Source organism: Lytechinus variegatus, chromosome 6, assembly GCF_018143015.1.
Source record: "Lytechinus variegatus isolate NC3 chromosome 6, Lvar_3.0, whole genome shotgun sequence".
Lineage (NCBI taxonomy): Eukaryota > Metazoa > Echinodermata > Echinoidea > Temnopleuroida > Toxopneustidae > Lytechinus > Lytechinus variegatus.
This window is the reverse complement of record NC_054745.1, coordinates 38,746,330-38,818,418: the sequence shown is the minus strand read 5'-3', so window position 1 is coordinate 38,818,418 and position 72,089 is coordinate 38,746,330. Positions and strand designations below refer to the sequence as shown.

The 72,089-nt window shown below is 36.4% G+C and overlaps 3 protein-coding genes across 4 annotated transcripts; 2 read left to right on the top strand and 1 right to left on the bottom strand.

The window, feature by feature from the left end:
• The first annotated feature begins 14,687 nt into the window (after positions 1-14,687).
• LOC121417451 (proton-coupled folate transporter-like) lies at positions 14,688-28,308 on the top strand. The gene is made up of 9 exons (XM_041611168.1): positions 14,688-14,775; positions 18,016-18,347; positions 20,028-20,223; positions 21,796-21,974; positions 23,660-23,990; positions 24,463-24,594; positions 25,278-25,361; positions 26,300-26,456; positions 27,765-28,308. The coding sequence occupies exons 2-9, from the start codon at positions 18,045-18,047 to the stop codon at positions 27,886-27,888; spliced, it is 1,506 nt and encodes a 501-aa protein (XP_041467102.1). The 5' UTR covers positions 14,688-14,775; positions 18,016-18,044; the 3' UTR covers positions 27,889-28,308.
• An 8,513-nt stretch (positions 28,309-36,821) lies between these two features.
• On the bottom strand, positions 36,822-53,643 carry LOC121417450 (splicing factor 3A subunit 2-like). Of its 2 annotated transcripts, none has more exons than XM_041611167.1 (8): positions 53,609-53,643; positions 44,807-44,964; positions 43,042-43,160; positions 42,171-42,280; positions 41,205-41,254; positions 40,180-40,320; positions 38,829-38,897; positions 36,822-37,567 (listed from the first exon to the last, which is right to left on the bottom strand). In XM_041611167.1, exons 2-8 carry the CDS (start codon positions 44,930-44,932, stop codon positions 36,992-36,994), a joined length of 1,191 nt encoding a protein of 396 aa, XP_041467101.1. In that variant the 5' UTR covers positions 44,933-44,964; positions 53,609-53,643; the 3' UTR covers positions 36,822-36,991. The 2 variants fall into 2 exon arrangements, with proteins under 2 accessions (XP_041467101.1, XP_041467100.1); XM_041611166.1 differs by lacking the exon at positions 53,609-53,643 and adding an exon at positions 52,721-52,786.
• Positions 53,644-64,420: 10,777 nt separating this feature from the next.
• On the top strand, positions 64,421-65,456 carry LOC121417805 (30 kDa spicule matrix protein alpha-like; the record flags this gene model as incomplete). Its single annotated transcript, XM_041611541.1, has 2 exons — positions 64,421-64,880; positions 65,068-65,456. Coding segments are annotated over 2 exons (678 nt in total), but the record flags the coding sequence as incomplete, so codon positions are not given.
• Positions 65,457-72,089: the final 6,633 nt, after the last annotated feature.

Genomic DNA, 72,089 nt, shown 5'->3' with positions numbered 1-72,089 from the left:
ACACTAACGAAATCGAAAACAAAACGACCAAATGATATCATTGGAAATAACGTAACATTATTTGATTGGTCTGAGTCAGTTACTTTCGTGTGACCGAAGCACATAGGAGTGGTCCACAACCTGGTCCCCAGTCCCACCTATTGACATCCATGGATGTCATAATTTCTCATACATAAAAAATGGAATATGCACAATGTCCCTTTGTGAACAAAGACGAACACATTGAACTGTTAAGAAAAATGATGCATGCATGAGTTAGAGTTAGAAAATATTTTAGGCAGGCATTTCAGATGATGACATTGCTGGCTTTCCGTAACTGTTTGGACGATGTGGGAGTGAAGTTCAATTGTTAATAATGTGCTTGAAATGCACACAAAAGTGCCATTGACTATTATGTCACTTTTATAAGGAAAATCTTATTTTCAAGTAATGATATGAAAGTGAACTTCATCATCAGACTGGAGGAAACATAGGCCCGTTTTCTGAACTCAGGTTTAAATCACACCATGGTTTAAAGTTGTGGCTTTACTATGGATAGCCAATGGGGGGCAAATCTTTATAAGTACTCATTCAATTTATTCATTTATACGACATATAAATAATTAATGAGTGCTGGGAATAATAACTGAAGTATATTTCTTCATTATTAAAGCAAATGGAAACAAAACAGTAAACATATTACGAAATGTTCAATGTAGACAGAATTTTTGAGTTTTTGACTCCACATAATTTTAGCACAGAGTTAGACCGTGGTTAAGCATGGAGCTATGGTCTAAGTTAAACCTGACTTCAGAATACGGGCCATACACTTGGCTGTTTAACACGTCTGCTCCCCGTCTGTTCAGCTGTTTCTGGAGACAAAATATTTTGTTTCCCTCAATCTTCACAACGAACAGAGCTTAATTTGTATGCCATCTTGCTAGTCAATAGAGAATAGAGTGTCATGTGTTTAACATACCCTTAATGTATCTACCAACTTGCAAGGACATTCCAACCTTGCACTCTTAAAATAGTTTGGCAAAAATGCCCAACCTTTAACCAGCCCTGTGCAACATACTGTCCACGCAACTATTGGTTAAAATCTGTCCAAATTGGGTAATAAAAGCTAATGGAAAAACTAGTACAATTGCTCAGTTGGATAATAATTGCCCTAAATATAAACATTTTGCACCTACATATTACCCAACACAGCATGGTGCCAAACATTTAAAGCGTGTGTTATATTTTGCATAGGTCTTAATCATAGTAATAAATATACTACAGATGGTAGCAAATACCGCAGACAGCTGGAATAAAAGGAAACGCTGCTGTGGTCGTAGAGTAGGCCTATATTTCATTTTGATAAGTTCGATAATTATGGTGTATGGTGTACATGGTGTACATGGTGTAAGACTGATAAGATAACAATGACAAATAATTTTCGTCCTAGAGATGCCGTGGCCTAGTGGTCTAAGGCGCCTGGCTAGACATGGAAAGTCCGTTGTACGATTCCCGGCCGCGGCACCTATGCCCTTGAGCAAGGCATCTAATGTACAGTGCTCTTTTATCCTGCTTTCACATAAATGGCAATGCTATATGCAATTTTGGTAACTGGGTGTGCACTAATTTCCGTCCACTCTCATTCTTATCACACACAAATGGGCACACCCAAACCCAAACACTTAAAAAAAAAACAAGTGCACACCTAGTTACCAATAATGCATATAGCATTTCCATTTATTTGAAAGCAAGATAAAAGAGCATTGTAGATTAAATGCCTTGCTCACTGGCATAGGTGCCGCGGCCGGGATCGAACTCCGGACTTTGTATGTATAGCCAGGCGCCTTAGACCACTTGGCCACGGCACCTCCACAAACACGCACATCTCCCAGTGCAAACCAACTCACACCCTTCATCACACACACGCCATACATACACACACACCATTCATACACACACAGCAGACAATGGAATGTGCAAACCAATGCGAACAAACACATACACACACACACCCTCACTCGTTGTATTGCCACCCCCCCCCTTCTCCGACAATGTTTTCACCTCTCTTTCACTTTTGTATACTTTCTATGCATATTATATCAATCTCACCCCATAAGCATTAAAGGTCAAATCCACCACAGAAAAGTGTTAATTCAAATCAATAGAGAAAAATCAGACAAGCATAATGCTGAAAAATTCATGTAAATTTAGAAAGTTATGGCATTTTAAAGTTTCGCTTGTTTTTCACAAAACAGTGATATGCACAACTCAGTGACATGCAAATGAGTCAGTCGATGATGTCCCTCACTCTCTATTTCTTTTGTTTTTTATTGTTTGAATTATACAATATTTCTTCTTTTTTTATACATATTTGACAATAAGGACCAACTTGACTGAACCATATACTGTAGTATTAAACAATGATTATTCCACATGTTCAGGGAGGAATTAATCGTTGTTTCTCTTGAAAATGAGGAGAAAGTTTGAATATTTCATATAATAAAATTCAAAAGAAATAGTGAGTGGATGACGTCGAGATTTGCGACCAGGATGTGCATATAACTGTTTTGTAAAATTAAGCGAAACTTATGACATAACTTTTTTATTTTACATCCGATTATAATGAAATTTTCAATGTCATGCTTGTTGGATTTCCCCCTTTTTATTCAAATAAACTTTTTGTTGGGGTGGACTTGTCCTTTAATGTCACTCCATAAGCATTAACTACAGTCCTTCCTTTGTCTGCACAATATTTCCTCTCAATGCTCTTTGCATAAATTTGTTTTCAACAGAAATTTATCGAAGATAAATGTCCTGTTTTGGAATAGCAGCTTTTCTGCCAGTTTGAAACGCGAATCAGTATCTGAACATTCAACACGTTATATCATAATGCCAGACTTCCTTTTCGACAATTTATCTATGAGACAATTGCCAAATCTCACTGTGCGTTCTATGATATCAAAAACACAATCATCTTTGCGGAATTAAGTACTAATATCATACATCCGTCACTGGCGATTCAAGAAGTTTCCATACTCCCTTCCCATTGCGACACTGTGATATCAACAGCGATGAGGCCAAAAGTTTGATTGAATTTTAAAGATTACTTACAGACATGACAGAGATGATTGTTCCTCGCCCGAAAAGTAAATGTTTTACCTTGGCAATACACATGACTTGTTGGCATTCTCATTAAAGTAGCAGTTACACCTATTTAAACCAGCGTACGCTGTTAGAAAATTTCTACTTAAAAAACACACAAAAATGTATGCAGCAGAGTCTGGAGAACACCTGTAATCTTACTCCACTGTGTAATATTACATGCGTTTGTGTAAAATTACAGAAAATAGATATTTGGTGTAGGTAACTTTACAAATTCATTGTAATAAAACTGTTCCCCCACCCCTTTTAAAACAGACCTGTTCTGTAAAATTCTATAAAAATTGTATAAAATCTTTCCTGTTTTAATTTACAGAATGATTTGGTTATTTCTATCTGTAAAATCTGTTTTTTTATTTTATTTTTCTTCTGTAAAATCTTCTGTTTTTTCTAACATTGATTTTCTTTACCCCATATACATATTTCATGTCTTTTCAGCATGTCCAATCATGTGACTATGTAGGTCACATGATTGTATGATTTATTTAGCACGACAGTTAAACAATGGTTTGCTGAACCGAAAATGAGCAACCGTCAAAACTAGATTTTTTTTTGTAATGATAATGAATCATAATAAATCAGCATCTTTTCAGACTATGAATATTCATGAAGGGGAAAAAACGAACACACAACCTCAGATTATTTAGTAAATCTCAGTAATACCAACCAGATTAACTCCAGGACAATCAATGTATGACATAATTTTTTTTTTTTTTTTAGAAGCAAGCTGCACACCGAGTTACCTTTATTTGAATACAGGATAAAGAGCATACCAACAAGATTAAGTCCAGGACAATCAATGAATGACGTTATTTTAATTTTCATTTTTTTTACAAGCAAAGTGCACACAGATTTATCAAGAATGTGTATAGTATTTTCATTTATTTGAATACAGGATAAAGAGCATTGCCGATTAAATGCCTTGCTCACGGGCATCGGTTTACCGCCGCGGCCTGGGATCGAACCCCGGACTCTCCACGTACAGTATAGTCAGGCGCCTTAGACCACTCGGCCACGACACTTCCATACATTGAAGATGCATGGGGAAAAAAGTAGTGAATTATTGTAAAAAAAAGAGTGCTTAATGTGTTATTATGTTTAAAGAATATGACACCGAATTTTGCATACTAGATTGATTTGTAGTCGGCTTTGTTGTCGTGACTTTGACATTAATGGGTGATTTCAAGTGCAGCGTTAACCTATCGGTGTTGGTGCTAGCTAAGCTTATCATGGTTATAAGGAAGATCAGAGACTATTAAGGGGATCCATTAATAGCGATCCTGGTTCTAACCTGTCCCTCTACTCCGCTTCTGCCCCCCCCCCCCTCTCTCTGTCTTTCTATCTCTCATGCACCATTAAAGACGATTGCCTTTGCTTGGATTTCTATTTTCGTGAGCAATACCAAAGACTATTTCAAAAAATAACGAATGTCTCGCTAACTGAGGCAAAAATTCGAGAAAAAAATGAATTTATTACGAGCATGGGTGAGAATTTACTAGGCAGAGAGTAATGTCAGAAGGAAATGCCGTACTTTCTTTATGCAACAACAATTCTCTTTTATCAGACAACATTCGTGTCGCTTTGCATGTAGAGCGAATTTCCGCCTCTTGGCTAACAACCTGTTAAAGGGAATACAAACATGTTAAACTCGTGCGACGAACGGGTTCGAGTGAACGCTTTGACGGACCGGGAAACGGACAGGACTATTCTACCACAAGGTGTTAAAATTTTGTACATATATATATATATATACATATATAGGACTTTAGTCATTTATCATTTATTATTTGCTATTATTATTTATCATTTACCCAAAATACTCTTTCGTTCATGTAGTCTTATAACATAGACCAATTGAAGATAAGTCAGTATTTATCAAAATTACTCTTACGTTATTAAGGATGGACATTATTATAATCTGTAAACCTTTAACTATTCTCCTTTAGGAGAAAGATTAAATGGACAATGTTATAATAAAAGGTTTTGACATGTTTTCTAAATATTGTTCCAATATGTCAAAGACAATTCTACAGTATACAAGTCTATTAAATGACTCCACGAAGCAGGTGCCCCCCCCCCCCACTTAGAGGACAGTGCCCTTTTAACCGAGGTACGTCATAAACACTATCTCTTTGTCTCAACCCCCCCCCCCCACCTCCTCCCTTTCATTCTCCTTCTACGTCTGCGTTTTTAGAATTATTCATCCAATTGTACAGCGCTAGTCGAAAAAAACAGTCTTCACTTATTTGTTTAATATTTCAACACCCTTTTTCATGACTGTCATTTTCCCCTTTAACACGTACCATGGAGTGATTATCTCGCTGTAAACATACCCGCCATCCTTCCCGTCTAGTTAATAATTTATAACCAATGTCTCAGTCACATCCAGAACCCGATTCCAGACCGATCAAAGGCTATTACGTTATTTCGAATGGACTATCATTGGTCGGTTTAGAGTCGGTTTTGTTGGTGTGACTACAGCACTTTATGACGCAGTCAATCCGGCGATCCCGGTTAACCGATCAAATATGTTATGTTATTTCCAATGGCGTGTCATTGGTCGGTTTGGAGTCGGTTTCGTTGGTGTGACTATAACACTATATGTCACAGTCAATCCGGAGTACCCGGTTCCAAACCGATCAAATATATTACGTTATTTCTAATGACATATCATGGGTCGGTTTGGAGTTGGTTTCGTTGGTGTGACTATAGCAATATGACACAGTCACAGTCAAACCGGTGAACCCGGTCCCAAACCGATCACATATATTACAATTTTTTGTTATTTCAAATGGAATATCATCGGTTGATTTGGAGTCGGTTTCGTTGGTGTTACTGAAGCACTATGACACTGTCACAGTCAAACCGGTGAACCCGGTTCCAAACCGATCAAATACATTACATTATTTCCAATGGAACATCGTCGGTCGGTTTGGAGTCGGTTTCGTTGGTGTAACATAATCATTGTTCCCTTAATCTACAGGAAATAGTCAGGTGATATTTACATTCAGACATTTGAGATATATCGTGATAAACCGGGTATGTACATGAGTATGAGTGAAGATAGATAGTTTTATAGACTTGGTCTTCCCTCAGCCATGCCAGCATTGAGTGCAATTCAGCTATATACCAGAACATAGTTTTATGTAGTGTGTTGCAAAGCAACGGTGATGCCAGGGTAGTTTGGTAGGTCTGGGTTGGGGAGGGGACGGGGGCGCACTGGTGTGTAGATGGGGGGGGTGGGATCATGCCCCAAGAGTCCAACCACCAACGGAAAAGGGGAGAAAGGATAGGAAAGAAAGGAAAAGAGGAAAGTATAGAGCTATTTTGTTAACAGGCCTTTTAAACATACCGGTAACTGTATAAAGAGATATTGCTTTCGTATTTAAAGGGTTGAAAATTTTGCTCACTTGCTCGCCGTTTATTATTTGTCCCATATACCATGTTTCACTCCCTTAAAATTGTTGGCTATCACGCCACTGGATGGGGGTGAGGCGGCGGGGGCGGTGCAAGAAAACAGAAAAGGGACTTTTGTAATTTAGAAATACGAATATTGCAAAATAACACATTCTAGAATACGTTCATGAAAGTAGGAGTAAGTAGTAGCATACAAGATCATTTTCATGATACATTATCCAACATCATGTGATAATTTTGAAACCTTATGTTTTCTCCTCTCTCCCGTGTCTCAAGTGTAAAATATAATTATGCTGGTATAGTTCACACGATTAAGCAACGATAAGTGGATCTACTTCGTCAGCTAAGTTTTGAGACTATTATTTTCAGTTCTTTCTTTTTCTTTTATAATTTAAAATCTTTCTTTCTTTCCGTCATTTCATTTGTCTTCTTTTCCTATGTTTTACTTTATTCCCCTACTTAGACCTTTTTTGTATTTTCTTGTTCTCGTTGTCTTTCTTTCTTCCTTCCTTCTCACCATGCGTGGGAATTCTCTTTTTCATTGAAGTCTAGTCTTTACTATAGACCTGTTCTTGGTTGAAGTGTCAAATAAGAATCTGTACGTGCAGACTAGCATTGAGGAGAGTCGTGAATTGTGAGTGTCTTGCACGCACGATGAATGAGCACTAATCAGTATTACCCATGGATGGAAAATATGGACCCCCCCATTCCCCAAAAGGTGCAGATTGCAATGGCAGAGTGCGGCTCAGGGAAAAATCAATAACAATAATAATAACCATAATAATTATAATAATATAGGATTTGTATAGCGCACGTATCGACCTTGCTAGGTGCTCAATGTGGTCCTATAAAACCCCGGCTAAGCTAGTCTACCGATTCTCATGATTCTGGTGCGCACTGCTTTTTGAGGAACTACTTCCTGCCGGTACCCATTTACCTCACCTGTGTAGAGTGCAGCACAGTGTGGATAAATTTCTTGCTGAACGAAGACACGCCATGCCTAGGATGCGAACCCACGACCCTCTGTTTGAAAGGCGATAGTCAGAACCACAAGACCACGGCGCGCCCCTAATAACAATACGATATCGCTTCGAATAATCTAATATGATAAAGTGCCTCATAATCTTCATCACCAAGAACATGACCAAGCCTCGAACCCTTGGCAGAAAAGAGAAATGAAGAATGAAGAAAGTAAATAAAAATAAATCAAACGCAAGTCCCAAAATGTACGGAAATATAGATATATAGATAGATAGACAGATATAAAGATATATACATGTAGACAGACAGACAGATAGATGGATGGATGGATGGATAGATAGATGGATGGATGGATGGACGGACGGACAGATAGATAGACAGACAGATAGATAGAAAGATAGATAGATAAATAAATAGATAAATAAATAAATAGATAGATACATATATAGAGAGAGAGCAGGGGGAGGGGCTTTCTGCAAAAGAAACGTGAAGTGTACTGGACAAGCTATATAGCTCTCAGCGAGTTTGTCGAGCGGGATTCCAAGAAACGTCAGCATTGGCAACAAACTCGACGAGTATCTATCAGGCCTTAGGGAATTTAAAGGCGAATACTTGAATCAGTCAATTAAGAGATACATTGAATATCTACGCAGAAATTAGGGCAGGGTGGATTCTGGTCGCGGTAGGTTTTGTGAATTATTTATTATATTTATAGGGTCCTTTGGGGTGCGTTTAAACGCGTATTTTGGTGTACCAGGCATGCCAGGGCGATCATAATAGGGTGTTGCAAGAAACTTGGGATCGATTGTAAGTCTATTGTCCCTAATGTCTTGTAGTTGATTGAAAATTATTGATTGATCGTTTAACCTGTTCCTTGAAACAAGAAGTTTGATCTGATTTCCTTCAGCTAACATTGATCTATCAGTTCTATAATTGCAACATATTTTTTGTAATGGATCGCAAATATTTTCTTGGAACACCCCCCAAAACTGAATTGAACGATGCCCTGAAATGTGACGAATTTCAACTAGGCTTATGTACAAAACTTTCTGTGAAATATAGTGGCGTATAAATGATTATTATAAAAGATAGTCGTAGATGCCTGCAATATTCCCTAACCCTAGGATCATTCCTTGCATCACATTCTCAGCCATTTTATATAGGCCTTTCTTGAAAACCAATTGCGAGATCGAACTGCGGTATCTGGACTGAAACGAATGAATGGAAAAAAGTGATGAATGTGATTTTCACCATGTTCCAAATTTTATCTGTTTTTGTATGATAAGAAAACTCCAATCAACGGTTGGTTTCTCTTCAGCAAAACCAATATTATCAAAAAATGTGTGACTGGCCTACATATAAACTCTTGTCGCTGTCACGCCGTCGAATCGAACTCGAAACCGACCGATGATGCCATTGGAATTAACGTCAAAGGGTTAATCGCTAGGAGTCTCGTACGTTGCCGTGTGACTGAGTTGGTACGTAAACCCGGATCGGTCAGACACCCGATCTCGGTCGGTTATCCGTGCCGTTTGGTAGATATTGTGAGATCGGATTAAAGGCTATCGGCGAACATACGTGACAAACACATTCACACACAATATGTATGTGTCTTGTATTTCAGACAATCATAATACTGACATCGCACACACTCATTAATGAAATATTCGTTACACACGTCTGTCATATCAGTCTGCTCAATCATCCCCTTCAAAAAAGCCAGGTTTTTTCCAGATCTTATGCGATCATTAGATATAGGCTTACATGTACTCTCTAAATGCAAAGGAGCTAATCTAGTCCCTTATCTCACTCCTTTCAGAGTGAGATAAGGGACCAGTCCGAATGGAATGAGATTTCAATCTTCCATGAGTGAATTTTTACCTCTTTTGGAGTGATAGTGCGCATCTGTTTACTCTTTCATTCCACTTTCACTCCAAAAAGGGTAAAATTTACTCTTAAATGATTGGAACATCATTCCATCAGCACTGGTTCCTCGATCATCTCACTCTGAGAGGAGTGTTATTAGGGACCAGATTTGCTCCTTTGCATTTAGAGAGTCGATATGACCATATACAGACAAACTGGTCTATAGACCAGTTTGTGTATAGTGAAACTTTGTCTTTAGAACAGTAGGCACCAATTTTTTTCTTCTATATTTGAGAGAAATATGTGTGAAAAACCTGTCTGTAAAGGCAAACGGGTTCATTAGGGTGGCCTTAAAAGACGGGTTTATATATATTTTATAACGTCGACCAGCGGTGCTTTAACACGTACAGAAGCACGGACATCTTGCGCGCAGTCGAGCGTAAATTAAGTCATTACTCAGCCCATCGACAGGCGCGGGCCTCTTACCAGACAAGCGTAAAGGACATGACGACTAAACGAGACACAGATTAACCAGTTGCCTACATGAAACGGATGACGCCTGTGCAAAGTCAATGGGTGTAATAATATTCGGTAGTCGTTGGGTTAATTAGTACATACCTTAATGACTGGAGATCCGTTCTTTTCAGCTTTTCTGTAGACGATGACATCTTTATGTTTCTTGATCCTCTCCCAGCCTTCTTCGCTCTCTGCAGCATCTAGCTTTAGCATATCTTGGTAATCCTCATCGGTCAGGGGGTTCTCCGTTGGGGCATCTAAGCAAACCTCTGCGGGAGCCTCGGCTTGCTTAGCGTCTCCATTCGCCTCCTCCTCCTTCTCCTCCCCCTTCTCCTCCCCACCTTCTCCATCGGCAGTCTTCCCTTCCTCATCCCCTCCTTCTTTCTTCTCCCCATCCTCCTCTTTCTTGTCCCCCTCCTCTTTCTTCTCCGCCTCTCCGTTCTCCACCGCGGCGGGAGCGGGCGTCTCCTCCGCCTTCACCTCCTCCTTGGATGGAGCCTGCTCCTCCGTTGCTGCTGGTGTCTGCTCCGTATCTGCCATTTTAGAAAAATTCCACCCCAAAACTTGCTCGAGAATATTCCGATATAATAATCAACAGGATTTTCCCAGTCCTTTTCGGCTTTATCGCGGTGAATGATATTCCAATCTGTTAGTGGTTTTTAAATCAGTATGTTTGCACGCGAGGAGCTCACAGTACTCAGTTAACGACTCAGGGCGCGGTCCATGGGAGAAAAAAAAGCAAGAGAGAGAGGGTGAGAGAAAATGGCAAGAGTTGTGCGTTCTTCCACAGACAACGTGCAGCGGACCTCGTCCATCAATTCAACACACATTTGCTTGAGCTCCACGCTATTGCTTCTCTCATTACCTTTTACGGAAAATGGGAGCGGACACACACCTGCTAAGACGCATGCGCAGTGTGCCTGGGAGCCAATGCCTAAAGGGGATTGAAGAAACCACTCTATTGTGCATTGGAATGATCCACTCATTGTGAGGGGTGTATGTATATTTCGGTTTGGCTTTTCGGGTGGATGATAAGATTAATATTCATATTAGGCATTTCAGTATTGCGTTATTTTTCTTTGTCGAAACAATGTGGCTGCTATTATTTCAAGCTTTCAGCTTACGATAGCCGGCCTCTGCATTTAAATTTATTTGTTATTGTTTACATGAATTATGTCTATATCTACTTAACTACTATTCGATTGTCACCTTTGTAAATTGATCATTATGTATGTTTGAAGTTATATCTGTGTTATTAATTTGCAATTTCGATTTATTAATAAATGCAGAAATACCTGCTTAAAACAAATAAAATTAACGCTTTAAAATATGTTATTCAGGCTTAGGAATCATAGTAACTCCATGCTTCACATTGTTATCCTCTCTCATCACTAATAACAGCATTATAATTAAGCTTCTTTGTAGATGATGTCAGTAGAGTTACGATTACGTCATCATTCGTTGGATTTATCGCATAATTACCATGGAAACTTTAAAAGGTGAGACATGAAAGCAAAGTTGTTGAATTCGTCCTGCTCAGAGTAGTTTCGTTCATATTTTCCATCCAATATTTTCTATATCCTGAAATCGGGCCAACGGTTATGCTAGATAATTGCAAAGGTAAAATAGTAGAGGTGAAAAATAAATAGAAGTTGAAGTATAACTTAGTACGAGCATTATAGTGAATGCATTGACAAGTCATAAAGGAGAGTGAAAACATTGGATCAAGTTTGTTTTTATGAAAACAGAAATATCAATGAATAAGATCAATGAAATTTAAAGAACAATTGGAAAAACAATAAAAAAAAGTCATAAGAATTTGAATGTAAAATCACTAATGCTATGAAGATCCTCCAATTGGCAATGCGACTATTATTAATGACACAGAAGTGCAAATTAAACATTTCCTTAAAAAAGTTCATTTATGCTCATTCTATGATCTTTGTCCATGATGTATTTTATGAGACCCCTTTAAAATATCTCCCTTGAAATTGTTTGTTTGGATTTTTCTAAGAGTTTCTTTGATTTATTTCTTCGCTTTGTCAGTTTTCACACATTCTAATGTGTTCCCATGGTTTTATTCTCATTTGATGGAAAAAAAAACAACAACTATTTAAAAGGCAAAAATGCTTAATTGGAAAGAGGCAAGGGATAAAGGAGTAACAGAGGTAAACAGGTAGAGGGGTAAATAAATAACAAGTTAAGGAGTAAAAAGGTAATGATTTCAAGGGTAACGGCTGTAATGGGGGTCAGGGCGGATCCATGATTTTCCAAGGGGGGGGGCACATTTTCTGGAAGAAAATTTGACGAGCAAGAAAAAACATTTTCATATAAAGTTGAAGGTCATTCTTTTCGTTCACGAAAAATTTGACAAGCAAAACACATATATAATAACAATAAAAGTCCTCACTTGTGTATGAACAACATATTCCCATTTAAAATATATGGTGTGATTTTCAAAGGACGAAGAGGGGACATACATTTTTTAAGAAGGGCATATTTATATTAAACGTTTTGATCATGGCTCTCAAGAGGGAGGGGGGGTACGGGCCGGATGTGCCACTGGGAAAGGGGCGCATGGGTAGATGCTAAAATGGAGATTGGTGTAAGTATATAGTAAAGGGGTGAGGGCACAAAATGTTAAAAGATGAAGGGAATTTTCCGATTATATTGCTGTGAAAGGGGAAAAGAGGGCACTCTTGGGGAAAAAGTAGCTCTTACAGGGTTCTATGCAACTTGTTCCGTATTCGGGCCCTTTAAAGGTTCAGTAAAAATGTCTAAATTACCTAAAAAAAAAAGAGGCCACTTTGGAACATCTCTACTGGGTTTTTCATAAAATCATTTAAGGTTCTTAAAGGGGGGGGGGGCGCTGTTTCTTGTGGATTCCAAATAAGGGATAAAAGGGTTCCAATTCGCACCCCCCAAAAAAAAGGGGGTAATAGGATTAACAGGGGTAATGGTTTAAAGGGTTTTTGTTGGTTTGGTTTAATTAACCAAGTAAAGGAATAAATGTATAAATGATCTATGATTCTAATGCGACGTTGAATAACAAAATAGTGGACAAACAAATAAGAAACATAATAATAAAAAAACAACACTAAGCATGAAACATAAAAAATAGCCTTAAAACCGATAATGCTTATCAATTTCTCTGTATGGTTTTAATGTGGAATAAATGAATTGCAACAATATCTCAGTAACAGAACCGCACAGTTGCAGTGCGCCCTCTTCGTTTAAAGGCAAGTTAGTATTTTACGACAAGTTACTGCAACTGGATATGGATCAGTGCAAGGCCAAGGTTACAAGTAGGCCTATATACTGCCGACATGAAATGTATCATAAAGATTTGTTCTAATAACATAGGGTCTAGTGCATTCAACTCACAGCCACACTTACAAAATATTTATAAAGGCCTATATGCATTATAATTTCGTAAGACGACTGAATTTTTTCGTAAGACGACTGAACTTTTGCGCGTGGAGCCTCCACGCGCAAAAGTTGCCACCATAGTTGCCACAAAAGTTGCTCCTCCACTGGAGGGGGGGGGGGACTTCCATTGACGAGTGGATACCTTGCGTAACCATGAGTTTTCGAAAAGCACATAAAAAGTATTTTCCATATTCTGAAAATGCACCCCTTAAAAAGTATTGGCATATGAAACCCTACCCTTAACAAGTTTTGGAAACAAAACGGTACCATTGACAAGTGTTCCCTGAATACTGACCCCCTAAACCTTGAAGTACAACGATATCTTAATTGTTATGTCACCACGGACGTCGGCTTTTACTTTCATTGGGTTTAGTACCCCCCCCCCACACCCTCGCTCAAATCAGACCCTAAACATGTAGTGTTGGGGCAAAAAGTAATTTCTACATCCTTTCCAAAAGTATTTTAGTCTTTTTACACCCTCGATCGCAAATTGGACCGAAAAATCCAACAAACATCACACTAAAAAATTCATCAAAATTGGATGTAAAATAAGAAAGTTAGGACATTTCAAAGTTTCGCTTAATTTCACAAAACAGTTATATTCACTTCCTGGTCGCTATGCAAATGAGGGGACTGGTGACATCACTCACTCACTATTTCTTTTATATTTTATTATATGAAATATAAAATATTCCAATTTTCTCCCTGGGCGTTGTGGCGTGCGCCTGTAATCCAAGCTGTGGGAAAGTTACAAATTGATGCAGAGGTTCGAGCCCTGGTCACGTCTTTCGGATGGTGACGTTAAAGGTCGGTCCCAGACGTAAATAATCATATCTGATTGATACACGTCTGAAGAAAACTCAAATACACACACACACACACACACCCTGTTATCCTATGAAACAAATTTTATTCCCCTAAATATGTGGTACTACCATTGTTTTTAAATCTAATGGTTCTGTCAAGTTGGTCGTTATTCTCAAATCTGCAAAAATTGAAGTATTGTATTATTCAAACAATAAAAAAACAAAAGAAATAGTGAGTGAGGGACATCAATGACTCTCTCATTTGCATATCCTTGAGTTGTGGATATTAACTGTTATGTGAAAAATTAGAGACACTTTAAAGTGCCATAACTTTCTTACTTAAAATCTGATTTTGATTACCGTTATGTAGCGTTGAGCTAGTTTGATTTTTCTCTATTGATTCAGATCAACAATTTTCTGGGGTGGACTTGACCTTTAAAGTTTCATTAATCATGATATTGAAATTCTCTTTTTATAAGATTGGGCCCTTTCCACCAAGGTTCTAAAAGAACCTTTGGGTCTCTCTGTTTTTTTTCTACATTGATTTTTTAACTGACGGATACCGTACACAGTCTAGTCAGCTGACTATGACGAGACATCCACACAAAGAAAATTTGAGTTTGTAAGTTTCCATCTTATTTTCTGAAAAGTGTTTTTCTTGTAAGAAATAATATTTTAATTGCAATTTTCTTGTGTTTTGCGTTATGTTCGTCAATTCAAGAACTTGTTTATTTTTTTCAAAGTCGACATATCTTATCTAATTTGAGACTTCGCGTCTTAGGGTTAGCTTTGTCAGATTCGGTGCCAGTTCCAGTACATTCCCACACGTCCATTTCTGTGTAGGGTGGAGCGGTATAGATCATTAGGGTGATTCCATACGTGTCGTACGGGACATTTAGAGAACATTTGACAGTTTTTGACAAGAAAAAACAAAAAATATTCCAGTAACTATAGGTGGTCATCAACTACTACCAGAGTGTACGTGTAAGAACAACCAAGACTTAACATGACTTGAATTCACATCCTGTATAATACAGATTAAAAATAGTAATGTGTCGTACGGACGCAGAAAAAGTGGCTTTTTTAGAAACCTCAAGTTTGTACTCAAAAGTCTGTGAGTTGGGCAGATAAATTTCATAGAAACTGAACTCAAATTGACACTCAATTACCCAAGAACAAACACATTTACAAAAGAAAGCAAAATAAACATTCATGAATAAATAAAGCAAATTATAATTTTCGAGAACATTGTGGCGTACGGGACATTCAAAATGTGTCGTACGGGACATCTCTAAATTGAAGCCAAACTTTCTTACTTTATGTCACTTTGACTTCTTCAATTACATTATTTGGCTGATGATAATGATAATCCCATCAAACTAAGACATTCATTAGGTTAAAACCGCTATTACTTTTTTTTAGGTGAATATTTCTGTCAATATATCATAAACAAAATAATGTGTCGTACGGGACAATTGTGTGTCGTACGGGACACTTGTGTGTCGTACGGGACACTTGTGTGTCGTACGGGACACTTGTGTGTTGTACAGGCACTGCGTGTTGTACTGGGCAGCCTGAATAAATAAACATGAACTTTTTATCAATCAGAAGGAGCATTGCCCCTAAATTCTTGCTTATTTATGAATAATCTTTTAATAAGCAGTCATTCAGGACAATACAATTAAGTAACCTCAATATATACAATTGGGAGTAATATGTTATAATTTTTTTCATGATGGGAAATGTACAAGTGTTCACAGCATTTTTACGAGCTGAAAAACTTCAGGTTTTGTGTGAAGTTATATTTTAGGGAACTAATTGATGATTTCCAAACACTATTTAAACAATAAATGAATGAAACTTTGTGTAAATTATGGGGCTAAAATGATCATGATGTTATGATTTTTTATATAAAATGTATATCTACATGATATATGTCACAACTGTCACTTTTTTCCCTTTTTTTGGTCACAATTTTTTTGTCTAAAGAAATGCGGTTCTACTTTTTCAAACCCATCTGCATTTCATGAAACCATATGGTTTGTCTTATTTTCAAGATTTTTTTTACAACTTGAAAAACGTAAGGAGTTTCAATATTGTATGTAAAAAATAGTGATCATCAAGGGAAGTCCAAATAGATGATCATGATGATTGATATATTTTTTTTACATCTTATAATAATTCCACATTAGCATGCAAGAGGAAGTCATCTTCGAGGCTAGGTTGAAATATAAAAGTTTTCTTTTCATGCTCAATGAAAAGAAATTAACCTGCTCTGATCAGTGAAAATCACCAGTTTAGCTGAAGGGATTCACAAAAGAATAAGCCTACATGAAATCAATTAAAATGTTTAGAATCACCTATTTCATGTTCTATGGAGATAAACAAAGTACTTTTTCAGTTCACTTTATGTTAAATCAATTAAATGAATTTAAATATGCCTACTATTTATGGTTTCTGAATCCAAATCCTGCAATTAGATGCATTATTATATTGTGTGTCGTACGGGACATGTCCCGTACGACACAGCGTGTGTCGTACGGGACATTTTTTAATAGGACAATAATTGAAAAATGAAGGGCAGTAATTAGATCCTTATGGGATAAATCGATCACCCATGGGTCAAACAAAGAGAAACTCATTTTATGAAATTGCATCATCAAAAATAAAATTGTAGGAAAAACTTTTGCATTGTCATGTGTCGTACGGGACATTGCCAAAAATAGGTTCGGAAAAATCAGGGCTGCCCCTATTATGGATCATGAAAATGTTGTAGATATTATTTGGAACCATCAATGATATATTATTCTATTGACCTGCAATATTTTCAATCTTCTCTTGCTTTGCAAATAATTGTTTCAGGTGGAATTTGTACTTGACTATTCAATGAGCAAAATTATTGAAAATTTAAAATTCCATTGTTCTCCCCCCAAAAAACTATATCTGTCTTCACTTTTGGTTAAAACTCATAATTTTCATAAAATTTAGGTATCATAGTAAAATATTACACTACTTATGACTTATTGAAAGCATGTTGAAATTTATGATATTTTTGAAGTTCTAGTGTGGAATCGCCCACTAGGAATATGATCGAGCTCAGTTTAATTCAGTCAAAAGTTTGTTCTTACTTTTCATTGCTCTGACGATTGACCCTAATGTCATCAATTGATTTAATGAGATCCTAAGATCATGAAGTTTTTGTATGTAAGACTAATATTCCGTCATAGACTCGACTACATTTTTTAACGTTACTCGTTACTGACGTTAGATATATCGCTGACGATAACTTTTGGAAAACATTCAAAGCGATGAAAAAAAGAATGAAAAATACTATGTGCTTTGAAATTGAATGGAGCTAGCAGTGCAAGCCTATGTCATCAGTTAGCAGAGCAAGGCCAAGGAAAAATCTACAAATGAAATAAGAAATGAAGAGAAAGGGAAAAGGGAAAAAAAGAAGAATAGATCTAGAACAAGAAAAGAAAAGAAAATCCTGGATCCGCCCCTGGTCTGTAGACAGCTGGAATAATTTGCCTCTTATGACAAGATAGTCTCCATCAATAGCAGCTTTCTGGAAGGCATTAAAAACCCATCTCTTTCTTAATTTGTAGTTTATTTGTACATATTTCTTTTAATTAGTTTCATTGTAAGCGCTTTTGTCCTCATGGAAGAAGTGCTGTATAAGAAATAAGTAATGATTAATTTGTCTGTTTATTTTTAATTTTTTTTTTACTTTGGTGAAGCAAGACGTAGTCCAGCAGAACATGTGACGAAACAGAGACCAGAAAGCTTTTGATCTACGTTGGCATGATTGTAAATGTGAGCTTGATCTTTAACTTTCAATATTTTCCTTCATTTTGAACAGCACAGGGACTCCGATTGAAGCAAACAAGCATGGAAGATGATGAAACGTCCCCCCTGACCTATTCAACGCAGGTAACCGCATCGGCGGACAACACGCAACCAGCGACAGACGGTCGTAAGTCCAGAATCACCGTCGAACCCGTCATCTTCTTCATGATGCTAGCGTACAGCTTGTTCATACCGCTCAGACTACAGTATCTGACGAGGCGGATTGCGCAAGATGAGTTTGGGATCGTTGATTACAACCATGCCGACGATCCACTCTGCACTCAGGATGTTAATAATAGTGTAATGACGGTCAATGGTACAACAGAAATGGAAATTGAACAGAGGGTAAATAAGATGAAATTTAATATTAAAGTTGATAATAAATGATAATAATAATGTACATTTATATAGTGCTTATTACAATAGTTTCTAAACGTTTAACATTTACATGTATATCTAAACGTAAGGATTATTAAGAGCATAATAAATTATATTGCATTACTTGTACAATATTAGATTAAATTACATTATATTAAATTACATTGCAAGACATTATAATAAATAATTAAAGAAAACAGATGGGGTGACATGGAAATAGTGAATCAAACTACAGTCCTTTGAATAGATATGTTTTTAGTCTGATTTTGAAGGTGTCTACAGAAGGAGAATCACTTCAGACTATAGAGTCTGGGTTCTTAAAGTGTGGTCTCATTATTTTTCAAGCTGTAGTTCCTTTTCCTAATGATTTTCTGAAATCTATTTTATGACCAGTCATAAAAATCTGCTACTGACTGTCACTTGTGACTATTGTTTGAGACAAGGATGGTTTATCAAACAACAGGGATCAACATCTTTGTGTTGTGAAACATAAAGTATGCATCATTTCGCTTGGGTATTAAAATATACATGCTTGTTACTATTTAAAAGGGAGACGTCCTTGGCATAGTTGGTACTGGTCCAGAGGTACCTTGGGTATAATTCATAATTCAATTCATTATTTTCATTCTTGATAATGCCCTCGCATGTCCCTGATGATTATGAGTATAGTACTGCCCATTTGTGTACTTTCTATCTAGAATTTTAGCAGTGCCTCAAAAATGTAGATTCTTATATGCATGTTTTTCCTGTGAGGTAGAAGAGAATATATACATGTATGTAGATCCATAACATCTATCTGATAATATATAATACCAAACACTTTTCATGAATTTGATCATATCAAACAAATTATTCCAATAAAATTCAACAAACTTTCACCATAGATACACAAATACATGTACCTACAAAATATAAATATGCCGAAATTTTGCCGAAATTGTTTTTCATTTTTACGACATCAGCTTCCAATCGGACCTCTCTTCGCAAATGAAATATTTTGGTCACTTGAAAAATGTATTGTATTACCGAACGTGTGTTTTCTATGGGAAAAGTTGGGAAAACAAAGTCACTGATGAGCTATTTTGATCATATTTTATTGTTTTGAGGATATAAAGACTTCGAAATTGTTTTTTGATCATTTTTCTTTTCAAGTTCCCTTTGGAAGGATGTTGCAAAGGTTTGAGCGTATTTGATTATTTTCTGACGCATATGATGCGTGCGTTCAGTAATAGAAGGTCGGTCGGTAATACAATCACTCACTTTACCTCATGCAGCTTGTGTACATAATATGTGACATATTGCATTGGCTAATAATTGGTTTTGCTCAGCGGCATATGACGGATTCAAGAACAAGTTAAATGTATTGAAATTACCCATCAAATGACAAAGAACAGCTGGGAATTGTGAAAACTGCTGAACTGAAAGAGCAGCTTCATCATAATTTTTGGAGCTAATTAGAAATTGCAAATATGTCATTTTTCTAGATTCCAGGAAGAAACTGGTGTTTTAATTCACCGGTTTTCGACAGATGCTTCTTGGTAATCCTTTGTTACGATGGGCATTGAACAATTCATTTTCTATGTTCTTGGATCCTGCGTAAATAACAAAAACTCCCTAATTAATAATAATAAACCTCCCTTCTTTTAGGTGTCACTTTTTGCACTGTACCTGAGTGCGACAACCTCTGTTCCAGCATTGTTCTGCACAACCCTGTTAGGAGCGCACAGTGACCAAGCTGGAAGGAAGGTTGCCCTCATAGTCCCATCCATAGGTTTCTGTGTCTATGCAGCATGTTATCTTACCGTCACTATCAAGGAAATGAACATATGGTATCTTGCCATTGGTGAGTTGCTTTTTTGTATGGGAGAGGGGACAGGGGGGAATAAATAAAAAAAATATATATATTACTGGACAATGCAATTTTTAAATTATTTTAACATTAATTTACGTAAGTTTGATAATTGTGATTATTTTTTAACATTTTCAGAAAACTTCCCGACATATTTGGCCCATTTTAATTTTTTTTAAAGCTTAATCTAAGATTTTAAAGAAATATTTTAGATTTTTTGTCTTGCTTGTCCACACTTTTTCTAAATGGCATCTGAAACTCTGCAACATGAAAGATTTTTGTTTCTTTATGCCACTAAGTTAGTTTTATTTGACACTGAAATCAACTATCAAGCTTTCAATCCATGAAAATATTTTAACTTATTTAACCAATTAGACTTACCATACTTTGCTCTCTAATTGGTGAATGATGAAATGCTGGTTTGATTTCCTTTGCCTTTTTATTTGCTTTTTGAATTTGATTCCCTTTTTTTCTCAGATCTTATAAAGAAGGTTTGCTTCAAAGTATGATTTTAATTAAAAGTTTCTATTATAATTATCTTTATTCCATGTATGCAATAGGCAATGTAGAGAATCTCTCAACATAATTTGTTCTTTTTTGTGATCCCCAGGCATTGGCTCGTGCTTAAAGGGATGCTCCAGGCTGGTGATTTTTATATCTCAATGTATAGAGTAAAATTCACAGAGCAAAATGCTGAAAATTTGATCAAAATTAGATAACAGATAAATAAAGTTATTGCACTTTAAAGATTTGCATTATTCCTCTGAAACAGTTCTAGGCATGTCTTCAATATTCTTAAATTCATAAATATCTTCAGCCTGGACCATCCCTTTAACTTCATTCTATTTTTTTTTGTCAACCATGTGATGTTTTCATTGTACTTTGTCATGTTATGATCTTGCCTGGAAATGAAATAGATGAACAAATATTTTTACCCAAGTAACTGGTTAAATATGCACAGACCACCTAGTTGTGGGGTAAGCTTGGTCTAGTGGTTATGACTCTTGTCTTTCAATCTGAGGGACGTGGGTTCAATTCCCAGCCATGGCGTGTTATCCTCCCCACATTGTGCTGCACTCAACCTAGGTGAGGTGAATGGGTACCCAGGAGTTCCTTTAATGACAGAGTGCCTGTAGGCAGCACGGCTATAGCCGGGGTAATATAAATAATAAAATTATTGTAATGCGCATTTCAGGGGTCGTGTGGTCCAGTGGTTGGAGCATTGGACTCATAATTGCAAGGTTGTGAGTTCGAATCCCAACTCTGCCATTGTCTTCACTTTGATAAAAAAGGCCCGAGAGTGATATCTGTCGTCTATAACCTCGGCCACTATGACTGGTTAACCTAGACCTAAAATGTTTCATAGGTAATTGGTAATATACCAGCTTGGCGTTTACCAGCAAAATGCTATCCTGCCGAGTTCCTACGGGAGTTACCACAAACAAAAAACAAAACAAAAAGTATGTACTTAAATTAATGATAATATAATTATGTACAATTATTACTATAGTTGATTCAAGCTGTAAGTGATAAACAAGCTGGCTACATTTTCCTTATCAAATGCAGGTCATTTTATGCTGGGTGTTTGTGGAGACTTTTCGCTGCTCCTCGCTGGCTGTTTCTCCTACATGGCAGACATTACCACAAAGAAGGAGAGGGCTCTGCGAATCATTCTCCTTGATTGTCTGAGCTTTACTGCTGCGGGAATTGCTCAAGTTGGAGTAGGTTTCTGGATAAAAACTCAGGTACATGGCCATTCTATATAATGATAATACACAGCTGTAAAGTACAAATCACATGATATTACAGTATGTACATATTTTTTCTAAAGGAATTAAATATTGTGTGGAAGAGCTATGGTGTAGTGGTTCTGACTCTCGCCTTGTAAACAGAGGGTCGTGTGTTCGAATCCCACCGCGGTCTAGCGTCCTTTGGCAAGGCATTAATCCACATTTTGCCACTCTCGACCCAGGTGCTAAATGGGTACCCGGTAGGATGCGAAAGATATTGTATGTTTGAGTTTGCCAGCGCCATAATGTGGCTGCAATGAATGCAAGGAATGCTCCCCAGGGAGTGGAAATTGTGCACTTTTCGTGCTTGATTGAAATTAATCCAATGACCGGGGTAATAATATGCTGTAATGCACTTTGGGCCATTCTGGGAAAAGCGCTTTATAAAAATTGGCTATTGTTATTATTATTATTGTTACTCTGGCTTTAGCCCGGATACTGTTTTCAGTCAAAGCAGTGTGCACGTATTTGAAGGAATGAATGCTACCAGGCCTCTATTTACTGAGTGCAGCACATTGTTCAGACCTGCCAACCAGTACGTTTTAGGCATATTTAGTACGTTTTTGCAACCAAAATACGGCAATACGTTTTTTCTTTAAAGAATATGTTTTTTGTAAAAAAAAAAAAAGAAAATCATAATTTATTGAGAAAAATCATCTCTGTATGTCGCTATTTCATAAAACATACCGAAATATGGTTATTAGATCAATGTAATTTTTAGGTAATTTGTTTTTTTCCAATCATTTTGTTAAAACCAGGGTGAGATATACACATTTTTCAATGTTTTTTTTTTCATCTGCAAGAGCAGGGCACATTTTAGCTGGCATGTAGCCTGAGCGCTGCGATGAGCGAGTGCGCCAAGCATTTTATTATGAAATACACTTTTTTGGGAAAAGTACATTTTTTTTATCACAATACAGTTTTCATTCCCAGAGGTTGGCAGGACTGATTGTGGTTGATTTCCTTGCTGAAGGAAATTAACTCCAAGGTTGTTATTCAAACACATAATCTTTCATTGAAAGGTGCATGTAAGAGTCAGAGTGACTACCATTATGCAAAATCCATCGCAATCAGGCGATCTGCAACAAAGATCTTGTGGGGATGATGTCCCCCTCTGTCAGTTTTTAAAGAGAAATACCAGTAGTTGAAATAAACACTGATTTCATGAGAAAGTCTGTAAAACCAGGCTTAATTGTCAGTGTATATCATCGAGGATCTAGTTCTGGTACAGTAACATAAACTGAACTTTGTGAAATCTTGAAATCTACGCTGAAAAATGTTCAAACTGAAGATCACCAACACAGAAAAGGGCACGTGGGACAGTGTATTATTATTGCTCTGAACGTCGGCCCAACGCTTGACCCAAATCCTGTGCTTATTTGCTAATTTCTCAGCAATTACACAATTTCTTACAGAATCCTTTGGCACATAATTTTTATTTATACAAACACACTTTGGTGGTCATTTTATTGAATTCTGTACAAACTCATTTTGATATTGTTACCACAACTGGCATTTACCTCTAAAAGAATTGAAATATACTGGGACTATTAGGGTAAAATGTGGAATATTATTGCCCTTTTTATAGTACAAGAATTTGCTTGTATATGTCTTCGATTCCTTGTGTTTTTATTTTCCAGGGATTCGAAGCGCCGTACATTTTCATCCTTGGTTGTGTCTCACTCACAACGATCTACGTCATCTTCCTCGTGCCCGATACACATCCGCAAGCTCACCCCGCCATGATAAACGTCGGAGACGCCATCAGGAAAATACTGAACCTTGTCCAGAGCAACACCCACCAACGGCGTCTCCCTCTCTTTATCGCCACGTCTGTCATGCTTCTCAGGGTTCTGGTGTTTTTCTCGTTGCCATCGTTGACATTGCTCTACGGAATGGGGCACCCATTTTGCTGGGATTCGGTGATCATTGGGATATTCAGTGCAATGCAGTATGTGTCGGGAGCAATAGGTATGTAGCGATGATGATTTTGATGATGATGGTGATCATGGTGGTGATGATGATGATGATGGTGGTGGTGATGATGATGATGATGATGGTGATGATGGTGATGATGATGATGATGAAGATGATGATGGTGCTGATGATGGTGATGGTGATGATGATGGTGATGATGATGATGAAGATGATGATGGTGCTGATGATGATGATGATGATGGTGATCATTATACTGATGATGGTTTAACCTGGAAGTAAAAAAAAATAAATTGATGTATCCCATCAGACTCCCAACAATCAACGACTGAGTACTACTTTTACACTAATCGAATGTGCGCCATTTGATTCGAGACAATCGATTATCAAAAGTAAATGGCTATAATCTGTGGCCTTTGACAACGGAGTGCAAGATAACAAATGAAATTTATGCTAGAATTTGATGAATCTCAAAGAATGGAATTTCTTTTTTTGTAACCCTCTGTAGGTATGATAATTGGTGGGAAGCTTCTCAGTCGATACCTACGGGATGCAAGCCTTGTTCAAGTTGGATTAATTTCTTCAATTTTATGCATCGTGTTAACAGGTGTAGCACCAAGTAATCCTTATCTTTATGCTGGTAAGTGTTAATAAGTCGTATCTCTTGGGACAACACAAATCAGTTCAACTTAAAGAGATTTCCTCTATTTTTATGGGGAATTTGGCACTATTCAGATGTATATCATGCATGGTCAAATCGTGGTAGATCAAGATCTATGACTATTAGATGTTGTGTATTGCCAATGGAAAATACCTTATGTAAAGTCATAATCTCACTGTATGGCAAGTTCCCCCAAGTCTGCGCAAAAGACAGCGCAACCCCCCTTGTCTGTGCATACGCGTATCTGCGCGATTCTAAAAAGAAGGTACGCGACAACCACAGCCTGTACCCATGCAATACATGGAAAGACATTCATTAAAAAATCTGACTCAAAATGGTGGGAAAATAATGAATTTCGGGCATTTCATTTGAAGGCCTCAAAATGCAGCCTTTTTCATCAATATCCCCGAATCGCGGGCAACTTAAGTCAATGGGTGCGCAGACATGGGGTACCATTTTTGGGTTCAATCTGAAAATGACCACCTGAGGTTTTTTCCAAGAAAATCATATGTATATATCTTTAAAAATATTTGAGATATTTGGTACACTTACTCATAATAATGTAAGGAACATTATCATTTGAAAGGTTTTGGGAAATAAATAAATAAATTCATGTTAACTCATGGATTATTCTCATCCAATCTCCTAATTCATCTCTCCAGTTCCAGTGGTAGGATTATTCCGAGCGTTATCTCTTCCAATGCTGAGAACGATCATGTCAAAACTGGTTTACCCGTCAGAACAAGGTTAGTGAACTAAGTCACTATTATTTTATTTCATAATTTTTATACATTTATCAGAAATCTGTCTACTGCATGGGTTCTGTTCATATGAACATATGAATAGAAAATTAATAATGGTTGCCAATTTGAGGATCAAAATAAGAATTATTTTGAACTTGTGAAATATGTGTACCTCATGGGTTCTATGTTCATATGAACATATGGAAATTAACAAAAAATAAAGTGTTGCTGCTGATTTGAGGAGCAAAAAAAAGGATTGATTTTTAACTTATGAAATATGTGTTCTGCATGGGTTCTATTCATATGAATAGAAAACTAATAATTATGGCCAATTCGAGGAGGAAAAACAAAACTACATACAAAAATTAATAAAAATAAAGTGTTGTTGCTGATTTGAGGAGTGAAAAAAAGATTAATTTAGAACTTGTAAAATCTGTGCACGGCATGGGTTCTATTAATATGAATAGAAAATTAATAATTATGGCCAATTTGAGGATAAAAAACAAAACCGCATATGAAAATCAATCAAAAATAAAGTGTTGTTGCTGATTTGAGGAGCAAAAAAAGAGGATTGATTTAGAACTTGTAAAATCTTTGCACGGCATGGGTCCTATTAATATGAATAGAAAATTAATAATTATGGCCAATTTGAGGATAAAAAACAAAACTGCATATGAAAATCAATCAAAAATAAAGTGTTGTTGCTGATTTGAGGAGCAAAAAAAGGAATAATTTAGAACTTATGAAATCTGTGTACTGCATGGGGTCTATTCATATGAATAAAAATGGATAATTATGGCCAATTTGAGGATTAAAAAACAAAACTACATAAAAATGAATAGAAAATAAAGTATTGTTGCTGATTTGAGGAGCAAAACAGATTTATTAATGAAAGCAAAGGGTTAAATGACTTTTATTCCATATTTTTTGTTTTCAATCAGGTGTAATGTTTGCCTGTATAGGATGTTTACAAAGTTTAGCCATGGTGGTATCACCGCTCATTTTCAATACTCTCTATAACGCAACGTTACATATTCTTAGAGGACTGGTATTCTATGTCATGGCTGCTTTTCTCGTCATCGCTAGTCTTCTTTCAATGTGAGTAAAAGTTTAAAAAAAATCTATTTAAAGAGGACGTTCACCCCGATTTAAATATTTTATATCATTTAAATTATTATAATTATTATTATTAGTAGAAGTATTATCCTTATCATTATTATTATTAATAATGGCAGAGAAACTTAGGGAGAAATGTTGGTGAAGGTTTGCTAAAAACCGGTGGAGGAATAATGGAGTTAATGAGTCTTTCTCACAAACGAGCATTTCATCCATACATTGTTGTTTGATATATGTGTAAAATGTATGGCCATTTTCTCAGAAAATTGAAAGTAACTTTATTGGTGTGGTGGATATCATCAGAGATGTTATACATGTTTTTTCCCCCTTATGTTAGCAAAACATTTTTATTGTTATTTAAAACAGCTCCTACAGTACGTACATACTTTATATATAAAGCAATTGGATGTAAGACTGCTAGAGCCAAATATTATATCCTAAAATTTTCAACATATTCCATGCATTAGAAGATGTTTGATATAAACCTGAACCAAAATATGCAGATAATTTATTATATCAAAATGAACTTTTAATATAAAATCAGTAAATTCTTTTCATAAACATAATTTTATTTTATATCCATCAGGTCAATAAACCTTTATTCTATGACACACATAAGCTAGTAATGAATTGAAATTGTGGCATGCCTTTTTCTGGGATTTTTCATACAAAATATAAAGATATGCTTTAAAGGAAAGGTCCACTCCAACAAAGTGTTGATTTGAACAAAAAGAGAAAAATCCAACAAGCATAACACTGAAAAATTCATCAAAATCGGATGTAAAATAAGAAAGTTATGACATTTAATGTTTTGCTTAATTTCACAGAGCACTTATATGCACATCCCGGTGGGTATGCAAATGAAGAGACTGATGACATCACTCACTCACTATTTCTTTTGTATTTTATTATATGAAATATTCTATTTTTCTCCTCATTGTCAAGTGAAAAAACGATTATTGCTCCCTGAACATATGGAATGATTATTGTCTAATACTATGTGATTCTGTCAAGTCGGGCCTTATTGTCAAATCTATAAAAAATGAAATATTGTAAAATTCGAACAATAAAAAACAAAAAGAAATAGTGAGGGACATCATCAACTTTCTCATTTGAGTTGTGCATAATTCACTGTTTTGTGAAAAATAAGCAAAACTCTTATTTTACATCCGATTTTGATAAAATTTTCAGCGTTTTGCTGTTGATTTTTCTCTATTTATTCATGTTAACATTTTTCTGGGTGGACTTGACCTTTAATATATTCCCAATATCATTTTCTGTCTCTCACAGTGTTTTACAAGTTAAAAGGCAGGAGTCCTCATTCTTACTCCTTTCGGACCCGTCAACCATCAATCCAGGTAGCCGCAGTCTTTTAACAGGACGACCTCGTAATTACAGATCGGTTCCAACGTAGCGGGGGTGAACCCCAGTCAGCTCCGCACACCCCATCTTTGAATTAAGGGGTCTGAATGTGCAGCCTACAATGTGTACTGAAGGCCCCCCTCGCACAGATATTGAAACAGCAATTTTTATATGCGCTAATCCTTTGTGAATACCCCTCTTGTCGATCAAAGTTGTAAATCGGGGAAATTGAAAAAGCGAGTTTTGTATGTGCTAGTCTCGTGTGAAGACCCTCTCGTCGATCAAAATTTCCACCAGGGTCTGTGACTGCAGACTAGATGAACTGTATTCTGAACTTAGGGTTCTCTTCAAGCTCTGGTTCAAGGTTGTGGTGTTACTATGGAAGGCCAACTGTGACATAAACATCTTTTCATCAAGTAGTGGACCTGGTGGGTGTTTCATAAAGCTGTTCGTAAGTTAAGAGTGACTTTAAAGGGGAAGTTCACCCTTCTAAAAACTTTGTTGTAAAAATAGCAGAAAAAATAGTAAAAATTATTGGTGAAGGTTTGAGGAAAATCCGTTAAAGAATAAGAAAGTTATTAGAGTTCAAAGTTTTGGATTTGTGACGTCATAAACAAGCAGCTGCCCCATGTGTTATGTAATATAAAATGCATGAATTTCAATTTTTTTATGGTTCCTGATGACTTAATTATGTTTTCTATTCATGATCGGACGTGAAATGATTTGTCTATTGATATTCGAAAGGTACAGTGAAAACCATTTCGAATTTTCTGAGAAAATGACATTTCATTGATTTTTTTACCATTCGCTATGTAGGAATGCTGCTCGCATATGACGTCACAAATCGAATAATTGAAATTCTAATAACTTTTTAATTATTTGATGAATTTTTCTCAAACCTTCGTCAATATTTTTTATCATTTTTTCTGCTATTTTTACAATAAACTTTTTGTCTGGGTAAACTTCCCCTTTAAGAACGACTGGTTGTCCTTTCCTACGCGCTAAATAATCACCAAGATATAATGGTGAATGTCATTTACCACAAGAAAGGATCACCAGTCGTTCTTAAAGTTGCTCTTAACTTACGAACAGCTTCATGAAACAGGCCCCAGCTTAACCCTTAGCCCTAAATGGACCAGGGGAGGGGGAGCATGCTACCACCTCCCCACCCCCCCCTTCTTTTGAAATTTCAGGAAAGACACAGAGATAATGTCAACAAATTTTAAAACTTCTATTATTTCACAAAATAAGGAACAGGTTAATAAGCATCGCAACACCACTTATTTCACAAATTTTTACTTTTCACAGAATTCACAATTTTGAACGCTAAATGCACAAGCGAAGGGTATTTTACGTATTTTTGTAACAGTCTATTCATGCAATATTTTGCAATATATATACTCATTCATTAGAGCTAAGTCAATGCTCATGTTTACCTTAAAATTTGTTATTTCATTTGTATATTTTTTTAACATTAATTTGAGAGTATTCATTATAAAAATGTGCCTTTTGGCTGAAAGGTGGGTCTATTCTGAGCAAAAAAGTTTGTTGCACAAAAACTTTTATTTTGAAGACCTGGGGTGGTATTCTGAGATCCATTATATCTCAGATAAAATAAAATATTTTATCTCCGTTAAAATCAGTGAGATATTCTGAGAACCATTTTATTGTCTCACCTGCGAAGCAGAGTGAGACTTTAGGTGCCACTTTTCCGACGGTGGTGGCGTCAACACCAAATCTTAACCGAAGGTTATGAAATGTGTATGAATGGTGTTGTTTGTGAATAATTATTTAATAGTAGTTTTTAAAGTCAGCACCGGTGCAACATTGAATCGCGCGATGCAGGTGAGACTGCCAGAGGCGCTCCACTTGTCTTCATTTTTATCTCTGTAAGACACGCCTAGTTTTGAAGCAGTATCCAATGAGAAATGCCGTTTTATAGCTCTCTCGTCTTACTCAACTAAGGAAAATCCATTCCGCCAGGTGTGGCAAAGGAGCGAGATTGCGTCAATTTATTGAATTAAAATGCGCTTGCACTATAAGCTAGCGCGTCTTTACATAAACTTCTTTTAAAACAAATGACAATACTCCATCTCTTTTTCAATCATCTCTTTTTGCATCATTACAAGCATCATTTCAAAGACAAATAAAATCAAGAAAAGGTTCATAAAGTAATTCACAATTCTACAGGAATAATGTTAAGGAAATACTCTCAATAACAATATAATTTTTCTTCATTTTCATTTCAACATTCACCTACAGTAGCAATATTGCTGAAATGAACATCCTGGAGATAGAATAACCTCCACCCTATTTTAAGTTTATTTAATTTTTATTCAAAGTAAACATGAGCACCTGCATGTCATCTGTGTTGCAATGCTTAGATATGCATTGTATATCTCTGCGTAGGCACTATACTCTGTCGCGTATCATCTTTAGATTCGCAAGTCAAAATTTATCGCAGATAAAATTTCAACTTTTATCTCAGAGATAAAATGGCATCTCAGACTACCACCCCTGCCCTATATCTTATTTCATATGTAATTTGTATTTATTCAGGTGTTTATATGTACAAGTATAAAGCTTTATTTTGTATAACTCATGTTTTAAATATTGTGTATATATTCGTATATAAATGGAATGAAATACCAAACATATCTTAAGAACTTTAAATTGTAAAAACTAATTTATATTTTGTGCAATGAGATTAAAGAAATCATAATTTTGTTGTGGAAAGCCTCCTCAATTCCTTTTAACTCTGTCAATTATCAGGGCAGAGTGATGTTTGGTCCTTTTCCTAGCAGTGATAATACACGGTCCCACATATGCTTATCAGTGTTTGCAATCTCCAGTTAAGAGTTTTTCATGTGAATTATAAACCTTGGGCCTGTAACAAAGTATAGCAGTCATTGTAGAAAATCAGTTTACGATTAATTGCATTGACTAAAGTGTATGATAAATTGTGAAACTCAAGGGTCTGATTAATCACTAAACTTTATGTTATCATATGGGACCCAAATCTACATCGGTGGGGGGGGGGGGGTCACTTACATTGACGAGTGGATACCATGCGCGACCAAAAAACATGGAAAAAGGATGTCTTTTTCAAGATAGGGCACGTTACACCTAATAAGGGTGTCAAAAACGCTATAATAATGAAAAAAGGGTATCTATTATCGCTAGGAAAGCTACATGTTTAGGGTCAAATTTCGAGGGTGTAAAAACTTAAGACTAAAATGTTTTATAAAGGATGTACTTTCTGCCCAAGAGTCAACACTGCATGTTTAGAGTACGATTTGTGCGAGATATGGGAGGCGGGTTTATACTAAACCCAATGATGTTGGAAGGTAAAAACCGAAGTTCGGACATTACAATAAAAATATTGCTGCACTTGTTTAGGGGGTCAATTCAGTGAATACTTGGCAAGAGTATTGTTTTGTTTCCAATACTTGTTAAGGGTAGGGTTTCACATGCCAATACTTGTTAAGGGGTGCATTTTCAGAATATGGAAAAAAAGTGTTTAGGGTGCTTTTCGAGACCCCATGGTCGCGCATGGTATCCACTTGTCAATGGAAGTCCCCCCCCCCCCCGATCTACATTTATGATGAGATGGTTAAAGCTAAATTACAGTACTTGCAGTAAAACACTGATTTCGTGAGAAAGTCTGTAAAACCAAGTTTAAGTATTACTATATCATCGTCGATCTAGATCTGGTACAGTTACATAAACTGAACTTTGTGAAATCATTAAATCTAAGCTGAAAAACAATCACACTGAAGATCGCCAACACAGATAGGCACATGTGAGACAGTGTATATTATATTGCTGGAATAAAGACCCGACGGAAGTGCCCAAATCCGGGCACTCAGCAATTACACAATTTCTTCCAGAATCCTTCGGCACATATTTATTCATATATGGTAAACAGACACTTTGGTGGTCATTATATTGGATTCTGTAAAAAGTCATTTTGAGATTGTTACCAAAACTGGCATTTACCTTTAATAGTCAATATGATGTGATTAATTTGAAACTTTCTCATGTCATCATTTGCTGCTACATGTATACTTTAGCATCAAGTTTTCATCTGCATGATGTACATGAAATATCATCTTTTTATGGCCATATTTTATAAGACACATGTAATACTGCTAAGTCATCAGTGAGATAATGCATTTTATAAAACGGGTTCAAGGATGTAGCCAATGGTGAGTGCGTATTCAAGTCACGTGTTCATGCTTTAATTATGCGCAACCTTCCAGTCGTGCATTTTTCGTGCAGCACTGTGCATTTTTTGTGCAGCACTATGCAATTTTTGTGCAGCATTAGTTCCAAAAGCACGTAAAAACTGATACGCGTTCAGTAAAAGAGGCTGGCTAGGATTTTGATGCGCTTACTTAGGCGCGCATAGTAGATACGCCTGTGATGTCATAATAGTCTTGTGATCTCTTCGTCTGTGCGATCGTACACAAGTTGGAGGGATTTGAACAAGATTTCCATGAAAAATTCTTTTTGCCGACCCGTTTTATAAAACAATTAATGCACATTTTAAGATTCGTGATGTTAGTGACAATGCGAGCAACTCTCAGGCATTCACAATATTATGCAAAAGCACTCGGCGCAAGCGCCTCTTGCTTTCGCATAATTGTAAATACCCTCGAGTGTGCTGCATCGTCATAACACACTCATAAATGTGCATTAATTGTATAATAACCCATATGCACATTGTCATTAATGTACATCAGTCATTCACACTAGCAATAACTCGTTGTATTGCCCCCCCCTCCATTTTCGTATTGTGCCTCTTTGTTTTCTAAGACCTTTTCCTTTTTTTAGCAAGTTCTTCTTCCGAGCTAAGTTTTCCTTTTTTGTTTCACATGGAAATTTTGAAGATAACCACCTCTCTTATTTATAATACATGTTTGGCTGAATGCTAAGTGTGCATTGAAAATCACAGACAAGTTTTTCATGAAATGCCCCTGCACTCGGCCCGCACGCCTCTGTTTAAGTATTATATATATGCAATTGGCCCATCATTGGTACATAATCATAATTTGATGTAAAAAGAAAAACCAAAAACGAATGGCAGCTGATCATTTTGATTAGATATTTTTTGTTAGCAGTGTTTTCATTTCAAGAAAAACATAAAAGTATGTTATAAAAATTCAATCTTGATGGTTTCGAATGGAGGGTTGACCTTTTTCGTATTCTGCCAAGAACTTATTCACCTCACCTGGGTTGAGTGCTGCAAAATGTGGATCGATTTTTTGCTGAATTACGTCATGGCTTGAATTTGAAACACATAAACCCTCTTTCTGTTGTTAAGAGTTATGTATTTTATCCGCAGGGTATACTAATTCATATTTATTTTCTCTTTTTATGAGCAAAGGAGAGCAAAATGTAAATGCAACTCTTGTTTTATGCAATCTATTTAATTGGACAGCAATAATGCATTGTTAATAATAATAAAAAAACACATTGAAAGTCTGATGTCTAGCATTCTGTAATATTGTGTATATTATCTATTGGGAGTGAGCTAAAGGCTGTAAGAATGGGGGAGGGGGGATGTAGAGCCGAATGTAAACTACAAGACCATATAGGAAAAATTAATTCAAAACAAAAATTGTTTTTATTTTTTTTATTAATTATGCAAATAAGCATTTGAAATTTGCCATAATTTTTTTGTGTATGTTTTTGCCTTTAACTCAATTTATATACATGTAGCTAGTAGAATGCTAATTTTGTGTGAGAGCATCAATTTGTACTTTTCTAACAAACATCTACAACAAAATTGCAAAAATGTAATTAATTTTTAATGTATTTTATTGTTTTTGAAATTCACATGTATCATAGGGTGTCTGTATTTTTGAAAATTTTTGTTTTTTCTGATGCAATATGTAAGGACCCTTTTGCAATCATAAATAGCATAAAATAAATCCATTTAAACCAACAAAAGTAAAAATAATCATACATTTATGATTTGTGGTTGAAAAACACAATTTGCACTGACTTTCCACGGAATCACATTTTTGAGCAATTTGCACTTACAAAATGTTGCGTAATTTCGAAACTGCATTGCAAATTTGGTCTCAAAAGATGCGCAAGACTTGAAAGTAAACAGTGAGCAGTGCGGTAAAAAAGCTTCACGCGACGCGACGGCGTAGAGATGAAATTTTTCGAGGGGGGGGTCAATAAGGGTTAAGTCAAGTCAACTTTGCAGAGTAATACTCATGTTGTTCTTACATTCATTAAAAAAAGCTTCTTGTAAAACTAACATTAAATTGATTTACATGGTCAATTAAATTATGCTAAATGGTCAAAGGGCGAGAGACAGACAAAAAAGAGGGGTGGGAAGGGGGGGGGGGTGGCTAGGAGGGGAATAAGAAAGAGAGCAAGAGACAGAGAGAGGACTATAGGGGAAGGGGAGAAAGAGGGATATTACCATACTACTACTACTAAACTTAGAAATAGAACATGTTTAACTTGTATAACTTCATAAAAAATGAATTTATTATGCAAGTTCACCAATAACTATAGATTTACAATGTACATGTACTGTATATAACCAGTGAAAACTGGGGAAGATAGAGTACAGAAGTAATGACGTCACAAAAAACGTTTTGTTTGCATTTCAGCATTTTTAATACCATATTCTGGTAGAGCATGAAGAAAAAAAAACCCACTTCCAAAATTTGGTGAGAATTGGTCAATAAGGACCCGAGATATAACCTCGGGAATACATGATTAGCCTCATTGAAGTCAATGTATTATTGGCCTTGTTCCTAACATTTAGAATAATAATACATTGACTACAATGGGGCTAATTATCAGAGCTGCCAACCAGAAAAAGAACATTTCAGTATTTTTAAAGCTGAATATCAGTATTTTGGTGAAAAAATCAGTATTTTCAAAGATACCATAGGACCACATGTAAAGCTGAAACTTAAATCAGTATTTTACATGAAATTATCTGTATTCTTCTCATTTTTCAATACTGAAAATCAGTACTACTTGGCAGCTCTGAATTATGATATTCATGAGCCTTTGAGGTCAAATCTTGGGGCCTCACGGACCTATTCCCACCATATTTTGTAAGCGGGGGTTTTTCATCATACTCTACCAAAATATGGTATAAAAAACACTGAAATGCAAAAAGTGAAAATTGATGACATCACACTTTGACTTTGGTACTCTGGTTACATGTAGCTTCTTAATTCAGAATGTGCACACTAAATTGAGTGGTGAGAAACCTAAAACTCATTGTGAGCTTATAGTACCAGTATATGGTTACACTTTGTAATTCCGAAGGTTCGTAATTCCGAAACACGTAAATTGCCTATACCTCGATGTTCGTTAATCCGAAAACGAAAAAGGGTTCATTAATCCGAACATTTGTGGCGTAATTCCGAACGTTCGTTAACCCGAAAACGAAATGAGAGTCATAATTCTGAAGGTTCGTTAGTCCGAAACCGAAGAGGTTCGTAATTTCGAAGGTTCATTAATCTGAAAATGAAATGAGGTTCGTAATTCCGAAGGTTCGTTAGTCCGAAAACGAAATGAACCTCATTTCGTTTTTCGGATAAACAGACCTTCGGAACAACGAACCTTATTTCATTTTTTTGGATTAACGAACCTTCGGAACAACGAGCCTCATTTCGTTTTCGGATTGTCGAACCTTCGGAACAACAAACCTTATTTCGCTTTCGGATTAACGAACCTTCGGAATTATGAATGTATACGCCAGTATATACATGTAGTAGACCGTGCAATAAGTCCACCTCCGAGAAGTGATTTAAATCTCTAACTATTTTGCTTAGCCACTGATCGATAACCCATGGGGATCAGACCATGCAAATTGTGAGCAAATACAAATGAGTCAAATTGTTGCCAGAATGAAAAACAGATCCATGCCGTCCTTACAGTTCCAATCAAGTCAGTAACTTGTATACACATTCTGAAATCTGCGATGCCAAAATGCAATTAAACCCCAGGCCTGAGAGTTTACGATGTGAAGCAAAAATTTCACTACTTCAAAGACTTGCACGGTCGGAAATGATAAAACATTTCTGGGCCTTGTCTTACAAAGAGTTACGAATGATACGATCAACCTCGATTCCATGGAAATCGAGCAACGTCATCATTTTTTCTTCAGGAAATAAGCACAATGTCCCTTGAAAACAGAGAGAATCACACTGAACTTTCAAGAAAAATATGAATATATGAACATAGATCTAAAAAAATATTCTAAACAAAAATACAGTATAGTTTAGATATTGACGTCGCTGGCTTTACAGTTGTGGTTGAATGGATCAATCGTAACTCTTTGTAAGACAGGGCCCTGATATCAAATTAATTTTTCTTTTAGTTAAGGCCTTCTGTATGTATAACTTGATATGTAAGAGTAGACTAATTGGATCTAGCCCTCCATTTCAAACAATTATTGATCCCTATACAGATTATTTACAAAGCGGCTTAATAATTAAAAACAAAAACAAAGAAATGCAATGTACAACATAAAGACAAAATGTCCCGAAATTGAAAAATGTTACGTCACTGGCTATTATTGACCGACTACCATTCCAAATCCTGTATGTATGACGAGAAGAAACATATTCAGGAAACAATATCATCAGGGTTTAATGTACAGATTGAAAGTGACAAAAACATATGAGCTTGATCTTTTGGGGGTTATGACTGAAATATAATTTCAAAAACTAAATTCTTCTTTTTCATTTCAGTTTAAATTTTGATATATGATTTTTTCCCTGAAAGAATAAGCATCCTCTCTGGGTAGTAGTAAAGATTTTCTTCAATAAAGGTCCCTCAAGCTTCAAGCACTAAATCTTACAAATAAAGAAAATACGAATCAGAAATCCCTTATAAAGGTTATATCCTAAAGTCTGTTACCATCTCATGCCCGAGAAGTGGTTTTAATATCCCCAAAATAAATATTACAGATTTCATTTTGTAATTTTTTAACAATCCTGATTTGAATTTGTACATTTCAATTTGAAATTTCACCCATAATTTTCATGTCTAGATCAAGCCTTTCACACAGCAAGAGGTTTACAATAAACTCTTAAGATTTATCTGACAATGAATAAACTGAAAATAGGTATTTTACAGAACAACCACAACTTATTAAAAGCTTTAAACTATGATGATGATGAGGTTTCGCTGGTTGAAGTCTTGTCTTCCGATGTCGATGTTGGTAGATCCATGCTGGGAGGAGGGGGCATCGGGGGAGGGGCCGGAGGGGGAGGCAGGAAGTTAGGCACCCCGCCTGATGAGACGGCGCTTGGGGGACGGGGTGGAGGGGGGATGGGTAGGGGAAGGTTGCCCCCCATGTTTGGGGGTGGGAGGGGCATGTTGGGTGGAGGGGGAGGAGGGGGGTGCAACCGCGGCATGGGGCCGCTGCCTCCGGCGCTGGGTGGGGGAACCGGGGGCGGCGGGAGGGGCATGGAGTTTGGGGGAGGGATCGGGCGGGGCGGCATCATGCCATGAGGCATGGGGAAGGGAGGGGGTGGGGGCATGGGCATGTTGGGGGGTGGAGGAAGGCGTGGCATTCCGGGTGGACCGGGGGGCATGCCCGGTGGAGGCATACCAGCTGGGGGTGTCGGGGGGACAGGGGGGTTCGCTCCAATATGAGGGGCTCCTTTAAGGGCACTGGGGGTGGGTGGGGGAGGAACCATCGGCTTGATCTCCATCTTGAAATGAAACTGTAGGAAAAACTGTAAAAGAGAAAACAAAAGAACACAATATCATGTTAATATTAAAAAAAGGTTTACTTAGGATAAAAATATTACAGAAAAAAATTGGCAATATGAATCTGAAATACAGTATGAGTATGTCATATACAGTTTAGTTTTAATGTCAATGTCATAGATCTCAGCCATATATTGCTAAAGTGACACAAAATTGGTAACATGTCAATGAAGACAACAATTTTGTTGTTTTGTTAGTTGTTTCACACTTTCAAAGTTCTATTTATAATGCAACTACCCCTCCTTCCAAATATAGTTAACGTTTCAAATCATTTTCAAGATGAATATTCATATAAACCCTTAGAAAAAATAAAGGGTTTTGACCCTGATAATAGTTTTTAAATAAAGTTGCCCTGCCCCCCCTTTGTTTTGTAAATGCTCTGTTAAGATAAGTTTTCTTTCATGTTCTATGCATTTATTGTTTTTGTCATGGCGCACTCATCACAAGCTGTGCTTTTTAAGTTGCTACCTCCATTGTTTTGTACAAATTGTTGGAAATATTATGTACTTCATTCATTCATTCTTTCATAATGAAACAAAAAATGAGTTCATGTTGACATGTTGAGAAGTACTCCATGACACAATTATGAGTATATGGGGCCACAATAACATGTAAAGTACTCCAAGAACGCACACACACACATAGGGAATAGACAAAAGTGTGTAACTTTTTGCGCACTTAACCTTTTGGAGTGCTTTTTTTTCTTTGTACGTCATAAGAACGCGTAGTAGTTCTTTCCACCCATTGATGGGAATAACCAAGACCTGCCAACACCTGGGAATGAAAAATTGTATTCTGTGATAATTTTTTTAAAATTTTTCCCCAATAAAGTGTATTTCATAATAAAATGCTTGGCGCGCTCACTCATCGCGGTGCTCAAGCTGCATGCAAGCTGAAATGCAAACAGCTCTTGCAGGTGAAAAAAAAAACATTGAAACATGTGTATATCCCACCCTGGTTTTAACAAATTGATTGGAAAAAAAAACAAATTACCTGAAATTACATTGATCTAATAACCATATTTGTGTAAGTTTTATGAAAAAGAGATATATAGAGATGATTTTTCGCAATAAATTACTATTTTGTAAAAAAAACACATTTTTAAAGGAAAAACGTACTGCCGTATTTGGGTTGCAAAAATGTACTAAATACGCCTAAAACATACTGGTTGGCAGGTCTGAACCCCCCCGCCTGCAAACATATTTCTGAAAAGAAAAGAATTGATACCTGTTTCGTTTCCTTGTTCCATGATGTCCAGAACTTGTTCTCACTCTTGTCTACTTCTCTACTAGGAACCTATGATGTGAAAAAAGGAAGGACTTTGTAACATTTTGACAACTGAATGTGTCTTTAATAGAGTGAATATGTGTGCAAATCATGTGTTCAGGTCTTACAAAGAGTTATGATTGATCTGATCAATTGCAACTATGGATGGCCAGCAACGTCAACATCTATTATGAATCTTTGTTCAAAATATTTTCTAACTACGATGTATATTCATGCAGCCATTGTTTTCTTGAAAATTCATTCTCTCTACATACAAAGGATATTGTGCATATTTTTCGTAAAAAAAATTATGACACTAATGGATTTCCATAGAGTTACGATTGATCGGATCAATCGTAACTCTTTGTAAGATGGGGCCCTGGAGCAAGTTAGCTTGTGTAAAAGCAGAAAAATCAAATAAGATCAACAAAACTTTGAGCAAAATTGAACAAGCAATAAAGTTACTTACCTCCATCAATACACTGAATCCTATTAATTAAATCCAATTTTTACTTTACGAAGACCACATTTATAATTGGCTGTTAAGAAAGAACCTTCCCTGGTGACTAATTGTTTTGTTTTTGGGGTGGTGGTGGGATACAACTGGGTGACATCACATTTGCTTCGGTTTTAATATCTCAAAGAGCAGAGGGTTAGAGATGGGATTGTAATACAGTTTTTGGTTACGAAAAATGCAAACATGAGAAGGGTGCATTTATTTTTGGAGGTTACATGTAGGTTATAGGCTTGTTTTAACATATAAATTTTCCATGGGAGCAAATCTTATGGAACCCAACTTAACCGCCCTGTTGACTTTCTAGTTTCAGGATGAATTGAATGAAAGTGAAAATCCATATTTTATTGTTCGAAATAGAAATATTGCGCCGTGAGCATCTTTTTATGATGGTTACTGGCATATTACAAATGTTCATATTATTATTATTTTATTATTCCGTAAATTAATTTTGCCCAATTGATTGTGGGCCCGGCTGTCACTATGCAGTGCCAGATCGACGAGGTTCTATCCCTTAATGTTGAACGCCGCTCTCCCCTCTTTTGGTCTGATGCAGCCTGGGTTTGAACTCCCAACCTCCTGGTTGTAAGACGGATGCTCTACCAACTGAGCCAACACTCCATGATATACCAGTGTATAACCGCTACGCTACAATATTACAAAACTAGTAGTGAGTATAGTGCAGTCAGAAAGTATACAGCTTTTTGACTTTTTACAAAATACTTTCTTTCTCGTGGAAGGGGAGGGGCATATCTCCCTTCCTAACACCCCCCCTAAAGATGCTATACAGCGTAATACCTTGAATGAAATGGTTTCATACGGCTCGGCGGCAAAGAGGAGATATTGCCACTTCTTATCTGGGGGTTCTATCCTCTGCTCGTAAGCCGACATGAAGCGATGACGGGGGTAGGTTCCTTCTGATATCTCGGGATAATCAATCTATATGGAGTAAGAGAGAGAGAGAGAGGGAGAGATTATCTATTATCGTTATTATCATAGAATTAGTATTTTAATTATCATTTTGATGATTATTATCACAGGTAACTTCTGATATCTCGGGATAATCGATCTATATGGAGTGCAAGAGAGAGAGAGAGAGATTATCTATTATCATTATTATCATAGAATTAGTATTTTAATTATCATTTTGATGATTATTATCACAGGTAACTTCTGATATCTCGGGATAATCGATCTATATGGAGTGCAAGAGAGAGAGATTATCCATTATCATTATCATCGTAGAATTAGTATTTCAATTATCATTTTGATGATTATTATAATAATCACAGGTAACTTCTGATATCTCACAATAATAAATCTGTATAGAGAGAGAGTTTATCTATTATCATGAGTATTGTTACTATATTCTTATAAGAACATTATCATTGTCAAAATGATCATTACTATACATATCTTATTCTTCTTTTTCTCCTCCTCCTTCCTCTTCATCCTCTCCTTTCTTCGCCTTCTTCTTCTCCAATACTAAGTAAACCCTAATTCTTATCTCTACATTATTCTAAAACAAAAACGCTTTTACAATCCTAACTCTAACTGGTTCCAAGACATTTGCTCCGCTGCAAATTCCACACACTAATGGAATGACCAACTTCAACCCTGGATTGAACACCACACCCTATCCTTAACTTAACCCTAAACCTAACATAGCACCCTATTCCAATCTTAACCCTGTATCTCAGATGAAATAAAGCCTGGAGCAAATGTCGCGTCACCCTAACCCCATGCCCTGTGAGATACGAGGATCATAGCAAATGCATGTTGTGTCAGCGGCAATTTACCAATGCAGTTTGAATAATACCCACCTGGAATAATAAGCTCTGCTGATCATTATCAGGGTCTTTCTGTTTCGTAACTGAAAAAAAAGAAAGTAAATAAAACAAATAGTTATTTCCAATCTCATATAAGAATAATAAAAACTAAAAAGTTCAAACTACATCCACAGTAAAGCAAAAATCCATCTCATATCAGAACATATATAGTGACTTTACCCAATATTCAAAGCAGTGATTCTGGTAAAAAAAATGTATGTAACTGCTGAAGAATTGGCAAAATAAGCATTTCATTCCATCCTTTGGCTAATATGTTTTATTCATGTACACAGACACTTAGGTGGTCATTTTTTAAATAAAATTTTATACGAACTCATTTTGTGATCGCTGAGTACAAGTGGCATTCAAGCTCCTGCCATGTCAAATCAATAAAAAGATGTTAAAAGCTGGGGGTTGTTGCTACCGTAATTGGCGTTCCAGGATAGAGCCTCGTTGATCGGGTGCTGCTCAGTGGTTGCCAGACTCACAATCAATTGGGAAAGATTAATTTTCGGGGGAATTTCTGCATGTTTTCTAATTTCTTCAAGCCAACAAAGCGAAGAGACACTAGTACTGCACGGAAATTTTACTGTGTAAGAGCGCATTTGATTGCCCAGTTCTGTTCAGTAGGGGTATGGTCTATAGGGAGTTAATGGAGCGCTAATAGTTTTCTGAATATTAACTTGGATGTCCATTAGTGATCCATGAAATGAGGAACTTATGAGACTGGTCAGAATGCCCCCCCAGACCCGTGATTAATTGGAAAATTAATTGGAGAATTTTGCAGAATTTCTATTTCTGGTTTCTACCCAAAATTGGCATTCAACGATTGAATGGATAGAGCAATATTAATCTGGCACTGCCCAGCAGCTGCCAGACTCACGATCAATTAATTTCGGGAGGATTTTTTTTTTTTTTTTAACAAAATATTACCATTATTCATTGGTCATTGAACATTACCTTTATATCCTGGCCTCCCAATCTTGACAAATTTTCTGATCTCGACCCGAGACTTCTCCGGCGCTGGCTGGGCAGGTGCATCCTTGGCTTCCTTTGCTGCTCGACGAGCTCTGAAAACCATAACAAAATCCTTCTTTCAATACAATAGTATACAAATGAACATTGCTCAATCCATCTTCACTCCAGTTAAGGCGCTGTTAGAAACACAGCACAAAGCCGTTGGGCCCACAAATGCAATATCAATTGAAGGTGTGGCTAATTTCTCTTCATCATGTTTCATTAAGAATATGCACTTTGTGGAATTCATATATCGTGATATATGGTGGAGTTGCTCGCAGATGACGTCATAAATCAAAAGCTATTAAAGTCCCTCCTTAATGATGTTCATCAACCCTTCACCAATGTTTTAAGAGGGGGCGTCGTGGTCTAGTGGTTAAAACTCGTCTTTCAATCTGAGGGACGTGGGTTCAATTCCCAGCCATTGCATGTTTTCCTTCTGCAAGAAATTTAGCTACATTGTGCGGCACTCAACCCTGGTGAAGTAAATGGATATCCAGGAGGGAAAAAATTTCAATGCTTGAGCGCCTAGGTAGCCAGGGTAAAAATAATAGCAGGGCCGCTGGGAGACCAGTATTTTTGGACTGAAGTGGCTATTAATTTTTTCTTTAATATTTTTGGTCATGTATATTAAAACTAATTTATTATCAGTGTTCAAGGAAGGTCCCAACTTACCCAGGGCCCTCTTGTAAATCACTTTATGTATGTTACAGTAACTGAAGGGGCTACCCTGGTAAAAGAAAATCACAAACAAACAATAAATGAAAAATAAACAAATAAATAAATAATAATATAACAAAATAAACAAACTTACAGATTAGATTGATGCTTCTTGCCCTGGGTATGCGCCAAGTAACTGCCTTCGTTGTTGTGTAACGTCAAACAAAGCTTGCATTCATAAGATCCCAAATGATTCCTCATAAAGTAAGGATCCTGAAAACGTTGATAAACCCAAGAATGGTAAAATTATTTAAATTCAAATTTATTTCCACAGTTAAAAATATACATATATGCAAATCATTGACATTAAAAGATATATTACATTTGGAGGGTCAGAGAACTACAAAGTTCTGCTTGTATAAATTGGCCCCATTATAAGAATAAATCATATTAAAGGGGAAGTTCACCCTGACAAAAAGTTTATTGTGAAAATAGCAGAAAAAATAATAAAAAAATATTGCCGAAGGTTTGAGAAAAATTTATCAAATAATTAAAAAGTTATTAGAATTTCAATTATTTGATTTGTGACGTCATATGCGAGCAGATTCCTACATAGCAAATGGTAAAAAATCAATGAAATGTCATTTTCTAAGAAAATTGAAAATGGTTTTCACTGTACCTTTTGTATATCAACAGACAAATCATTTCACAAAGAAAACAAAATTAAGTCATAAGGAACCATACAAAATTTAACATTCATGCATTTTATATTACATGCAGCTGCTTGTTTATGACGTCACAAATCCAAAACTTTGAACTCTAATAACTTTCTTACTCTTTAATGGATTTTCCTCAAACCTTCACCTTTATTTTTTACTATTTTTTTTTTCTGCTATTTTTACAACAAAGTTTTCTTCAGGGTGAACTTCCCCTTTAATACATGTACATGTAAAATGAACAATGAAAATATAATCATACATAATTACAAATAAGTCTAAGAGAGAGAAAGGGGGAGGGGGTGTGAAAACAAATCATTTCAGAAGTGCTGTGTTTAGGAGACAGTTTTGAAATGCAATCAATAAAGAATAGGAATTTATCCAAGTACAGCCTACAAGGTAAAACTGGAAGTTGACTGCAGAAACTGCATTTTTCCCAGTAAATATGGTAAAATAAATAAAGTATGACTATTAAAAGGTAAAAGAAAGTAGGAAAATATTTCATAAGAAAACATATTAAATCAAGTTTAATTGTCACCATACATATACATCTGGTGTGTGAAGTAAAATTATCTTTGTAAAATCATGAAAACTTAGCTCAAAACTGATAATCACTAACACAGAAAAGCATATGTGGGATAGTGTATAAATATTGGTAGGAAAACTAACTGACATTTGATGGAAGTTTGTGCTTACTCTTACTCAATTTGGCAGATATTTTTTTTTTAGATATCAACATGTATACATAAGACTCCATGCACAAACAATTGGTTGGTAATATGATTGGATTCTGTTTATAGTAGTAGTATTTATTTCCGTATTAAAAGCATAATTATATGGTGGACAGCCCATATTCAGCTTGACTGGCACAGTCACGCTGGTCTTCCATGAAACCCATGCCCTTCAAATTGAAATAAGAGAATATATGTGTATACCAGTTCATCCCCTCATCCTTGCCACTAATATCTCATTACCCTCCTCGCACCTATCTATCACTCTTGCTGCCAATGTTATGACCCACTGCCTCAGATACATTCTTAAAATTCATCATATTCGTGTAGAGAAACTACTTCTACTCAACAACCAACCTGCGGATAGCCGCTGATCCTCGAATACCGGGGGAAGAACAACTAAGAAGAAGAAGAAGGTTCAAACTCATTTTGGGAACGTCACAACTGGTATTTATCATAGAGTTTAACTAACCTTATTGAGATCAATGGTTTCCAAGGCAAGCTGTCTCAGCCTCTCTCTCCTGTCGCGGTTAGACTCTGACTGGGAGGCCACGCCCCCTCCGCCCGTTTTCCCTCCAGCGCGGTTTTGGAAGTCCATGTTGACTCACAGCCAATGAGACCTTAGGAATGCTAAAGTTTAAGACAAAAAAAATATAAACACTTCAAGGAATATCAGAACAGTGTCTGTCTTTGAGCATCATTACCATTTTTTTTACATGCATGCAGGGCCAAATGTCAATTTATCATAATTTTCTTTAGATTTTTTCAAATAAATACCTTTCATTGATAAAAAAAGTGAAGCAATCATACATGTCCTATTATAAATCAGATACAATACAGGGCAACACAATATGAATACAGTACTACAGTAATATACAGAAACAAATATATGGTAGTTTTTCAATATACAAAAAAACATATATAACATGGGATAAATGTATACACTTGAAGGTAGGCCTGGGACTTTCGGGTTTTTTTCTCTTCGGGTACCCGTGGGAATTTTCGGGCGGGTACCCGGGTACCCGAAAATCATGTCGCTCGAAATATGGCTGATTAAAAACCCCATAGGTGACGTCATCGCAAGCCAATTTATGAATGAAAATATAGTAAGCATGCGCATTGCAAGCCTCCCGTGCCCCACGCACTATTCCATCGAAACAAGTCTGCAATACCGGTACTCTTGTCACCTCGTACCCAAATCGACCTAGAATTCCACTTTTCTATATTTCATATGAATTATAAAAGGTATTCTCAGAGGATCTGTTTTCTCGCCGATACCGCACAGGTAAGCAAATTTTTATTACTTCTTGCTTTTCCGTCAAAATCTTACGAAGTAGCGTCGATATTACATCGTGTTCGTGAGTTTGTAGAATCTATCGCTACGTGAACAAAGTCATTTGATTTCCGGGATTCGGAGCGTCAAATGCGCCAGCCAATCACGATCGTGTTATCATTTTCGGTTTATGATGAACTGAAAATATCAAGGACGTGATTGGCTGGCGCCTCGTATGCTCCGAAACCCGGAAATCAATTGACTTTGTTCACGTAGCGATAGATTCTACAAACTCACAAACACGATGTAATATCGACGCTACTTCGTAAGAATTTGATGGAAAAGCAAGAAGTAATAAAATTTGCTTACCTGCGTGGTATCGGTGAGAAAACAGATCCTCTCAGAATATCTTTCATAATTCATATGAAATAAAGGAAAGAGGAATTCTAGGTCGATTTTGGTACGACGTGACAGGGTATTGCAGACTTGTTTTGATGGAATACTGCGTGGTGCTGAGGCTTGCAATGCGCATGCTTATTTTTTCATTCATAAATTGGCTTGCGTCGCAGTGGCTGGATGACGTCACTGCGCTGCAAAAGAAACATGGCGACGATTGAACGATCTCAGTCACATCATCATCACTTGAAAAACTAGTATATTTATGGATATTTCGAGGGTAATTGGTGAGATTCAAAATGAGACTTGTGTACTTTTGTGACGAGTTACAATCATGTCTTACACAACGTAATACAAATCAAATGTACGTTATACTGGTGAGCAGTTTTCGGGTATCGGGTATTGATTTTTCTACCCGGGTACCCGAGGCTTCCGGGCGGGACCCGGGTACCCGGGTTTTAGTCCCAGCCCTACTTGAAGGAGGAGGAAGGTTTGTGCAATCACTAACACTATACCAACACCAACACCGAACTTGAAGTCAGGATTTTCCCAATCCCTGGTGATGGTGAATACCATGCCTCAAGCAACTCAGGAAGGCGTTTTTGCTTTGTAGATGTTTCCGGTAACAATGGCCTGCTTCAGGTCGGTTCTCAGAATACCAATCTTTCAAGGCTCTTTGATCCTGGTTGTAGGCAGCTTGAACAGCAGGGGACCATTCAGGCTTACCTCTTTTCTTCATCGACAGATAGCAGTGAGGTAGTGAGAGAGATACCTCCACCATTGATTCTGTCAAGCTGCATAGGAGATAGTTTGTGTCTATTCTATCCAGTAATGAAATATCATCCAGATTTTGCCCCCCTCTATAGACGTGTGCGTCGCTAGGATGCAATCACAAAATGGACAATATGGTGTCAATAACATGTAAGTAAAATGCTCTTCTACTTTTAATAATTTCAATTTATTTAAGCGTGAATCTATAAAAAACACTAACAATTTTTTTGCCAAGCGTTGCCAACCAACATTATCGCCCATTGACATAAGTGTTAACATCACATTCTAAAGATAACTAGCAGTTTGGCGCATTATTATTGTTACCCAATTCGTTGGTGCGTGTGAGCCAATGGTATCCCGCCCCAGGTTTCATGGGGAGTAAGCCTAGATGTATAGTAGAAAATTGGGATCATCCCAGTTTACAGGGACTAGCTCAGTTTTCAAAGATTTCTCCACACAAGAAATCTAGGAAAGTTCATTCACCTGTCAAGTGCACACACTCCTCAATGTAAACATATCGGCCCGAATTCACAAAGGTGGTTTTGAAAACCCACGGTTGAGCCCAGTGGACTCATGAATAAAATAGCGTATCTAACCATGGTAACAGACGTCAATTTGGCACAAAGTGACAAATGCGCGCATCAGCATTGGACATGTTTTATACCGATACACGCTAAATTAAGCGTAATTTATACTGGAAATATGCATAAATCATGGACTCAACCGTGGGTTTTGTGAATTCGGGCCATCAGGTTTCATAACAAGATTATTAGAAGATGGCAAGTCATGAAAAATAGATGGTGAACTGGGGAGAATTGAGGTCACTGAATATATTTTTAGCACTGACTAACTAGTCTCAATTTCCGTAATTGCTACATTTCTTTGTCCCGCAGGGGGAAGTGAAAAAACGTCCCCTTAATTTCAAGGACAGTCTAAATCTATCAAGACAAGGTTTGTCTTCGTTTATGAGGATATCCTATTGTTCTTCTCCAACGTTATCCGACACACGCGTCTGTACAGTAGAGGCGCACGGCCAATATGGGAGACTGTCTCCCAAGAGAGAGATTATCTCCAAATAGAGACTTTTGTAAATAATTTGGGTATCCAATTTCAGAGAGTATTCAGTTTGGGAGACCAATTTCCTTTGTTTACATTTGCTGCAAAAGGATTACCTTGGCAGCAAATAAAAATGTGATAGGCAGATTTCTCATGTAAAATTACCCCTTTTCACCGTATACTTTTGTTTTGATAAGGATTATTGTTGTCATCCACACACAAAACAAATGGGCTTCTGACCTTAGTGAGACCAAATTTTGGGTGGAAAAAATACGCTTTTGTTGGTGTTGTTTCCTTTGTTCTTTTGAAAAGCAAGTCTCCAATATGGGAGATTGTCTCCCCTATTGAAGAGTCTCCTATATTGGCCGTGCGCCTCTACTGACTGGCCCCAAACTTTAGACTCTGGTCGGACAAAAGTGCTGGTGTTATAACAAATGGGAGCCCACACGGACACTTTACCGTCGGTGAATGGGGATTACAGTAAAATGTCAGAAATTGTTGAATAAATCCCCAGAAACGACGATTATTCCTGTCTAATTGGTGATTACTAGGTGTGCTGGTAATCGGCCGGTGCGAAACTGCATTAGCGCCTAGTCTTGAGGACGCAATGATTTTTTTTAGATATGTCATATATTTCTTCATCATTGACGTCTTGACACTCTCTCCATAGTGTCTTCAGCGAAGGACCAAAACAAAGATGGATTCCCCCCCAAAATCCATCTTTTTAAACCGAAGTCAAGAGAATTCATTTAATTTTATTAATTCTTACACCTTCCTACGCCTAATGCGTAGGAAGGTTTTAAATATTACTATTTAAAAATGTAAAAAAATGAAGATTTCTTACCTAACTGATGCCGCGTAGACCCCTCGTTCCACATGTAAACAACGGAAATACAATAGCGTCGACCCTTGAACCGCTTATGTATGACGTACTTCCGGAAAGCAATGCCGTCTTAACGAACAATTTAGAGATAAAAAATCTTATTTAACAAATATTAAAATTTATTTCGTGATCATAAATAATTTATATATATTGATATGAATTATTTATGATCACAAAATAAATTTTAATATTTGTTAAATAAGATTTTTTATCTCTAAATTGTTCGTTAAGACGGCATTGCTTTCCGGAAGTACGTCATACATAAGCGGTTCAAGGGTCGACGCTATTGTATTTCCGTTGTTTACATGTGGAACGAGGGGTCTACGCGGCATCAGTTAGGTAAGAAATCTTCATTTTTTTACATTTTTAAATAGTAATATTTAAAACCTTCCTACGCATTAGGCGTAGGAAGGTGTAAGAATTAATAAAATTAAATGAATTCTCTTGACTTCGGTTTAAAAAGATGGATTTTTGGGGGGAATCCATCTTTGTTTTGGTCCTTCGCTGAAGACACTATGGAGAGAGTGTCAAGACGTCAATGATGAAGAAATATATATGACAGAATCAGGGACAACTCGGACCACCTCGGACCGCGGGCCGAGTTGTCCCACCCAGTACGAGATTTTATTTCCACAAATTTGCGTCTATTTTTCCGTCATTTCGAAATTTCTTGTAAAGATTTTCTAGAGATATGGTCTGATGGTAATGTTCTTAACTTTTTATTACTTTTTTTTCAATTAAATTAAAAAAAAGTGTAATTTTAGGCGTTTTTTCGACAGCTCGCGATTCCCATAAGCGCGCGTGTATTAACTGTGACGGTGCTCGGCTCGGCCCCGCTCAACAACTGACTTGATTTTGTGATAATTTCTCCTCAAAGTACCACTTTTATCGCAGAAGATGGACTTTGTTGTATTCCATTACCTCCATTTTCTCATCACAAGGATACAATTTGGTGTATTTGCACGATTTTGTTCAAGTTTTTCACCTTTTTCTCTCTGGTCGCAAGAAGCGAACAACCGATGAACGGTCCGCTGCTCTTCATCGTAATTCTCTGTAGCTCGGCCGCCTAAACTGACGGGGTGGGATTCAGCCCGAATCCACAATGGAAGTGGGCGTGCACAGTCGAGTCAAAGAGCTGAGCTTGACTGAGTGAGAGTGAACTAGAGTTTGAAGCTAGGCAGTGTCGTATAGTCATAGAGGCTCTGCCTTTTTTTTGTAAATATATATTTTTTAATTTTTTCTATATTGATTTTCCCTGGTTTCGAGCTCTAAGATTGTAATGATATAATATGCTTCAATTTCTTTGACTGAGTGTGACTGTGGTGTGGATGTTTGAGTCGCTCAAAAATATTTTTACGTGGGTGGGGGCTCGGGGCGATTTCACTCTTGCCCCGAAATGCGAAAAAAATATATTCAGGGTTTAGCTGTGTGAGTATTGTCTTTATTATTCCAGTAATAGAATATTAATTTAATTGAAATGAGAGTGATGAACATAATGAGAAAGGGAGACAATGATAAGATAAGAATGGAGATAAAATATGATTTGAAAATATTACAATTTACAGAATATAACATATTATTTTCTATTTATTCAAAGTTCATAATTCATTTTTATTCAAAGGCAACTTAGAACATTTTTTCTCTTTGCTTGTCAAATTTTTCCTGAGAAAAAATTACTGTGATTTGGCAGTAAAGACCTTTTGTCAAAAATTCCTAGACAAAATGCCCCCTGGCCCTGTAGGGAAATTTTGGATCCGCCACTGATTATATTTCAAATGGGAATAAGACTCAGTGGCCTAAAACTTGATTAAAAAAATATTCTAAGCTGTAGGGCAAGGCTTCAGTCTCCAAGCTCACGACTGTACAAGTACGTCCACTTCCTTGGCAATTCTGGCTGAATTCCGATCCCGGCAGCCTGACATCCACCCTTGAGACCAAGAAATGAAATTAAAGAAAGTAAATCAGGGAAAAACAAGGAATGGAAAGGGGCACAATAAATTACATCATTTTATTTTAAATTCTGTAAAAAATAAAAATAATTATTAATTAATTTTATTAAAATTCAAGCCCCCAAATAAAACACTTTTTTATTGATTGCTACCCTCAGCCTGACATGCCCACACAGATACACCTAGAACATTTTCACATTTCGGAGGCAGAGTGATATCGCCCCGAGCCACCACTGACCACCCTCGTAAATTTTTTTTTGTTCCACTCAAAACATCCACACCACGGTCACACTGAAAGAAATTGAAGCATATTAATTATTGCAACTTAAATTCAACTCTCTACACCAGGGAAACTCAATATGAAAAATAAACTGTACAAAAAATAGGCCTAAAAATAATAAATTAAAAGTGAAAAATTAAGCCCCCCCCCAAAAAAAAAAATTATTGAGGGCTACCCTCAGCCCGGCATGCCCACACAGCTACACCCGAATATTTTATTTCGCATTTCGGGGGCAGGAGTGAAATCGCCCCGAGCCCCCACCCACGTAAAAGTATTTTTTGTTCGACTCAAACATCCACACCACAGTCACACTCAAAGTCAAAGAAATTAAAGCATATTGATTATTGCAACTTAAAACTCAACTCTACACCACCCAAATTTAATATAAAAAATAAAATGTAAAAAAAATAGGCCTAAAAATAATAAATTTAAATTGAAAAATTAAGCCCCCCCCCCAAAAAAAAAAAAATTATTGATGGCTAGCCTCAGCCCGGCATGCCCACACAGCTAAACCTTGAATATATTTTTTTCGCATTTCGGGGGCAAGAGTGAAATCGCCCCGAGCCCCCACCCACGTAAAAATATTTTTGAGCGACTCTAACATCCACACCACAGTCACACTCAGTCAAAGAAATTGAAGCATATTATATCACTACAATCTTAGAGCTCGAAACCAAGGAAAATCAATATAGAAAAAATTAAAAAATATATATTTACAAAAAAGGCAGAGCCTCTATGACTATACGTCACTGCCTAGCTTCAAACTCTCGCTCAGTCATCAAGCTCAGTTCTTTGACTGTGCACGCCCACTCACATTGTGGATTCGGGCTGAATCCCACCCCGCCAGTTTCGCGGCCGAGCTACAGAGAAGTACGATGAAGAGCAGCGGACCGTTCATCGGTTGTTCGCTTCTTGCGACCAGAGAGAAAAAGGTGAAAAACTTGAACAAAATCGTGCAAATACACCAAATTGTATCCTTGTGATGAGAAAATGGAGGTAATGGAATACAACAAAGTCCATCTTCTGCGATAAAAGTGGTACTTTGAGGAGAAATTATCACAAAATCAAGTCAGTTATTGAGCGGGGCCGAGTCGAGCACCGACACAGTTAATACACGCGCGCCTATGGGAATCGCGAGCTGTCGAAAAAACGCCTAAAATTACACTTTTTTTAATTTCATTGAAAAAAAAGTAATAAAAAGTGAAGAACATTACCATCAGACCTTATCTCTAGAAAATCTTTACAAGAAATTTCGAAATGACGGAAAAATAGACGCAAATTTGTGGAAAAAAATCTCGTACTGGGTGGGACAACTCGGCCTGCGGTCCGAGATGTCCCGTGGTCCGAGTTGTCCCGTCCCCATATGACATATCTAAAAAAAATCATCATCATTGCGTCCTCAAGACTAATTAGCGCCCATGTACACTCACATGAATAGGAAGGAATACCTGGCTTCATTGAGAGAAAGCCTACGTCAGTAAATGATTTTTACTCTCAAGGAGCCGCCTGGCTACCACTGAGTGTACTTGGAGTTGAAATCACCTATTTAACACGTCGACACCCAACCTATGATAAACGAAAACACACATATCAATACGTGGGACTGTAATTAAAGCCATCCTCACTAAATCTTCACTGCATCTTACACTTTACAGCCTATCCGTGTAAAGATCTTGCCCACATTCCTAGATTTTTGACAGACATCTAAACAGATTCAAACAAACATATTTTTCATGCCAAAATACCAAAATTACTCTCAAACATATCAGTAAACTTACTTTTTGGACGCGTTGACAATTCGAAATCGTGTCCTGCGTGCGTTATGGCTTGAACTGAATGTGTAGAGTGAATTTGATCAACCTACCCGATTTTGGACGCAAACATCACGCAATTAGAGGTTATTTCGGTACTATTATGGTGTCCTTCAGTACTAAAACAAATCATGGAAAAATAATTAGACGGTGATCCCTAATTATTTAAAGGAGAATGAAACCATTGGAACATGATAGCTTGTGTGAAAACAGAAAAATCAAAGAAACAGATCAACAAAAGTTTGAGAAAAATCGGACAAATAATGATAAAGTTATGAGCATTTGAATATTGCGATCACTAATGCTATGGAGATACCAAATTGGCAATGCGACAAAGATGTATGATGTCACTTGTGAACAACTCTACCCATTACTTTAGTATATATTTCACTTGAATTGCCTCTTTTATCACATCTATCAATAGATCATGTGTTCTTACTACATGAGGGCATGTAATACATATTTTTTAAGAATCATGGATAAAGAGTTTGTATCATCATAAGAAAAAGCAAAAAGAGACATTTTGAGGGTATTTTATAGTCCACCAAAGGGAAAGTTGTTCATCAGTGACATCACACATTGCCAATGGAAGGATCTCCATAGCATTAGTGATTGCAATGTTTAAATACTCATAACTTTGTCATTATTTGTCCGATTTTTCTCAAACTTTCTTTATTCTTATTCTTTGATTTTTCTGTTTCTATACAAGCCCATTTGTTCCAAAGGTTTCATTCCCCTTTAAGACACGTAAAATTAAAGTTTAGTTTCCATCTTTCTAGTTTAATTTCACTTGTTGAAAAAAAAATCGATTAGATACATGGGTTTAACTGCAGAATACCCCGCACATTTCATTACCTCAACGTTGGCGAGCCAACGACCTACGATGTGAGCAGTGGCGTACCGTGGGTCACGGCATTGGGGGGGGGGGCACCAGCAAAAATTTCGGGTCACTTAGGGAGCGCGCGAAGCGCGCTTAGTTTTCAGGTATACTGACCTAATAGAGATATTTTAAGGACATGCAGTGCCATCAAACGAATATGTATCTCACTGATTAAATAATGCGGGCGCGAAGCGTGAGCTGAAAATTTTTGATATTGAGGGCTAAAAATTGACATTATAAGCAAATTGTTTTGTAATCATGATACTTAATTGTCTCGTTAAACAAACAATGCGAGCGCGAAGCGCAAGCTAAAATTTTTGTATATACTGACCCTAAACAAGGAAATTTTAGGGATTATATTTTAGAATCCATTAAGAGTATAAATATCTCACCATAGTCATCTAATGCTAGTGCCATCCTTTGCTGATTTTGTTAGAATTACATCTAAACACAGTCATGAAGCACCTTTTGTACATGTAATCATGAACATTTAGGAAATATAGACCTGAAGAGGGGCATTCTAAGGGTTGCTTGTAGGAATTCTCTAAGACCCTACGTATTTGACTAACCAAATGATGCGAGCGCGAAGCGCGAGCTGAAATTTTTGTATATATTGACCCCAAAACATGGATATTTTAAGGATTATAGTTACGAATCCATTAAGTCAGAGTATACATATCTCACCATAGTCATCTAATGCGAGTGCCAAGCGCTTGCTGATTTTGTTAGAATTACATCTAAACACATGGAGCACTTTTTGAAGTCATTGTAATCATGATTATCATACGCATCTCACAGTACTACGAGCGCGAAGCGCGAGCTGAAAATCTAGGAAATTTAGACATGAAGAGGGGCATTCTAAGGCTTGTTTGTAGGAATTCACTAAGACCCCACGTATTTCACTAACCAAATGAATTTTTTTGATATTCAGATCAGAAAAACTGACATTTTAAGGACTGATTTTAGGAGTTCATGAAGAGCAGAAATCTCACCAATCCACTAATGCGAACGTTAGCACGGACAGGAAATGTTTTATATTAAGACCTTAAAATAGGGCAATAACTTTCAGTAGTCATGAAAAAAGAAGAATATATCACTACTTAAAACAATAATAACTCTAATTGCGAGGAAATATATTATTTTGTTGTATATTGATTTGAAAACGGGAGGCTTTAGTACAGCAGTTTTATATGTCTCGTTAAAAAGTCTATGCGAGCACCAGGAACAATGAAGACACAATTAAGCAAATAATGTTTCATAAAGTTGTGAAAAATGCTTCTTATGTTATATAACATAATATAACACTATGATAAACAACAATTTCTTCTTTCCCCCACTACGTTTCTCTTCCCTTTTCCCCGTTTTTTTTTTGGCCAGCCGATTGGGGGGGGGGGGGGCACGTGCCCCCCCATGCCCCCCCCGTAGTTACGCCACTGGATGTGAGAATCAGAATAAATCTTGACGTGATCACGAGGACTCGATATCTCATAACAGTTTCTACGATATGGCCTGTACTTCCGAGCCACACGAATGAATAAACGCATGCTTGTACTCGTACTCTCGCGCGCATATACCGTTGGCGAGCCAACGACCTACGATGTGCCTACTATGTGCATAATATAGAGGCCCTCCGCCGCGGCGGAGTACATATTTCAGACTTTTCGTATCGTCTTTTTCCCAGTCGGCGTTGGGCATGTTGGGAGAAGAATAAAGGTAAAGAAGAGGAATGGGAAGGTGGATTGGAAGAAGAAGAAAACAAGAATAATTTAATGTAAAAGTAAAAAAAAATATACATATATAATATTTACCGCTACGTATAGTAGAGGTCTATTTAAGCCTACACACACTCTTCTGGTTTGACTACAGCTCCCGGATACAGCTATGCCTATCCAAAATATTTAAAATCAAAATTAATTACTTCACGAACAAACAAAAAAAATGCAGGAGCTCCAGCACCATAACTAAGACGTAAGCGTATGTTAATTGCTGGGATTGCTTCAAAATAATGATGGCCTCGTATATTATGAATGTAATGCCTATGGTTTGTTTTTTATGTCTTTATGTTGTACCTTTCCCATGTTATTAAGTTATAGAAAACGTTGAAGTTTAATCTTGTAATACATAATAATGAAACTTTTTACTTTTAATTCAGCAGAAGTCAAATGTTTTTTCTTTATATATTGTCTCATATAAAAACAGTTTCATAAAGGACATTTCGTTTATTATTTTTAGTGATATAGGGAAGACATGACCTCATAACAAGCCATGAAAATGATTGTTTCACTATTTTGTAGAATTTATTACAACTAAAAAAATCATTTTATATAATTATTACTATAAACATGCCAGCATCAATTACATTTAAATTGTTGAACCTGTAATCGTGATAAGAAATAACAAACATGTCCCTTCTCCGTCTGAAAAAAAATATTCACTCGCGTTCGCACACTTGCCCTTTCGTATATTGTTTTTCACCTTTCTATCCTATCTGTGCGTTTATTGAAAATATTTGTGTGATTTTTCATCAATTGGAATATTACACTGACAACAATTATGTTTTCATTAAAGGACAAGTCAACCCCAACAAAAACTTGATTTGAATTAAAAGATAAAAATTCAACAAGCATAACATTGAAAATTTCATCAAAATCGATGTAAAATAAGAAAGTTATGACATTTTCAAGTTTCGCTTCATTTCACAAAACAGTGATATGCACAACTCGGTCGGTATGCAAATGAGGGAACGGATGACATCACTCACTCATTATTTCTTGTGTATTTTATTATATGAAATATTTTGATTTTTTCGTCATTGTCATGTCAAACGAAGTTCTATTCCTCCCTGGACACGTGGAATTCCATTATTTTAACATTTTGTGCTTCAGGCAAGGAGGTCCTTATCATCAAATTCGTAAAAATTGAAATATTGTATAATTAAACAAGCTAATAATGTAGGATCCTTTAAGTCTCCTTTGAAGGCATTCCATTTCGTTAAATAAGATATACATGTACTAATTAATTATTTATTTGCTCCTCTGTGAATAGGCTTTTCTTTCTTCTCCATTCTTTCTATTCTTCTTTCTAAGCGCATAGAGACATTATTTTATCATCGTTACATGCGCTATATAAGCAATGTATTATTATTATTATTATTCAAACAATACAAAACAATAGAAATTGTGAGTGAGTGACATCATCGACTCTCTGATTTGGATGTAACTGGCTCGTTCATATAACTATTTTGTTGAAAATAAGCGAGACTTTGAAATGTCATAACTTTCTTATTTTACATCCGTTTTGATGAAATTTTCAGCACTGTGCTTGTCTGATTTTTCTCTATTGATTCAAATCAACATTTTTCTGAGGTGGACTTGACCTTTAATAGAAACAATAGGCCATATATGAAATAAGTTAGTGTTGAAGGTTTGAGGAACAATCATAGATCATCAAAGTTATTAAAATTCTATGGGTTTTTTCTTTTATTTAGGCAATTCTTACTAATAAATTCTTGTAGGATCAAGTTAAACTGTTTATTTTGTGACTGTGATTAAAGAAAGGGTAACTTGCGGATTTATAATATGATACAAGGCGGACTAACAAGGAAATGAAGAAAAAAGATTGAAACGATAATAAGATAAACATATCGAGCAAAAGATAAAACAACAAATAAAAAAGGCACCGAAAGTAGAAATAAGAAAGCAAAGATGAAATAAGTAATCAGATTCGTCCTTTTGTCCGTTAAACTTTGATGTTATTTTATCATTTTTTTCTGTACGTTAATTTATTTTTATGACATATTTATGTTTAAGCTGTTATACATGTATAGCTTCTCACACACACACATATATATATATAAGCTGGTGAGGAGCAAGAAAGGGGATTAAACATGTGAAAGGGTGAGAATCGAGAGGGAATGCAGCAAAAGATAAAGGTAAAAAAAATGAAAGAATAAAATAAAAGACCCAAGAGTAAACAAAACAAAAGGGGAAGCGGTGAGAAACAGGAGGATGAAATAATCGCTAGAGGGTATTCATTTGTCTCGCAATCTACTATGGTCAACAAGGAAATTCGTGATCACTCTCGCAAAGTGTTCACTGGCTTTCTAGGAAATTCGTGATCACTCTCGCAAAAAGTGTTCACTAGCTTACAAGTTCACGAGCTTTCGAGTGCCGCTGCAACTCTTTATCAAGTGACAAAGATTGTCCGATATTGTACTCTATTTATACTAATCTCCAAGACCATACGCACAAACGCGAGAACAATTGGTGGGCACTGATCCGTTGTATGATTGGTCAGGAGTTATGCAGATAAGCCGGGGGTATATGCAAATACGCCGTGGGTCGGCAATATGCAAATGAGACCAAAATTGGCGGGCTCGCTTGGAGGATGAAATGAGACAAAGAAATAATAATTTTAAGTACCAAAAGTTTAATAAGAGAACTGAGAATGGTAAAAGAAAAATAATGTTTTCAATTAAACAGATGAATGCACACGTTCTCTTTTATGCCTCTTATTATTTTCACTGTCTTCAAAAACAATCTCCATAGATAAAACGACATGCATTCAAAACTCACAACACCCTCATTTACCTCTCTTTTAATTAACATGCTCCACAGGGAAAGAAAAGTCATGAATTCAGATATGTTATAAACTTATAAATAAAAATATTTAATTTAATATAACAATATATATGTACAATAATCAAACAGTTATCGTACAAAAATAACAGAAGATATGAATATCAAAACATATTTAGCTAAAACTTGAAAATAAAACAGTAAAAACCTAAGTTATATGTATCCCATTCATGTAAAAATATCAATCTCCTTAAATCCTTTTATAAACCATAATAACGTAGGCATGAAAGCTGCGTGGCTGTAATAATTAAAGCATATCTATAATTTGATGAAGTTTCATTTGGAGAAAATTCAATTAACTAGAAATATATTTAGATTAATAACAAATAATTCTACGGTTAAGCAATGGGAATTTATTTTTATAAATGCTTTAAACTAACTTATAACATTATATTTTCAAGCAGAAACAGTATGTCTAGATCAATACCACACTGTAATAAATTGGATATATAAATATCTAACTATAGCCAAAGTACGTTTCCTTTCTTTTCATTTGCATTTCAAAACCAAATAAAGGTGAGGAAAATTAATTATTTTACGAATTACATGTAATTCAATCGTATTTTGAAACCTACATCGAATCTATCATTCATTTCTAACACATTTAGGCTGATTTACTATTTTTTTTCAAAAGACACCCCTACGTATGTAAAAGCAAGGAAATGAAGATGGCAATAAGGATTCTCATTTGTAGCACTAAAAAAAAAATAATCTCGAATTAGTCCTTTATTTTACATCTTAATTCACAGCAATGAAACACATTTTGGAAAGCACCATCTAACTTTACAGCAGGAAATTGAGCATGAGTGCCAAAAATGTGTAACCAAAAACTTTATATAATGTAACTATTCCATAATGCTTGCAGATCATAATTAGTGGTTAACAGTTTTGTTGATAAACTATATTATATTTCACATTTTAAAGAGCATCACTTAGTATCAAATAACATGATGAAATGCAAATTGTGTCATTACAGGTAAGAGAGTCCAATATCAAGATCCATTGATCCATCCACTTCGAAATTACATGTGGTTCATGAATTGTCTATGTTTCATAACATATTATATGAGCAGTTCCATCAAAACTTTTCAGAAAGACACTGAGTATAAAGTTCTATTATTGTCCATGGGCAAGAGAAAATTCATCTGTTCCTTTCAGTTTTAAATACCTCTTGGTGTTGTTGTTGCTTACTCCACTTTAATATAACAGATTAAACAGAGTCTAAAAAATTTTAAAGGGGAATCCAGCCTTGGCCATAAAATGTTGTGTTGGGAAGAAGAAAAATAAATTAAACAGAATGGCGAAAGTTTGAAAGAAATCGGACAAACGATAAGAAAGTTATAGCTGCTTTAAAATTGAGATCACTAATAGTATGTAGATTTCATTGGTAACTGGGTAAGTAAATTATGACAAGGGGCAAGGACAACTTTCCCATAGGCCATGTACTTTATTATCAGAGATTTGTGGTTTTCTCCTAAGTACCTATTCCCCTGGGGCAGTAATCTAAATATAATCCTGGTAGTATATTGTTTTATGTCCTCATGAAAGAAAAATATAATTTGAAATAAAACTTTTGGGAAAAATGACATTTTAGCCATAATATGTATTGGAAGAGTAGTCCTTGCCTTACATCACTATGACATCCCATATGCGGCCAATTTGAAGTCTCCATGGGTATAGTGATCACCAATATTTACAACTTTTAAAAATTCATAACTTTATTGTTGTTTGTCCAATATTGTCCAAACTATCACCTAACAACTTGTCTGATTTTTCTTTTTCTTATAAAATAAGTCTTTATTTGGGTTGGATTCCCCTTTAAAGAATTCCTTTCCACTTCAAACACAGTATGGTAAAAGCAAACAAATAATGATAACGCGTATATAAACACTGCATAATGTAACAAGTTCAGGAGTTCCACTGTTCCATATGAGTCCAAGATTACTCGCTCAAAATCATGTCATTACATTTTCCGCTTTGGATAAGTGCATTCCTCATGTTCTTTGAGACACAGCTAGGCACATTCTTTAGGTAGGCTGCGGTGTATATCCCTCGACTAACAATACCGAAGGAGTCCCAGTCGATCATATCGGGGTCCTTTTTCACAAACACAACTGAGGTCCTGCTGTTTGCTCCACTGCGGATGGAAGACGCCTCTCCAACATCTTTCAGATCATTGAGAGCCCTAGAAAACTCCACACTGCTTACGCTCCTCATGGACTTCACGCAAGTTGACTTGAAAGAGCGGTACGTCAACATCGGCCCTTCCCGGAGTTCTGACGACGGCAGCGGCCACAGTGATTGGTGTTGGCTGATCTTTCACTGGAGTGGTCACTTGGGTTGTCATATCTCGCTTGACTCAAAAGTTCCTGCAAAATTAATTGAAAAAAAAATGATAAGCTACAGGTTTTATGCAATAATTAACATTATTAAATATTGGATAAACTAGCATTTCGAAGTAGATAAAACTTCATCTATATTTTCTTCTAGGATTAAAATACAAATGGAGTAATACAAAATAATTTCTTCTCTTCAAAGACATAATAAAAAAATACATAAAACTAAATAATTAATCATTAATATAACATGCATTTTCTTTACATTTTTGGGATTGAATATTAAAAAAATTGTTGATATACTTAAGGTTAAGAAAGTCTCTTTCTGTCCTTCCACATGTTCCACCAGCTGCTTTTGGGCTGCCACTAGACTCTCCAGTCCAATTAGTTGGTTTGGTGCATCTGGTTGACGTCCCATCAGCAGGTCTTCTACAACAGAGTTGAGGACGTGAATGGGTGCCGCAAGTCGAATTAGAAGATCAATCTTTTTCGTCTGAGGTGGAGAAATACCGTCGACTATGGCTTGGTTAATCGCCTCGATGTACAGTTCATTTTGTTTGTCTAGTTCCTCCTCGCAATCTTCTGAAAAGGAATATTTTACTCCCTTTTCGTGAAGATTTTCAACCACCTGTAGGACATGTGTGATACTTGGCGACCCTGACTCCAGTAGACGCCGGCGTGCTTGTCTTGTATCCTTGGGGAAGGGCCGCAAGCAGTCTGGGAAATGAATCAGTAGTCGCTCAATCATCCCGTTTCCAGTGTCAAGAGCTGTGAGGAGATGTGCGGCTGGTCCGGGTTGGGTGGCACCTAAAATGGAGAAAGCACGCCCAGACCCTATTTCCTTCTTGTTTTGGGTAGCGTACGTTGTCGACACTTTCTCGCCACTAAACAAATGGCACAAAGTTGCAACGTCCCCACTTGCCTTTTATCCTTCATTCTTGGCCATTTTGAGAAGAATATCATGTATCTCGCTAGATACCATCATCCCATCTCCTTCAGCATGTTCAGCAAGTCTCGAAAACTGTCCGGCGGAAGTTGACTTCCCAATGGAAAGAGATATAGCGTTGTCTCGTGCCGTATCTATTGCATGAAGAGGATCCGTTGTTCCAATTTGTATGGCTTGCGACTTTCCAGTTGAGGGGGGTCCTACGCAGACCAAGTAGATGAAAAGTTGGCCTTTGTAGACATTCCATTGTATTCGATGGATGACTTCTCAGAGATGAGATATGCTGAAGTTGCCAGAACACTGTCCACTAAATAACCTTCGCAAGTACTGATCGCGAGTGCGTGATCTTTAAAAAAGTTCCGAACACGCTCTGGAAACAGATGAGAATAGTCAAAGGGAGACGACATCAATCTAGAATGTAGATTTGCCCAAGTCTGTGCATTTTGTTTAGAGACAGTTGTCATACGAGACATGGTAGTACTTGGTATAGACTATAGACCTAGCGAAAAAAATAACTTGAATTCCGAAAAAAATAGGAAACGACCGTGACGAAAATATAGCTTCCAAGCGTGACGAATTATCAAGTAATATTGATGTAATTCATGTCAACTTCACTGATATTTATACTTTACTTTCCCATTGTCATTACTTTTTTCTCATCACAGGCTTATTGTTCGAGCATTACTGTTGTCACACAATAAAAAAGTCATTAAACCATCCTGGCCTTTGTAAATAAGCGTCTTTGATGCATGTAAGTGCGATACAAAAGCTATTGATTGCTTTGTTAAGTCTTTCAGGGGATAAAGTGTTTAAGATAGCCGAAGAACAGGTGTAGAAAAGGTGTAATGTCAATCAAAAAAGATGACTTTGAGTGATGTAATCATGATAACCTAAAGCTAATTTCACCGTTCATATAGTATGTACGATCTTTGCTGTCATAATTTAATTGAAGAAAATAACAATTTAATGAAATAATGTCGTCAATAATTATTTAAAGTTGTCAAGTTGAAATAATTAATCATCCAAAATGCAGGCATATTTGTTTTCAAATATACAAGTTATACTTCAAAAAACTCCCTTTCCCTCTTGGTACTTTACAGGACAGAATAAACTGATAATAGTTCAATACTTATCTGTCATGTTCATGATCTATTTATTGTTCAGCTGCTTTCAAGATATTGAGATAATGAAATATAATTCGGCAGACAGGACTTGAAACGTCGCAACAATATAATGGAAGTCTAGTCGACAAATTCTGTCTTATAGTATTTTAAAATTTAATCTCCATTGATGTGCGTTCCATGTAATGTTCCTGTAAAGATACCAAAAAGTAGCGCAGGGTTAAACTTTGACAAATTCTGTTTAATAGTATTTTAAACTTTAATGTCCATTGCTGTGCGTTCCATGTATTGTTTCTGCAAAATACCATAAAGCAGCGCGGGGTTAAACTTTGAATATTGCGGATTTTTTTTTCATCAGTTACTTGAAAAATACGATTGTCGTTTGGTTACATGTTTTGTTTTCACCTTTTTGAATAGTGATGAAGGTGTCATCGAATTTTCTGTTTCTTAAATTGTAAACACAGGTTTCAACACAGGTACATTAACTACTTTGCTGTTTTTATTTCTTTATTTATTTCTTAAAGTATTCCAGAAATTAAAAAAAAAAATTATCAATTTAAAATAAGGCTTGCTATCAAAGTAGATTCTTCCAGAGATCGTTATACATATTGTAATTTATGGGTTTTTTTATTCATTTTTGTTTTCAACATTGTTATATTCCTATATTTTAATTTTATCCGATACTGAATTAAGAAAGGATGATTTCAACGGGTCTTATTACAAATATGAACTTACATTTTTCAAAAAAAATATATTTTACTCTGACATGCATGATCATGCTAACCGCAAATACGATTCAACAACATTTTGTCAGTTTATAGTTAACTGTAATCTTTGGAAACTAAATTCAGTCGTTCTTATATCATTTCACCCCAAAATCGTGCAGAAAATACTAGTGTGATTATGCAGCTTAAATATATGTTTATCCTTCCAGAATAAATGCAAACTATTCATATCCCTACCATCTCCCATAAAAAAAGGACAGCCCCCAAAACAGGATAACATAATTATGAATAATCCGACAAACTTTATAATTTCTCTTTACACATGTATAAATCTATTTTTTTTCATATCATCACATTATTATATATTTTGAAATTATTACTTGTTCATCTTTAAAGGTGTATACCTTTATGACTTGTAACTATGTCACTAGATTTCATATCTTTATTTCTGTGTCAAACGTTGGATAGCTTACCTAGATGGATTTGAGGTATAAAATTCATCACTTGGATAAAATAAAGAAAATAATCGATAAAAGAAAATATAAGATACCGCTGCATGATTTACAAATCATGAATTAGATTTTTGATATGGACGATGCATCGCAAAGATTTTATATCTTATCTAGAGAATTATATTATTTCAGAAAATCTATTTCATTGTTTAATACAATTGAATTTTGAAAGTCTAAATACAGTTAAACGACTGCTTTAAGAATTATTATTGCTTTTGAATAATTCCAATATATACAATTACGATTTTCTTTATGCCATTATGATGATTTTTAATAGCCGACACGGATATTTCATTGATGTGCGTTTTCACAACCACGTTTCAACCCGGATTGATCCTTTTATTCACGATATATTATTGATAAAATTTTTGTTTATTCATAACCCATATCTTTATTCATAGGGTACTTTAACCCCATTTAACCCCAATTGATTATTTTGTCCTAAACATTTTCATACGATTCTTTTGATTTAGGCCTATATTACGTTTATATCTTCTGATTGTCTTTTGATACAGATTCGACAGTGGTGCTTTCCTGAGGCAGATTGCTGCTCCCGGTCCAATTATCGTCAATAATGAAAATGGGCTATTCCAGGGGGCAGCGAACATGTACTGCGGCCAGATGTACACGGGTGCGTCACTTGTTACAGTCAACAGCCTGGCAGAGAACAACTATCTGTACGAGTGGGCTGTGAGGATGATGGTGGAACCGATCCCTGTTTGGATTGGTCTTCACGTAGGCCTAACTGGGCAGTGGCAGTGGTTTAGCGGAGAACCCGTCAACTACACCAACTGGGAAGGTATGGTGGCACCTATGCCAGAGCCAGGTCTTGGAGCCATGATCTTCGATGCTGATATCCGCAACCAGATGTTCAACAACCAAGTGGAGATCACCCCGCAGTGGGTTCCAGAAGAAGCCAGGAACGACTGCCACGCAATCATCTGCGAGTACCACCCATCAGGACTTACCGCACCTACACTCTAAAAAATGAAGTGCTAATTCAGTTCTTAAAGAGCGTGTATAGTGACTGCACTTCGGAGTGCTGAATTTTCTCGTTCAAATTTGAACTAGACAAATCAGCACTCCGAAGTGCAGTCACTATACACGCTCTTTAAGAGGTGAATTAGCACTTCACTTTTTAGAGTGTACAGGTGGGCCAACGCCAGCTTTGGAAGTTCCAACAACTCCTGCGATGGCAACAGCTTCTGCAACAACAATGGCTCCAGGTATCCGTGGGCCGGTCACGTACCAGAACAACCCCAGGAATCTAGTCAACCGCCTCACTGGAGGATGTTTTGGAGGTTCCCTCCTACACGAGGTATTACGAAGACAAAGGCCATCAAACCTCAGGATGAACCCATACTACGCCATCTAGCCTTGAGGATGACATTTCCAGAACTCCCATTCCTAATACCCGGATCACCTTATTCAGTCTGACACCCTAACAATTGGTAAAGACTGAACAAAGCAGCTTATTTCTGGTATATTGATTGAACATGTAAAGAATCAGTCGATTAGACCTAATTATCTTGAATATGGAGTCGGTAATTAATGTGAGATGCGTGCCCTTAAAAATCCATCACGAAACCACAATCGTTGATCAGCCATACCAACTACAACACCATGTAAAACAATAACAGTGGCGCTTTCAACGGCTTCATTGCATTAAAAGAGACCCATCTATGTTCCTTCTCAGAGGTACCCCAATAGATTGAAGTGTTCATTATCCAAACCAAGACTCAGGTTTTCAATGCATATCTTCGGGACTGCCTATTGAATTAACATTTAACTTTATTATCTAGATTTTAGTCCTCCGTCTGTTCAAGTTCGTCTTTCTTTACGTCTGGGTTGGACATTACGTAGTTCCACCCCTTCCCCAAACACTGCCAAACGAGACGCAGGACATCTTTTTATTTGCCAGGCCTGGTTTGTCTGGAAAACCCACAATTTAACTTATGTGACCTTAAATCGTTCGAGATATTCAATGTTTATCTTTTAAGCCATTGAACTTTTTATTTCCATGTTATTGATTGTGGTACTTGATCACTTAAATACTTTGTACAGCTCGTTCAGGAATAAAATTAGATGTACTGTGTAGCAGTGTTTGTTTTTTTCATTGATGCTATTTTTATATTTTGGAGGTAAGATGTGGAAAGCATACGATCAGATACACAGTGAGAGAAAAGAGAGGGAGATAGAAAGGGAAACAGAGAGATAGAGGGAGAGAAGAGGTGAGATGAGGGGTGGAGTGGAAAGCGAGAGAGAGGGTGCTACATTTCTGAGATTTGAATATTTGATTTTTCACAAAGACGTGGCTACTGGCTGGCCTCTGCGCTTGTGTAAATTCGGTGTATTAAGGCCCCCGCACACCTTAAGCCCCTTTTACAATTGACGTGCGACCATTTTGGTCCTGCGACAGGCTGCAACAGGCATCATTCGTTAGTCATCTCAAAAGATCACACAGAGGCTTTCACAAATGCAACAGCTGTCGTACAACAACAACAAAAAAAAAACCAAGTAAACCCCGTTGCACGAGTAAGTCGCATATGCTCTTATTGTGCTCGTGCGATCACATGCGATTGTTGCACGAGGGATTGCGAGTGGATCGGTCGCATACATGCGAATGCAACGGTAGTGCAATGCTGCAAGCCGTTGCGATCGGTCTTGCAAAAGTCTTATGGCCTATATATTATCCCACTCAGTCGTAATATTGGTGTCTGTACCTGTAGGTCGCTAGCACATGTGCAAGTGTTGTACGATCTCCAGTCGAGTAAATGCGACTTATTAGTTGTGCCACCTCTCGCATCAAGTCGTACACGTTGAAGAACACTCACGCGATGATTTCCAGACCGATGGTACGACCTGATGTGAGTGAATCGATCGTATGTGATCGTGTTTGGATTTTGAACATGTTCAAAGTTCAGATGCGACCAGTCACGACCACCTCGAGTTTGTGCGATCGTCTACAACGACTGCTAGTGCTCGTAAGACACCAAGAGATCGATCGTGCAACAACAAGAAATAAATGTTGCAGGCGGTCGTCAACAGGTCGTACGTCAATAGTGAAAGGGTCTTTACGACTGTTCGCGATCCGATTTTGGAACAAATTGCATTTTGCTCCTTATGTGAAAATGTGAATTGAACATATCATTTTATTTGAGGTTAAGATTAATTGAAAGAGTACTCATATAACCATTTAAAAAAAATGCAAGCCTTTATTTTGGAGTAAAGGCCAAATTAGTTTCAAATCGTAGCCAATCGTACAACTGCTATGACGTCATTACGACTAGAGATTAAATTTGATTGCTTTTATTCTAAGAAGGATAATAGCAAAGTCACATATTAGAAAATAGGTAATCATACGATGATTTTGAACATTACACAGTAAGATATTCCAAGTCTCATTATTAGCATCAAATTCTACTACGTTTTATTTAAAAAAAATGAGTCGATGACAAATCGTAAGGTGTGCGGTCGCCTTTAGATGACAATTGATTGTAATTAACGTGATCGACCTTTTGTTTACAATAACGTTAGACGGGCTTTGCAATTTTAGAGAAGTTTTATATGGTTAAACCAATATCGGTTTGATTCTTAACTGGTGTTATTTCAATACCGCCTGGATTTACACCAGTGCTACTCACTACACTGCAAAAACTCCGATGTTGATTTAGCACACGCCCGGGGTAATATAGGAGCACCTTGAGCACCTAACAAGGTGCGCTATGCAAGTCCTTAATTATCATTATCACTTATTTATTTTATTTATTACATATACCCACACCAAATAAGTCTTGAAACGACACCAGCTTAGAATCAAAATTTTAAGTGGCAATCATGAAATTAGATTTGTTTGCACAAACGGTTAACAATTTTGGAAGTTCGCCTTGCTCGCGCAATTCTTTTTATTAAATTTATCATTTTTTTGTGTGTTTTTTAAAGAAATATCCCATACACCATGTCTGGCCCCTCAAAATATTTGCTCATGACGCTACCGATGTGTCTGTTATTCAATTCCATATGCTTATTGAATAAATCAATCATACCACAAAGCAGCGACATGTGTTAGTTTGCTAGCCCTTCTCTTTCAGTAATAGGGAGTTCTCGTACAGCAAAAGAGGTTTAATGAATCCTAGCCCGCAGAAAATGCATTAGAAATGCAAGTCAAGTCAATTCAAATGAACATATGGAAAGTCTTCATCGAAAATTTGTGAGTGGCAGTGGCGTAGACAGGTCCTTAGACCTGGGGGGGGGGGATGATCCCTAGCTGGGTCATATATATATATATATATATATATATATATATATATATGTATATATATATATATATGTATATATATATATATACATATATGCATCATCAGTTTATCTGTTTATATACCAATTTGAGCTATGAATTCGCAACAAAATAAAATGAATTGTACAAAATATAGTTTTTTGCTTTATAACTCGTAAACTATTTTATGGTCAGTACTTCCTTTTGTCGTGGTAAGGCAGTATATAACAGATTGATATAGTAAAAAGGTTATGAACTGGTTTGAATTTGCATATGTTGGTTTATTGTGGAATTGAAATTCTACATTATCTTATAATTGACTATTTCATGGAGAAATAAATGTTTATGAATTTGAAGTACTTGTATCGTGTTTCATTTGAAGTTCAATATTTTTAATTCTAAGAAGGACTTGAAAACAACCCTTACATGATTTGTTTTTATGTTGGGATTTACCATTCATATTTAAACCCGTAGAAAGACTTAAACTGCAGTAAATCCTGATGGTACTTAAAAATGAATCCAGAAAGATTTAAATTTCAAGTCCAAACGACTTAAAATTTAAAACTTCTACAGACTTAACATTTTAAGTCACTCTAAGGATTTGTTTTTAAATCCAAGGGTTTTGTCATTTTAACCAGTCTCTCTTGGACTTAAAATATAAGTCATTTGGACTTAAAAATAAGTCTTTGGAATTAAGAGAGTATATATATATATATATATATAATTAATATATAAATATAAAGAATGAAGGAGATAACGTACTCGATAAAAACAAAATATCATGGGCCAAAGCATGCAGACGAGTTAAAGATAACAAAATAACACGATCTGCCTCATGGATTATCTCGTGTGTCTTTTAATCACTTTGCTTTCAGCAATAAACAGGGCATCCAGTAATAAACAAACTTCCTTGCACATTTTTCATGGCAGTAATCTTTTGTTTGATTAATGACAATGAGTAAAGATGATCATAAGAGAAATGTCATTTGTCGGATGTCTAGTTATCATCTTGGTCATGACAGTCCTGCTAAACATGATCTAGAATAACTAGTATTCCTTATTTTACTAGTATAGTAGTATACTCTTTTAAAAGTAGCGATATTGTTAATGATCAAACGAATGAATCAACAACTAAAGGAATAAACAAATAAACAGCCAAATAACTAAAAAAAATATCAATTACAATTATAGTAATAGGGGTAAAATAAAAAAGCTCAACATATTTCTTATCCACGTGCAGATATGCGGACACTAAAATGATAAGCACACTCTGTTTAAAATTACCATGATTACAAAGGCTTGATTGAATTAAGTATGGAAATGAAATAAACCTCACCGGGTTGTCGGAAGTAAACTGTATATAGATAATTTTTATCGCGTAAATGCGCGAGATTATGTTTTTTGTCAAAGGTCCGACAATGAACACTCTGAGGGTCGAGTTAGGCTTGTTCTGTGATCTTAGACCATAAATTAATCTTATCCATGGATTGATTCAATCTGCCTTCGTGAATTAAGGCATGTCTATATATTGGATGATTCTACCTTCTTTGAAAAGCGCAAAGTACTCTGAAAAAAATAGTGAAATAGTTCACTCTTTAAGGAGTGAATATATGAAAGAGTGAATATTGAGTGAAAAAACCTCGGATATCACTGAGGCCATCCAAAATTTGCACTTTCATTCCAAAATCATTCATTTACTAATTCGCTCCTTAGAGACTGAAAATTTTCACCTTTCCTTTGCAAAGTAGGGGTTGAGGACATGGCCAGCAGGGAAAAGGGTCAGTGTATGTGTATAGGTAATTTCTTATTAATTCGTTTGAACAGTGTTAACATGGTTAATGTGTTATGAAAGCAATTGCTCTGAAAGGGAGTGATTAAGCGACACTTTCTTAAATCTGTAATGAAATATTTTGAACTTATCTCCTTTGCAAATACATAATTATTATAAGGAAATGTACTTGGTGAAACTCTGAGTAACGATCCTTAAATGTATATGACGACGCAAGACAGTTGTTATTACTTAAAACTTGCAAGTTGTAAATGCATATAAGATGATTGACTCTGAATAAAAGTCAAATTTTGATCATGTTTGTCATTGCTGTACGTTATGATTATTACTGCTATTATTGATTGATTTTAACTAGCATTCATTGCTTTATTACTGTATAGTTTTGCTTCTTCCCCCACAGAAACCTGGGGGGATGATTGTACACACCATCCCCCCCACCTAAAATTCTGGGGGGGATGCATCCCCCCCTCCCCCCGCTATCTACGCCCCTGGTGAGTGGAAACAGCAGTTTCGTCCGACGTTTCGAAGCTGACGAAAAATGGCAATTATGCCGTTTGTCCAGTGTGACCAATGAATTGATTTGAATCGAATCACCGACCCTGGACGAAGTCTTCAATGTCATGACGGACAATCCGGGGGGGGGGGGCACTTACATTGAAGAGTGGATACCATGTGCGACCCCCAAAACACGTAAAAAGTAACGTAATAAGGGTGTCAAAAACACTTAAATAATGAAAAAAGGGTATTTATTATTGCTAGGAAGGCTACGTGTTTTGCGAGAGAGTCCCAGAAATCATTCGGTGTAGCTGTAGGCAATATTCCCTAATTTTAGCCAAATAATACTACACGTCAAAATATACACAACAAGAAAAGTAAGTCCCCCTTTGAACAAACATCAATCAAACATCAATAATTTCCGAACCAATGCGAGTTTTTAATATATTTTTACATGAGCGTGTAGGTAATTTTATAGGCTACCCTCTGGGTAAATGTTATGGACGTATTTTACGTCATGCTTCAGTGAGAACCGAGAGAAGGCAAAAATGTCACTTTTAAAAAGTCACAAGCCAAATATCATGACTTTGATTCAATTCTATTGAAACTAATTCCACATTCTCATAATGAAAAATAGTCAGAGGGCTTGTAGAAGGAATTTTCTAAAAGACGATACAACTTTTTTGGCTAAATTTTCACGGTTGAATGAACACAAGTTCAAATTTGCTATAATTGGATTTTTGACACATTTCTATCAATAGAAATGATAGAATATGATGACAGTTATTTTTGGGAAGAGTATCTTCAACAATATTCATCGTTTCACGGTTCAATGAACATTTATTGAAAACAAAAAATACGATTTTCAAATATCATAGGCAAGTATTGTTTCACTTTGGTAACTGAAAATCATTTTTTCTCAACTTTTTCCTTATATTCATGACCAATTAAGTAAAAATGCTTCAATGATTCAAAGGCGTTTAAATAACCATCCACGCTTTGACGAATATGTGGAATGTGATTAGCTTTTTTTTACGTTATTGGAAAAAATGAAATTTGTAACTATGGATATTTGTCACAAACCTCCTTGCATAATTCATTTGATTTTATATTTATGAAAATCCCGATGTTTAATGCATCAGTGAGCACACAATATTCGAAAATTATGCAAATGAGAAGAAATGTCAAGGCCTGGCCCCACTCTGTGCCGTATCAAATTGTTATTTTGGTGTGCACGCCTTTTAGATAGTGTTACTCTGAAGCCATATGCGAAGTTTCATGAAATAACTGTTGGTAGAAGTAACAAGAACCGCCCATGAAACAAACCCTCATTTCATATTTGTTAAAATTTTGACTTCCTCTATCATAGACTTGTGTACGTTATGGGTGCATATGTTTAAGAAAAAGTAACCCCTTATTCAATATGGTGGAACTTTTTTTCAAGGCTGTTTTTAGCAATGTCATTTGGCAGTAATGTTTATCAAAAATGAAATCGATTTGTTTATTCATGGATGAGTGAGCACGAATCAAAGTGGGAAAATTGGTATTTTCAATGCCACAGACTCATTTTAAAGGGTGTTAAAGTGAATATTGGGGACAAATTCAGTGTTGTTTCAGCC

Excerpts from the sequence above, each read along its gene's own strand:
- LOC121417451 (XM_041611168.1), top strand. The coding sequence starts at position 18,045 with ATGGAAGATGATGAAACGTCCCCCCTGACCTATTCAACGCAGGTAACC. Across the intron at positions 24,595-25,277 it reads TAATCCTTATCTTTATGCTG|TTCCAGTGGTAGGATTATTC; the intron begins GTAAGTGTTAAT and ends TCATCTCTCCAG. Across the intron at positions 25,362-26,299 it reads GGTTTACCCGTCAGAACAAG|GTGTAATGTTTGCCTGTATA; the intron begins GTTAGTGAACTA and ends GTTTTCAATCAG.
- LOC121417450 (XM_041611167.1), bottom strand. The coding sequence starts at position 44,932 with ATGGACTTCCAAAACCGCGCTGGAGGGAAAACGGGCGGAGGGGGCGTG. Across the intron at positions 42,281-43,041 it reads AAGAAGCATCAATCTAATCT|AGCTCGTCGAGCAGCAAAGG; the intron begins GTAAGTTTGTTT and ends TATGGTTTTCAG. Across the intron at positions 38,898-40,179 it reads ATGAAACCATTTCATTCAAG|GTTCCTAGTAGAGAAGTAGA; the intron begins GTATTACGCTGT and ends TTCACATCATAG.